At 52.8% G+C, this 52,309-nt stretch overlaps 3 protein-coding genes across 3 annotated transcripts; all 3 read right to left on the bottom strand.

Moving 5' to 3' along the window:
* Positions 1-13,254: 13,254 nt before the first annotated feature.
* LOC133347712 (palmitoleoyl-protein carboxylesterase notum1-like) lies at positions 13,255-24,645 on the bottom strand. The gene is made up of 9 exons (XM_061560218.1): positions 24,588-24,645; positions 22,520-22,580; positions 21,191-21,249; positions 20,501-20,603; positions 17,815-18,027; positions 17,058-17,158; positions 16,394-16,541; positions 14,811-14,858; positions 13,255-13,725 (listed from the first exon to the last, which is right to left on the bottom strand). Exons 1-9 carry the CDS (start codon positions 24,643-24,645, stop codon positions 13,266-13,268), a joined length of 1,251 nt encoding a protein of 416 aa, XP_061416202.1. The 3' UTR covers positions 13,255-13,265.
* Positions 24,646-24,821: 176 nt separating this feature from the next.
* On the bottom strand, positions 24,822-27,866 carry LOC133347671 (protein no-on-transient A-like). Its single transcript, XM_061560148.1, has 3 exons — positions 27,039-27,866; positions 26,633-26,685; positions 24,822-24,949 (listed from the first exon to the last, which is right to left on the bottom strand). Exons 1-3 carry the CDS (start codon positions 27,719-27,721, stop codon positions 24,846-24,848), a joined length of 840 nt encoding a protein of 279 aa, XP_061416132.1. The 5' UTR covers positions 27,722-27,866; the 3' UTR covers positions 24,822-24,845.
* A 16,380-nt stretch (positions 27,867-44,246) lies between these two features.
* On the bottom strand, positions 44,247-49,923 carry LOC133347662 (centromere protein X-like). The gene is made up of 5 exons (XM_061560136.1): positions 49,734-49,923; positions 46,236-46,287; positions 45,546-45,599; positions 44,929-45,017; positions 44,247-44,334 (listed from the first exon to the last, which is right to left on the bottom strand). Exons 1-5 carry the CDS (start codon positions 49,857-49,859, stop codon positions 44,320-44,322), a joined length of 336 nt encoding a protein of 111 aa, XP_061416120.1. The 5' UTR covers positions 49,860-49,923; the 3' UTR covers positions 44,247-44,319.
* Positions 49,924-52,309: the final 2,386 nt, after the last annotated feature.

Raw genomic sequence — 52,309 nt, 5'->3', positions numbered from 1 at the left:
AAATGCATTGATTTTTTTCTAAAAAATTATTATTAATGTGAGACTATTTTTTTTCTTTTAAATTTAGCACCACCCTCCCCCTCCCACAGGATGATTTAAATCAGGTGACATGGACACGAGTCACACATGCTCAACAGGTTTGGCTCCGGTAAAAAAACATCTCTAGATTAATTATTGTTCTGCTAAAATTGTTGCCGCTTAGACATTGTTGTTCACGTGTCCTAAATCGAGAAACAAAATCGCTTCACCTGTTCTATCGTTTGTTGTCGTAACTTTCTTACCTGCCCCCTGCTGGGCATCTGTTTAAAAAAGAGCTTCATAGCTCATCGGATTTATTCCCCAGGTTTCTGAAACACGCGTGCGCCGTGTGTGTGTGTGCGCGTCATGCCGTGGGGAGCGGTGGTATAGTGGTTATCGCTACGAACCCGGTCACCCGAATTCGATTCCAGCTCACGGCCAACACCAGAGACGATTATCTGAACCTGGTCCTGGGCCTCCTCCCCTAGGTCGACTCAGCCTAAAATGAGTACCTGGTGCGGTGTGTAAACATCGCCACAAGGGAGACAAAGGTGGTGTTTGCCGTGTCAGCCTTCATAGGTGCTCGCTAACAGCACTTGCACTCCAACAGTCTGTTACAGGCTACACGTAAGGGGGATTTTAATCTTTGTCATACTAGGCGCCGAATTGAATGGTCAACCGCAAATGTGGTTGCATTGTGCGAGACGTTATGGTAATCCCCGTAATGTCCTCGTTTAGCGGCGCGTATTTGTTTGTTCCTTCCAAACAGCGCCGGGAGGGTTCCTAATACATTGAGATGTACGACCAATTCCAAACGGGTTTTCTTTCATTTTAATCGGTGATTTTCTTTAGAGGAGGAGAATGAACTTAGCCACGCTACAGGACTGCGTCTGGAGGAAACCCAACACGCATCGGTGTGGGATTGGCCCACTTGCTGTACTGCCATCTGATGACCGCATGGCACCTCTCCGTGGATATCGGTCCACACATCTTCGTGTGATCCACCAACCATGGACTCCAAAGCGCTGGATCACAAAACACTTAATTAAGAAACACTACCAATCCTGAAATATCGAATTGCAGCGCGCTGCGCTATGAATACTGTTACCTGAAGTGTTTCCTGGCCACGGCTAACATCAGTGGCAAGGGTGGTTCACCACCCCGCACTGACCAGCGTGGTGAAGTATGGCCAAACAACCATCGTGAACGACAAGGCGTGGGAAGGCCTTCATCCAGCAGTGGATTAACAAAGGGTTGTAATGTGTTTCAATTATGACTTTCTTTTTTATTCATGCGAAAGCCGCCAACTTTGATGGGCGAGAACGAGCGAGTGCGGGGCAAGCGGTCAAGGGATGGAACGTGCCCGAGAGAGGACATCCACCGGGGAGATGGAGCGATGAACTCAGCTCCTCGTGTGCTGCCAGACGCTGGGGAGGGTTACATTACATCCCAGGATCGTGAGAGATGGCGACGGCTGGGGCCTTCATCCAGCAGTGTATAGATCATTGCTGATTAATAACGAACACCACCACGACTGTAAATGAATATCACCATCCTGTGCTATTGGTTGGATGGTCCCCGCCATGGTAACGTGGAATGCCCACAAACAGATCCGGAGACGAGTCTGAGCTGAGTGCAGCCTCATCCCCCCGTCTGAACTGGGAGGCTCTTTGAGTTTTAATCAAGATAATGGAATCGGTCGTAGTGGTCAGTTATAGATGTCAGCCCAGGGGGAGGGCCGGTGGGGGGGGGGTCATCCTCAAGGGTCAGCCTCAGTGCCGGATTCAGCTAATGCGGAGTCTGATTCCAAAGAACACAGGATGAGATGTTACTATCCTTTGTGCAAGCACTTCCAAGAGTTCATGAACAGTGAGCCTGGTGAAATTTGGGGAGCGCATCGTCAGTAGTGACCCTTTGGTTCCTAGGGTGTTTCGGCCTTTCATACTATACACCCTCCCCAAAGGCGGCCAGCGACAGGGTGATCAATTCTACGCTTGCGTCCCATTCCCAATTAGTCATAGGAGTTGCCTTGTTGTTGGTAGCCAACATCCCATGGGACTATGCATGGCAGGGGCGTCCTCCTCCCTGAGTCAAGCATTGTTGACTGCATACCTCCTGGCCCTCTCACTTTGGGGCCCAGCTGGGGTCTTTCCTCTTCATCCAGAGCCACTGACTGCTGCCTTCTGCCGCCTCCGATACAGCTTTGATTGCCGAACGCTGGCTCTGGCCCTTAATTCCCAGGTCTCTAAGCAGTCTGGTTGTAGATGTTGCCACAAAACCTCTGCAGCCCACCTCCACTGGTCGGACTTCTGTGTTCCAGCCATGATGCCGTGCTTCGGCAGCTAGATCGGCATAGCGCAGATGTTTTCGCTCATAAGCCTCATCTACTGAGTCCTCCCAGGGTACTGTGAGCTCAATGATGAAGACCTTCTTGAGCGAACGGGACCAGAGCACCACGTCAGGTCTTAGGGTGGTGGTTGCGATCTCCGGAGGAAACACAAGTTGCCGGCCAATGTCAGCTAGCATTTTCCAGTCGCGGGCCAAGCGCAGCTGGTCTCGCTCTATTGGTGTAGAGCCGCTCTTCGGTGGTTTAGCCCCTTCGCGGACAAAGATCGTCCGTAAGGGGTGTGATGCTGCTGGGGGTGGTAGGGAATTGGTGGCAGCTCGCTTGTCCTCCAGGGCGGACGCAAGGTTTTTAAGGACTTGGTTGTGACGCCAAGTGTAGCGTCCTTGGGTGAGGCTTGTTTTACACCCTGTGAGAATGTGCCTGAGGTTGGCTGGCATGGAACAGAGGGCACAGTCCGGATCTTCACCATACCATTGGTGAAGGTTAACTGGTGTTGGAAGGATGTCATATGTTGCTCTGATGGAGAAGCTCAACCGCCTCGCTTCCGTGGCCCACAGATCCTTCCAGCTGATCTTCCTCTTCTCCACACTGTCCCATCGAGTCCACTGTCCTTGTTTGGCAAGAGAGACTGCCTTGGCCCACCTTGCAGCCTCCTCCTGATGGCGTACTTCCTGCACTACCATCTTCCGCCGCTCTGGTGCAGTGGCCTTACTCCAAGCAAGTATATATTATAGAGGGGCCCTACATATATTATAGAGGGGCCCTACATAAAAAAAAAACGTTAATATTAAAACACGTCAATGTTTTACTTGCATAGTAAAGTAATTTTAATTTGCTATACACGTAGGCTTTCGCGACCAATATTATTCATAATATAGGTTTTTGGGTCAGATCGCGTTATTTATAAAGTGTCGTAACCCTCCACCACAACCGGCTAATCAGTAAAAAATGTGTCACGTTTTTCAAACGACAAAATAATTCACTTCTTTAGCCTTTGATAAACGTGACACATTTTTTTACTGTTTGGCCGTGTCGGGTGGTGGAGGGTTACGACACATTTATAAATAACGCGATCTGACCCAAAAAATCTATATTATGAATTTGCTATACAGCCGGATAATACGACAAATCGCGAACCTTAAACACCCATTCGTTCATAAAAGTTAAAGGCAGTATAGTACTGTAGTAATAGAGCAAGTGGAGAATACTCTTGGGTTCTTTCGGTAAAGTCACGTAGGTAGAAAAATAATAGATCACGACGTTTCGATCGCAACACAAGTTTTTTTCTTGCTGTGGTTGTCCCACCTGATGACGATTGCTTGTTGCGATCGAAACGTCGTGATCTATTCTTTGAATTGATAGCTTGAAAGCATTTAGCGTGGCCCGTAGCATATGTTACTTTTGCTACTAGGATAATCCGGCACTGGTCAGCCTACACTTGCACCGTATTATAGAATATAAATATGTACCAGGACAAATTTCGATTTAAAGCTTTCGTGACTGCAATGATTCATATTCTTGGTTCTTTCGGTAAGGTCAAAATTTATTGCTGTGGTTTTCACACCTGATGATGATTGCTTGTGTTGCTATCGAAACGTCGTGAGAATGTTATCGTTTATTTTTATTATTTTATTATTTCCCTTCTACGTGACTTTACCGAAAGAACCAAGAATATGTACCAGCTTCTTGGTTTTTCGGTAAAGTCACGTAGAAGGGGAAGTAATAAAATAATAAAATAAAACGTAATAATATTATATGATAGTATTTTATTTTATTATGTTTTATTTTTATTATTTTATTACTTCCCCTTCTACGTGACTTTACAGAAATTACCAAGAAGATGAATCCCTGCAGTCACGAAAGCTTTAAATCGAAATTTAATATGTACCAGGATTCTCAAAGCATCGATCCGTGCGTGGTGTGTGCGTTGAGCATCGTGACAACCACGTTGCGCAATCGTCTTGCGTCACGAGAATTTTGTTGGACCTCTTCCTTCCCTCGACCCTTAACCTCTGAAGCGCCTCTCGCGAACCGAGCGATTCCATTCGCCGAGATTCCGATGTCAATTCGATTCGAGCATCGATTTCTACGTCTTATCTCGTTCGATCAACAAGCCTTCGATCTTTTCGATTTAAAGCTTTCGTGACTGCAGGGATTCAACTTCTTGGTTCTTTCGGTAAAGTCACGCAGAAGGGAAATAATACAATAATAAAAAAATCATAATAAAATAATTATCACGACGTTTCGGCTACAACGCAAGCAGCCGTCCTCAGGTGAAGAATGAAACACCACCAAGCTTGGAGCGTATATTTAAGCTGGGTTGGAGGGGGAAGAAGAGCGCCTTGACAAAATAATTTGCATATCAAGAGGAATTTAGCATGTTTATGGGAAATGCGTAGGAGGTGGGCGGGTTTTTTTTATTATTATGTTTTATTTTTTATTTTATTATTTCCCTTCTACGTGACTTTACCGAAAGAACCAAAAAGATGAGCCTTCGATCATGGTCACGCTTGATCCAAGTAGCGACTCGGGCTCGTCGGATCTGGAAAGCTAAGCCGAGCCTGGCTAGCGCTTGTGCGGACGACCGCCGTACGTACAACGACGCAACTTGCTGCTGTTGCTGTGAAGAAGGACCGTTGCCCGAAACGTCACTTATTATACGAGTGTATTACAGTAAATCTGAAACTTGCAAGCGAAAATCAAACCGCGACGTGATATATTCATTGCATCCATTCGTGTGCAATTTGTAAGGGCGCGGTGTCACAGACTTAATTCATGTAGAGGTTATAATCCAGCGGTCGGGAAACCTGTGGCTCACGAGCCATACATGGCTCTTCCAGTGACGGCATATGGCTCCCAGACAATTTAGAGTTGAAAAAAAAATCAGTTTGGAACTGATTTTAAAATACTTGTGATATTACTTATAATACTGTGTTCATTTTAAAGTAAACAGAAATTAGTTTTGAAGATACATTTCACGGGTCACGCCTGCACGAAGCTCAACCTCACCACGTATGAACCAGACAACAAGGCCATCAGCAAAAGCATGCAGCACCAGAAGTCGCATTAAAAGTAAGACATATTTAATTTTATTATCCGTTAAAAATACTATATGGCTCTCAATGAAAGTATATTTAGAAATATTTGGGCTTTTATGGCTCTTCCCAGTCAAAAAGGTTCCCGACCCTGTTATAATCCCTTGTTCATCAAGACGTCCTTTTTACTTTGATGTCTCAACAGCGTGACGGAGACCACGTGACGTGAGGGTTCTGCCTTTGTAGTGAGGGGTTGTGAGTTGACGCCGAGGAGGGGGGAGGAGGCGCCTCGCCCCCCCCCATGTGGAGTGACGTCACCCGCTAATTATATAAATGAGGGGGGAGGGTGTCCATTTGGAGGACGTCACCTGCTCCATGAGTATTAATGAGGGGGGGGGGGGGGGGGGGTGCCATGTTGAGGACGTCACCTGCTCATGATTATTAATGAGGGGGAGGGATCCATGTGGAGTGACGTCATCTGTTCATGATTAGTAATGAGGGGGGCTGTTCGATGTGGAGTGACGTCACGAGCGTTGCACACAGACATTCTTGACTCAAAGTAGGTAATAATAATGGTGGGGGGTCCGTAGGGAGGACATCACCTGCTCATGATTATTAATGAGGGAGGCTGTTCGATGTGGAGTGACGGTCACTTGCGCATGCTTATTAGTGAAGGGGAGGGTGTCCATTTGGAGGACGTCACCTGCTCATGAATATTAATGAGGGAGGCTGGTGGATGTGGAGTGACGTCACGAGCGTTAATGACAGACATTCCTGGGTGATGTTTGTAGGTATGTCATCCTTTTAAATGGGCACGGTGCTTTTACGAATGTGTTGAGTTTGTGTTTTTGTTATTTATGCACAAGCAGGATGCTATAGGCTGCTGCGGGCCAACATTGCCAACAGATGGCAGTGCAGACAAATCCATTGTTGTGCTGTACTATGCTCCGGCATCTATGCACCCCACCTTTCACCGAGCCGGGACTGGCCAGCGAGGTGATTTTGTTATCGTCCTCCGTCAGGACGCGAATGATGATTATTGTGTTGTGTATTACACGTATATAGGACCCATGCGTAACAGAGAGAGGTTCTCGCCTGTCAACATTTGGCCGTTCACCAGCCTGGCTCTGCTATTGATGAGACACTGAATGTGAAAACCGGGCCCAGAATGTACAGTATAAATGATGAACCAATGCTGCTGAAGCTATACGCTCCCAGAAGGCCGTGTAGCTGATGGAATGTGTAAAAAATAATACTCATTATTACATACTCTTTCTTTCGGTAATAATAAAATAAAATATTTTATACCTACGTGACTACCGAAATAACCAAAGAGTATGGATTCGTGCAGTCACGAAAGCTTCACATCAAGATACTCTCATTATTATTATTGACCATACTTGACCACGCTGTTTAGTGCGAGTTGCTGAATGTGGCAGGAAGCCCAGGTCCTGGGTCAGATATCGCTCACCGCCGATGACCGCCGTGGCTGGGAATGGAACTGAGATGGCCTATTTTCATTGTGCAGTGTGCTAACCACTGCGCCACCGCTCCGTCTGGACGGTTTGAAGGGAAGATGAAGGTTGATGCATCCGTTGCTCGCCCTCTTCAGTCTTCCCCATTCACCCCTTTACCCCAACCACGCTGCCACTCACTCCTCCTCACCCCCACCAAAGACAGAGAAACCCCCGTGTAGCCTTAACAGACTGTTGGGGCAAGTGCTGTTAGCGAGCACCTATGAAAGGCGGGCACGGCACACGAGGGGGTGGGTGGCCAGCACCACGCCCGGCCGCCTTTGTCTCCCCAGTGGCGATATTTACACCGCAGAAGGTACTCAATTGAGGCTGAGTCGACCTAGAGGAGCCCAGAACCCGTTCACAGAATTGTTATTGGTGTTGGCCGTGAGCGGGAATCGAACTCGGGTTCCCGGGTTCGTAGTGCAGCGCGCTACTGCACCCTCCCCCCCTCGTTACCCCACCTACCACCACCCAGACCCCCACTAGTCATCCTACCATTCACCCCTCCAATCCCGAACCCCCCACAACACTCACCGTAAACACTCACCCCACAATGCTCCACCACTCAGCACTACCACTCAACCACTCACCAGTCACACCAAATACTCACCCACACCACTCACCACCCTGCCCCTCCTCACCACTGCCTAGGGCTGCCACCTTCCGCACCACGGACCACCCCGGACACCTTTCGTAGTCGGCCCAGGGCTATGGAGACTGTGCAGCAACTGAAATAAAGTCCAACGCAACGCCGCCACATATCGGCGCAATTCATTCCTACGACCCGAACACAAATTCCGAACAACCGGACTGTCCGATCAAACCTGGACAGGTGGCAACTGCATCACTCAACCTCCCCCGCGGCCCCTACCCGATCACCCCTATAACCCCCCCCCCCCCGCCAACACCAAGCCCCACCACAGACAGCAGCTGGCCTGGCTGTGTGTGTGTGGTTGTGAATATCGGGATGGATTCCTGGGAGGTTTTGGAATCCACAAAATCCTGCACTTGGCCGGAATGCGCTTCTCTCTCACCGAACATGCCCATTCATGGCCGCCGCGGCACGAAGGTTCATAATTGCCGGCGCGTGCCAGACTGTGCTCATTTGAATGGGCGTGGGAACGGCCCCCCTGCACAATCTACTTTGAAATTATATCCTTTCTGGGGGGCCCCCATGCCACGCTAGTGCCTTATTGCCCCCCACCCCTACCCCGAACTTCACCACCATTCCCGCGCCCCAATGCACCAGCAACTTCAAAACAGAGATGGTGGAATCGAAAATCGCTTGCCATTTAGATTTGCGATTTCACTGCATTGCATCCCAATAACACGAGACGCATGTCAATTCACGTTGGGCACATATTATAGACGTTACAAATCGCTCAGTAATTCGCATGCATTTTGCCCCCTTCTCTGCTTTTGGCCTGATATCTTCTGTCGCTGCTCTGGCTGCCATTCATTCTGTCATCACCCAAACTTGACTTAAACCTGCGTGTGTTCTCTTACCCACCTGGCGCTGCTGCTGGTGCACAAGGCGGTGGTGCAAGTGCCGTTAGCGAGCAGCAGCGGCACCTACGACGGCCGAACACAACACACGGGGACGTGGGTGGCCACAACACCACGCCCGTTCATCTTCCTCCACCCATCGGGTACTCATTAAGGCCGAGTCGACCTAGTGGAGGCCCAGAATCGGTTCAGATATTCGCCACCGTTACTGGTCGTGAAGGGGTAGCACAGAGCGCGAATCGCTATACGATACGCACTCAAAGGTAACACTCCACCTGTACAGACTCACAATCATGTGTAACAACACACCTGTATGGGAGACAGGCACACCTGGCGTGCAGGTAAATACCCCTTGCTTGTGGGTTTGGAGGTGTTGGTCTAAAGCAGCGGTCGGGAACCTATGGCTCGTGAGCCATATATGGCTCTTCCAGTGACGGCATATGCTCCCAGACAATTTTGAGTTGAAAAAAAAAAAATCAGTTTGGAACTGGATTTTAAAATACTTGTGATATTGCTTAATAATACTGTGTCATGTTAAAGTAAACAGAAATTAGTTTTGAAGATAAATTTCACGGGTCACGCCTGCATGAAGCTCAACCTCACCAAGTATGAAACCAGACTACAAGGTCATCAGCAAAACCATGCAGCACCAGAAGTCGCATTAAAAGTAAGACATATTTAGTTTATTATACGTAAAAATACTATATGGCTCTCAATGAAATATATTTAGAAATATTTGGCTTTTATGGCTCTCCCAGTCAAAAAGGTTCCCGACCCCTGGTCTAAAGCGTTGGTTCGTAACCTTTACTGTAGCCGTGCACCCCTTTGGTTTTCAATCGTTGAAATAAGGGGCCGTCCATAAATGACGTCACCCGATTTTGGACGATTTTTGACCCCCCCCCCCCCCTCGTCACACGGCGTCACAAAAAGTCAGACCCCCCCCTCAAATATGACGTCACAAAGCTCTGCCCCCCCCCAATTATAAAACATTCTTCAAATCGCTTGAAACTATTGTCATTGTAGTGCGTATTTAATGTGGCGCTGCACTCTGCTGTTGTAGGATAAAACATTTAAAAGTCTATTTAATTAAGTAGAACGTGTTGTCTATATTTATTTAAAGTTGCGCATTTCAATGTAACGTCACATTCTCACCCCCCCCCCCCCCCTCGTCACACATCACAAATGTCTGCCCCCCCCTTAGGTGCGTGACGTCATTTATGGACGGCCCCTAATGTATGATGTTAACACAAACACTTCGGCTTTATGGGACAAATTAGTTGTACTTACCTGCGCGTGCTTAATTAGTGTGTTAGATTGTATTACCTTCAATCTGGCCACGTCTCGCACCCCCAGGTTTAAGAGCCACTGGTTGGGGGACGGGGCAGAACCACAGCGCCCTCTAGCGGTCAGCTGGGCAACGGCATCGTCCACTCTTCACACTTAGCCCATCCACCCCTCATCATTGCACATTGCTGGTTATGTGTGTGTATAGCTTGTGTTGGGTTTGGGGGGGAGCGGTGGCATAGCGCCTCGCGCGCTGCGCTCCTAAACCCGCGACCCGAGTTATCTTCCCACTCACGGCTCAACATCGGTGGACGGATATAGAGGGAAACTACCCGCTGTCGATCGGCTTCAGTCTCGGTGGCGAATTTCTCGGTTCACCGACGATTCCGGGGCTCGTAGGGTTTGGTGACGGGGCCGAGCGGTGGCGCTTGCGCTCGCCGCTTGCTCTTGCAGGGCTTTCGCGGTTCGATTCCAGGCTGCCGCTCTGGTTAATACCGCCGTGTGCATTCACAGCGAAGAATACATCGTGCCAGATGCGATCTCTCTCACCCTTCCTGATCATCATCGTCATTATCGGCCTTTGCGTCCATCACGCTGCCTCTCACGAGCGGCAAGAGCGTTGAGCACGTGGTGATGCCAGCACACAGGGTGTGAGCACGTGGGTGAGGGTGTCAGAGCACGTGGGGGTGTGAGCACGTGGGTTTGGGGTGTGAGAGCACGTGGGGGTGTGAACACGTGGGTGGCGGTGTGAGCACGTGGGGGTGTGAACACGTGGGTGGTGGTGTGTGAGCACGTGGGGGTCTGAGCACGTGGGTGGGGGGTGAGCACGTGGGTGGGGGTGTGAGGGCACGCGGGGGTGTGAGGGCACGCGGGGGAGTGAGCACGTGGGTGGGGGTGAGCACGTGGTGCTGTGACCACGTGGGTGTGGTGAGCACGCGGTTTATTGCAGCAATGATAGAGTATTGCAAACCACAGACGCGTCTTGAATGGTTACCAACGGAATATAAAACACAAAAACTGTTTAAAAACACGTGCTGCACCATTTGATTTAAGCCTCTCAACAACACCACGGTGGGGTTGGAGAGCTGGCGCAGTGGAGAGCGCTCCGCACCTTGAACCCAGGCGAGCGATCCGGGTTCAACTCCCGGCTGCAGCCAACGTCGATGGCGAGCGACATCCGAAGCGAGTCCTTGAACCCGACTCCATTCACCAACCGCCCGCTGACTGGCGTGGTGAAGTTACAGTTTGGGAGAATTGCAATAATCAGCAGTGGATTGAGAACGGATGTACATTATGAATTTATTATACAACACCACGTGAAATGTACAGCGATCAAAGTCTCGTTCAGACGCGGTCGACAAGAGCGATCGTCATCACGGTCGTGGCGGAGGCTCCGCGTAGAGCCCAACGCCGCAGAGGGGCCTTCACAGCCAACGGTGGAGTCCAGGGTTGGGGGGTTTTGGGTCGGGCCACGTAAACTATCCGGCCCCGAATTTGTGTCGTCAAGTCCCCGCACCGCCCGACCACGGCCAAACGAATTCAATTGTCGCGCGGCGTACACAGGCGTCTCGCGGCGCGCCGACCAGCGACGTTCAAGAACCAAACCTCCTCGCAGGCCGAGTCGCCCTTCGTGTTCGAGATGCGGCCGTTCGGCTTGCGGCCGCGCCGACGCAGCAATCGGGGCCGATGCTGCGGGAAGTCGGAGCAAAATCCACAACGTTCGGGAGGGAAAAGCCATCCGGGGGGTGCCACGATTCCATTCAAGAATCGATTTTTTTGCACCACCGCGTTTGCGTTGGTTTCCCGTTTGTACCACCTCGTCTGCTCCATCCACCTAAATGCAACATCAGCACTCGTTCGCATATCGTTACGTAAAAATTGATTATATCGATGCATGGCGAACCTCAAGTCATCAGCAGTGATGAACCTCTGCGTCTGTAGACCCCCATTTGTTGTCCACGCTTCTCGCCCAGCATGTCACCGAGCAGAAAAAAAGTATACCCGTAAAAACAAAGTTTTTCACTATTAATCCTTTATATGCGTGGCGGCTAGAGTCCTCTCGTCCTCTGGCTTGAGATGGCTGCCACCTATGGGTCAGATGATTGCATTGCAACCATTAAGCAATTGGTAAGTAAATATTATATTTTTGTCCTAAAAAGTGTAAAAAAAATTTTAAAAAAATGTTCACGAACATTAATTGTCACGCACAACGAGTCTGTGTGGAAATGTCAGCTCGATTGGATCACGGGAAGTGGATTAAAAAAACGACCGAAAGATTTGCACGGTCCTAAGCAAGCAAGCGAACTTAATATAAAGGATTTAAAAAGACAAATAACCATCGTGCGTTGGATGGCTTTGCATCGAACCAAGAAGAGAGAGAGAGTCGTTGTCAATAAACACGTGGCAATTCACCAGCACTGGTTCAAGCAAGCCCGGCTCTGCTGGTGAGACACCGAATGTCGAAACCGGTGCTTTCTGCTCGCGTTGAACCAATGCTGCTGATGAGATGCACTCACAGAAGGCCGTGTGGCTCACGGGATTTGTCAAATATTTTTTTACGCGGAGGGGACGGACACGGTAAGGTGGCGAATTGTCAGTTTATTGATTCTGTTACTTAATCGAATCGCCATGGTTACCACCATGGTTACTGCTATAACCATGGCGACTGCTAGCTATTACCAAGGTTACCGTTCCTTCGAACTACGCTCCTTGATTCCTCCGCCCGTGTCGAGGACTCGGTCTCTAGTAGACACGGACCGTGTCGTCTCAACCGCCACCACCACCACCACACTGCAGGTCACCAACAACCCACTCACCAACGCACTCACCAACCCACCCACTCACCCACCCACTCACTCACCCACTCACTCACCCACGCTTCTCTTTCCGCTTCTTCCCCGGCACTCCGATGGATCCCAAGGAGGGCGGTCCTAGAACTCCAAGCTGCCTCCACTGGGCGCTACATTAATAAAACAACATTCAATATACTTACCTCTGGTAAATATCAATATCAATTTGGTGGGTCTCGCGGGGGAGGGGGGGGTGGGGCAGTGCACCCAGCAGCAGCGTGAGAGTCAACCAGCAGCTATAGTCACCCTTTTTCCCGCACCTCCGATTAGCACGGTTGGCTACGACGTGCGGCGCGAAATAAGTTCAACGTGCCCAACGTGCGTGTCCCTCTTACGATGCCACCCGGGGGTCGGATTATCTGGAGGCGCACGATTCGTCCCGTTATCCGTGATTTTTCGTGAGTGATGAACACACAGACGTCTGGAACGATTTTTCAGATAGCAGGATAAAGGGGGGGGGGGGCAGGGGGGTGATTCGCACGCCGATGTGGTTTTCTGGTTGTACCGCTCTGTGCTGCTCAACACGATGTCCGACGTTTCGCTCCACCCAGCGGCTCGCGTCCTCCCAACGCCGCGTTCCAAACCCACCGAGTCCTCCGCAAGGCTCCCTCCGCGTCTCCGTGCTGGTCGACGGCCGCAGCCCCCTCCCCCCGGCCCCCTCGGCCCCCCCTCCCCGCAACTCCCCCCCACCCCACCCCCACCCCCGCCCCTATGTGCCGTCGCTGAGCACGTTGAGCAGCGTGTCGGGGTCCATGCCGAGCTGCGAGGCCATGCTGCGCACGTCGAAGCCCAGCTGGGTGAGGAAGGCGATGGCGCTCACCTCCTGGCCCGTGAGCGCGTCGCGCAGTGCCGGGCAACTCGGGTTGCAGTGCGGCCACGGGCAGCTGTCGACAGCGCGGAAGGCGCAAGGCGCCGGGGCCGCCGGGGCCGCCGCCGCCCACCGCTCCGCCGGGGTGGAGGACGAGGCGCTGGTGCTGCTGCTGCCACCGCTGCTGCTGCTGCCCCCCTCGCCAGCGACGCCGCTGCCAACGGCGGGCGGTGACCGTTCCGCAGCAGGCTGCTGCTGCTGCTGGGTGCCGTTTCGGGACGCTGCGTGCTGGAGGTTCTGCTCCCAGCACTGCAGGGCGCGAGGCAGCGTCAGCCCCTTCACCTGGACGTCAGCCCAGCCACTAGGGAGCGGGGGAGGGGGTGGACAGGGGGGGTAGAGGGAGGGGGAAGTGTGAGAGGGGTGGGGAGAGGGGGGGGTGCAGCAGAAAGCTATCAGCCAACTGCACCGAGCTGGAGGAGGAGATGGAGGTGGAGATGCGGTGGAGTGACGTGAGAGGAGGTGGCGAATGGACGTTCGTTGAGAGAGAGAGAGACAGAGAGACAGGGAGAGAGAGACAGAGAGAGAGAGAGACAGAGAGAGAGAGACAGAGAGAGAGACAGAGAGAGAGACAGAGAGAGAGACAGGGAGAGAGACAGGGAGAGAGAGACAGAGAGAGAGAGACAGAGAGAGTGCGAGAGTGGCCCAGGCGACGGGGACGGGCGATGAGCATCAGCTGCGAGCCGCGAGCAATATCTACAGCGCAGCATTGACAGCAGCAGCAGCAGCTGCTGTACCACGCCAACAGTGAGGATTTGAATTTGTCATCCACAATTTTATCTGTGATTGTGCAATCGGCGTCGCGTCGTCACGAGACGAAGAACCCGTTGGGAAATGTCGCACAACAGCGACGCGACCCTTTTCCGCGTTAGAGATCGGAAGTGGATGTCGCAGAGCTAGCTCCGAGGCCCCCACGAGTGACCTCTGGTCCACGCAGGAGGGAGTGGCACTTGCCACCCACACTGCCACCGAGAATAAAAGCGACTACGTTGACAGTCAAACCGTTATTTGTAATTATTAGTGTTGACTTTGAGCCAAAATTAAACCAAAAACTAAATGCATTGCGATGGTTTGTTTTGCGCAGTCATTGATACACGGGTCGACACCGTCAACCCAACTCAATGCACTTTGAGAACCCGGTTCTAATCACGGGCAGCGGCTGAAACCCGTATACGAACCCAGGGTCCCAGCGGTGCCGGCTGAGCACGCTGACCTCTGACCTTTTTCTAAAAAGGAACCCAATGAAGATGATGGTGTTAGTGATGATGATGATAGTGATGATGATGATTGTGATGATGGTGATGATGATTGCGATGATGATGATGATTGTGACGAAGGTGATGAGGATTGTGATGATGATGATGTTGCTGCATCGCAGACGAGTCTTACCTGCTCGTGATAAGCGTGTGAGCGAGGCACGCGGGAGAGAAGACTGCCCTGTTTAAAACAAATACACGGCCACACAGAGATACACGACAAATATCAACGGGCAGCTAAACAAATGAACGCACGTTACAAATGCTACGGGCCCCGCACTTTCAAGGGCCCCGCGCTAAATGCTTTCAAGCTATCGATTCCGGTTCAGTGATTCTGCACTTGCTCTATTACTACAGTACTATACCGCCTTCAACTTTTATGAACGACTGGGTGTTTCAGGTTAGCGATTTGTCGTATTTTCTGTGGCTGTATAGCAAATTAAAAAACACAATTACTTTACTATGCAAGTAAAACAATTGTGTTTCAATATTTACGTGTTTTTTGTAATATAGGGCATCTTTATAACATGTGCTGCAGGGCCCGCACTCGCTTCATCCGGCACTGGGTGGGATGGAAGCACAGCGGAGTGGGTTCTGGGTCTCTCCCTCGCACACAGCACGCTGGCGCTGACTTCTCTCTGGGCACTCCGGTTCCCTCTACAACGTTTCAATCGGTCACCTTTTCCTGATGACGAACGCTTGTGTTGAGATCGAAACGTTGTCGTTTTTTGTTATTTTCTTTGAACCTATCCACGTGATTTTCTTGGTTCTTTCGGTAAAGTCACGTAGAAGGGAAATAATAAAATAATAAATATTAAACATAATACATTTTTTTCCCTTCTACGTGACTTTACCGAAAGAACCAAGAAGATGAATCCCTGCAGTCACGAAAGCTTGAAATCGAAATCTATCCACGTGACTTCACCGAAAGACCCAAAGAATACGAAATTGATAGCTTGAAAGCATTTTGCGCGGGTGGACCTTGAAAGTGCGTGGCCCGTAGCTACTACATATGTAGCTACTTTGCTACGAGGATAATCCGGCACCGCACACGACGCATGACATAGGCATGTTCACGCGCGAGCCGCTGCCTGTCTCTGCAGTGCCTCGCGTGTATCCTTGCCGCCCGGGGCCTCGCTCCCCGGCCCGGCCGCCAGGGGGCAGCGGTGCCACTCGCAGCCCTCGCCTCAACAACTCCGTTGCGCCTTCGCGGATGACAGAAGCAGTGCCCCCCCTCCCCCCTCTATAACGTTTCGGGAAACGGTCCTTCCTCAGAGCAGAGCGTCCATCCAAATCAGCCAGCACTGGCCCTCCCTCTACCCCTATAACCACGCCCTGCGAGGCCACGCTCCCCGACCTGTCGGTGAACGACCTCTATTCGGTGGTGGACTACGCAGTGGTGGAATATTCAGGGGTGGACTACTCAGTGGTGGACTTTTCGGTGGTAGACTACTCAGTGGTGGACTATTCGGTGGTGAATAATTTGTTGGTGGACTATTCGGTGGTGGAATATTCAATGGTGGAATATTCAGTGGTGTACTACTCAGCGGTGGAATAATCTGTGGTTGACTATTCGGTGGTCGACTATTTGCCAGTGAACTATTCAGTGGTGGAATAATCTGTGGTGACCTATTCGCTGGTCGACTATTCAGCGGTGGACTCATTTCTCGGGTGGACCATCCGGCGGTGGCCGGCGCTGTTTGTGCGGCCACTCACGGCAGCGGGTGGAGGGTGGCGCGCAGCTCCTGTCCCAGCTCGCGCAGGTAGGGCAGCTGGTCGCCGCCCCGAGTCGGGCCCAGCAGCTGCACGTTGTCAGCGGTCAGCTGGGCCTCGTCGAAGAGCCATTGCGCCACAAACACCGGGGCTGGAGGGGAGGGGGCAGGGGGAGTGGGTGGAGGGTGACTGGGTAGGTGAGTGGGTTGCTGAGTGGTTGGGTGTTTGGGTGGGTGGGTGTGTGGGGTTGGTAGGCGAGTGGTGTGCGTGTAGAGGTGTGCGTACAGTTGGTGCTCGCTAACAGCACTTGCCCCTACAGTCTGTTAAGGCTATATGGGGGATCTTTGTCTTTGTACAGTTGGCACAGTGGGGGGTACAGCTGGTGGTGCATCTGCGAGTCATCTCGGCCAGCCAACCCATGGCACCTGCTGGGTCTGTCCCGTGACCTCATGTCAGTCAGCGAGCCTTCGACGCTTCACGTGGCCTCAAAGTGCACCTGGCCTGGCACAGGCGCCATGGTGATGTCACCATCAGTTCGTGGCGAATGGCGGGTATTGGTACAGTTGTGTATACAGGTGTGCATACAGGTGCGTACAGGTGTGTACGGGCGTTTTTATAGATGCGCGTACAGGTGCGCGTAGGAGTGGGTGTAGGTGAGCACACTCACTGGCGAGCGTCTGGAAGGTGATGAAGCCAAAATAACATTTCCACTCCTCCCCCGGGGGGAGATGCAGGCGGCACCGCTCCGGAACCGATCCGTTCCAGAACCTGGGCACGGCGGGCAGAGAGCACGGGCACGTCAGGTGAGTATTCTTGGTTTTTTTCGGTAAAGTCACGTAGGTAAAAATTTTAAATTAATAAAAGTAAAATTAAATAAAAATCACGACGTTTCGGAGGCAACACAAGCTTCCGTCTTCAGGTGGAACCGTCACAGCCACGACAGCTGTATCAAGTAAATGAGAGATTACAAGAGCTACCACTCCGTATATATAATGGTTGAAGAGGGGAAGGGCCAAGTACGGCACACTTTTTTATTAATATGGTAAGGTGAGGCTTAAGACTAAGAATAGACTGCATAACAAAAGCTGTCGTGGCTGTGACGGTTCCACCTGAAGACGGAAGCTTGTGTTGCCTCCGAAACGTCGTGATTTTTATTTTATTTGACTTTTATTAATTTTAATTTTTTACCGACGTGACTTTACCGAAAAAACCTAAGAATATGAATCCTTGCAGTCACGAAAGCTTCAAATCTAGAATTAACGTCAGGTGAGGTCACCACGTGAGCGCGGCTGTGACGTCACATGCCCGTGACCCCGTGACCTCGCCCTCACCGGACGGCGTGATGCATGGAGTGAGCAGGTGAGGTCACCACGTGAGCGCTGCTGTGACGTTACATGCCCGTGACCCCGTGACCTCGCCCTCACCGGACGGCGTGATGCATGGAGTGAACGGGGGCCCCCGGGCCGCAGTCCGCCCCGGGCCGGACCCCCCCTCCGCAGCCGGGGGCCGCTCCGCTCCCCCTGCGCTCCACGAACCATCCCGAGTCGGCGAGCCCCCTCAGCTGGGCAGGGACCCCTAGGGCACGGAGCTGGGCGGCCATGCTGTCCAGGTGCAGCAGCACTCCCGTGCCCCCCGCGCTGAGCCACACGTGAAGACAACAACAACAACGACAACAACTCAGATTTTTCTTTTTTAAACAGAATCAGAATATTTAGTTACACTGGATAGAATCCGATGGGCTCTTCTTCACAAGCGTCACAGGTGTCACAACAATGAAGAACGGCGAACAACCACATCAACAACAGTAACAACATCGGATGAAGGTGGTCTGGAGTTAATGTTGCGGACGAGACAGCGCTGGGGCGGATCTTGAAAACTCGACGGAGCATCGGAAACGGCCGCGGACGGCGCTAAGAAGGGCGCCCTGCGTGCAGGACACTGCCATCATCATCCACCATAATATACTCATCATCATCATCATCACCATAATACACTCATCATCATCATCATCACTATAATACACTCATCATCATAACCACCATAATACATTCATCATCATCATCATCACCATAATGATACACTCATCATCATCACCACCACCATAATACACTCATCATCATCACCACCACCATAATACACTCATCATCATCACCACCACCATAATACACTCATCATCATCACCACCACCATAATACACTCATCATCATCACCACCACCATAATACACTCATCATCATCATCACCATAATACACTCATCATCATCACCACCACCATAATACACTCATCATCATCACCACCACCATAATACACTCATCATCATCACCACCACCATAATACACTCATCGTCATCATCATCACCTTCATCATTACCATCATCGCCATCACCTTCTTCATTACCATCATCATCATCAACCATAATACACTCATCATCATCATCACCACCATAATACACTCATCATTATCATCATCACCACCTTCATCATCACCTTCATCATTACCATCATCATCATCACCATTGCTATCATATACTACGCCTCATAACACAACGTTTTAATGCGCTGCACGTGAATAACGAGACGCTTAGGAGAGACAATCCACGCAATAAAAACCCGACAACAACAACAGCAGCAGCAATGATGAGAACTACACTCGCGATGGATGGAGGCAGCATGAAAGTCCCAACCGTGATCAAAGCCACGCGTACTAAATCACAATCGTGGCACAGCTGACGTCCAGCCAATGGGTAAACCGGGTCGGGCTTTCCAGATGGATTTCAAAGCGCCGCTGACAGAGTCACAACAAACTTGAGGGCCGCGTTGACGGGAGAAGATGCAACGAAAGCACCCCCCCCCCTAGCCCCCAAGGATGGAGCGGAGCTCGCTGGAGACGGCAGCAAGAGACGGGGTAGAGGAGCACGCGGATTGGAGGTGTCGCCAGGCATGCGCGCGAGCAGACGCAGCGGCTCGCTCGCGTCTCCGTGTCCCCACGCGAGAGAAGGGAAAAAACGCACGTGCAAAGCCGTGCCGGATGAAGCTAGCGCGGGGTCTGTAGCATATGTTATGAAGGGGCCCTAAGCCCCCCAAAAAAAACGTAAATATTGAAACACAAAATTTTAACTCGCATTGTAAAGTAATTTTATTTTTTCATCTGCTATACAGTGAAATAATACGAAGAATCGCTAGCCTTAAATACCATGTCGTTCGTAAAAGTGGAAGGCGGTATAGTACTATAGTATTATAGCAAGTGCAGAATCACTGAACCGGAATTGATAGCTTGAAAGCATTTAGCACGGGGCCCTTGAAAGTGCGGGGCCCGTAGCTACTACATATGTAGTAGCTACTACATATGCAGCTACTATGTAGTAGCTACTACATGCAGCTACTATGTTGTAGCTACTACATATGTAGTAGCTACTACATATGCAGCTACTGCATATACATCTACTTTTACTCCTAGGATAATCCGGCACTGGTGCAAAGTCGTTCTGACACGTCCCATCAGCAGCGCGGCGTCGATGGAGAGCGTCGTCGCAGCAGAACGGACTCGAGACAAAGCAACGCCGTGGAGCGCATTGAGACGAGCGAGCGGGCGGAGGGGCCGTGAATGTACGTAGTGTGGCGGCGGGGGGCAGGGGAGACTAAGCACGGAGTGGCAGCCGCGGAGACGGAGCGGTGGGCTGCTCGGTGGGGCTGTGGCGCCATCCAGCAATGGGAATGTCACGGTTGAAGATGTTTGTCGTCGTCATCATCATCATCACACCGCTGTTGACGTATTGAATTTGTTTTATCGTTATAATGTCCAACCCGTGCCACCACCACCAACACCACGCGCTACCAAAGACAAATATCCCCCGTATAGCCTTAACAGACTGTTCGGGCAAGTGTCCGTTGAGGGCCGCACGGCACATGAGGGGGTGGCTGGACCAACACCAAGCCCAGCCGCCTTTGCCCCCCCGAGTGACGATGTTTGAGGCCGAGTCGACCTAGGGGATGGGTCCAGGACAAATTAAGACAATCGTCACCGGCGTTGGCCGCGAGCGGGAATCGGAACTCGGCTCGCTGGGTTTGGAGCACGGCAGCTCCCCACCACCAGCAACCACCACTCACTCACCTGCTGCCCGCCAGCATGATGGTGCGCGCGTGACCCATCCCGTGCCTCACCAGCTCCACCACCACCTCCCGCAGGATCCGCGCCCCTAGGAACGCGTACCCACCTGGGGGCGAGGGGGGAGGGTCGGCACGGGGGGGGGGGCACGGGAGATGGACACACGCCCAAAAGGGAATTTTTGAAAATGAATTTTATTTCATTAACCAATGCAGCAGTCGCTCAACCAGCCCATTCCAATAATCACATCAGCTGTTTGGACAAATGATCGGCCACTTGAACCAATGAACCCACTGCTCAAAATCAGAGGATCAATAAAGCACCCAGTCGCCCGAATCATCCAACGAACACAAGCGACCGATCAACCATTCAACAAAAAGGCTCGACCCACCGAGCAACCGATGAATGAATAAACCGATCCACTCATTGAATTCATTAACCAATCACTCAACCAACAAGTCACGCAATCCATATCCACGAATCGATTGGCCTCCGAGTGACCCACTCAAATCGGCTACTCAATCCACCCGGCGCGCACGGAGCCGAAGGCGATTTTGAGTTCCAGCCGGGTGACCCACGCGAGCGTCGGGGGGGGGGGGGGGGGTCACGGGCGGGGGGTCGAGAGCGGCACGAACCCCTCCAGATCACGGAGGCCTCGAGACTCGGTGAAGGCCGTCGCTGCGGCGGGGAACTCACCTCGACTGGAGCGCGGCGCGTTCCCGCTCCACACGTCGCTCGAGCAGTACGGCACGAAGCTGCAGCAGACAAAGACAAAGATACCCCGTGTAGCCTTAACACACCGTTGGGGCAAGTGCTCTTAGCGAGCAAACCTATGAAGGCCGGCACGGCACACGAGGGGGTGGGTGGCCAACACCACGCCCGGCCGTCTTTGTCTCCCCAGTGGCGATGCTCACATCGCACCAGGGACTCATTTGAAGCTGAGTCGACCTAGCGGAGGCCCAGCGGGAATCGAACCCGGCTCGCCAGGCTCGTAGCGCAGCGTAGCGCTAACCGCTACGCTGCTGCTGCACACACACAAAGATAAAGATACACCCCCCCCCGCCCGTTTGACACGGAGACTTTCTGGCTGGGCAGTGATGTGGTCCAGAGGCAGTGCGTTCACCGCTTGTTGTCGAGGTCCACTTACAATCTGGTGGGCTGTCCTGATTAATGCCGTGGGTGTATTCACCGTAAAATATGCGCCTCGTGCTTCAGAGTGGATGTCAAGAATCCCCTCGCGTCACCGAGAAGAATATAGCGTTGCTTGCCAGCATCATCCAAATTTGGCAAATTACAAAAATTCCGTTGAACATGTACCAGGCTTTCGCGACCAATATTATCGATAATACAGGAGTGTTTTGGGTTAGATCGCGTAAATATATAAATGTGTCGTTAAAGCCGCCACCACCCGACACGGCCGATTAGTAAGGTTTGTTGCATAAACAGAGCATGCCAATTCGTTACTAGTACAGCACACCGGTGCGTTGGAGAGAATCTGGCCATCGCCTGATGATGCTGATTGTAATTACTGGCAAAACGTCGTACTCAGATTGTAAATGTTGTGGCTTGGCTCTCCAACACACCGGTTTGCTGTACTAGTGACGAATTAGCATGTTCTGTTCACGTGACAACCCTTACTAATCGGCTGAGTGGTGGCAGGTTTGACGACACATTTATATACCCCCCCCCCCCCTCCCGTGTCGACTTTTAACAGACCGATGGAGCAAGTACCGAGAGCGGGCACCAACGAAGGTTCCGGCACGGCACACGAGGGGGTGGTTGGACAGCGCCTCGCCCGGCCGACTTTGTCTCCCCATTGCTGGCATTTACACACCACGCCAGGTGCTCACTTGAGGCTGAGCCGACCTAGGGAAGGCCCAGGACCGGTGCTAATTTATCATTTGGGACCACACACAGCAGCAGCAGCAGCAGCATCGCCCCTCTTCTGTAAAAAAAAAAAATTTGGTAGGGCCCTCCTGAAAGCGAGTCTTGAGACTCAGCCGCCCAAACCCCCTCGCCACTTACACGGTGTTTGCGTTCCACCAGTGCGGGTTCCCCTCGGGGCGCGGAGACAGGATGCCGTCCCCTGCAGCCGGACCCACGGGGGAGAGGAGGGGAACCACGGGGGGAGGGGGGAACCACGGGGGGAGAGGGGAACCACGGGGGGAGAGGGGAACCACGGGGGGGGGGAGAGGAGGGGAACCACGGGGGGGAGAGGGGAACCACGGGGGGAGAGGGGAACCACGGGGGAGAGGAGGGGAACCACGGGGGGAGGGGAACCACGGGGGGAGAGGGGAACCACGGGGGGAGAGGGGAACCACGGGGGGAGAGGGGAACCACGGGGGCAGAGGGGAACCACGGGGGGAGAGGGGAACCACGGGGGGAGAGGGGAACCACGGGGGGGGGGGGAGAGGAGGGGAACCACGGGGGGAGAGGGGAACCACGGGGGGGGAGGGGAACCATGGGGGGAGAGGGGAACCACGGGGGAGAGGGGAACCACGGGGGGAGAGGGGAACCACGGGGGGAGGGGAACCACGGGGGGGAGGGGAACCACGGGGGGAGAGGGGAACCACGGGGGGGAGAGGGGAACCACGGGGGGAGAGGGGAACCACGGGGGAGAGGAGGGGAACCACGGGGGGGAGGGGAACCACGGGGGGAGAGGGGAACCACGGGGGGAAGGGGAACCACGGGGGAGAGGGGAACCACGGGGGGGGGGAGAGGAGGGGAACCACGGGGGAGAGGGGAACCACGGGGGGGGAGGGGAACCATGGGGGGAGAGGGGAACCACGGGGGGAAGGGGAACCACGGGGGGAGAGGGGAACCACGGGGGAGAGGGGAACCACGGGGGGAGGGGAACCACGGGGGGAGAGGGGAACCACGGGGGAGAGGGGAACCACGGGGGAGAGGGGAACCACGGGGGGAGAGGGGAACCACGGGGGGAGGGGAACCACGGGGGGGAGGGGAACCACGGGGGGAGAGGGGAACCACGGGGGGAGAGGGGAACCACGGGGGGGGGAGGGGAACCACGGGGGAGGGGAACCACGGGGGGAGAGGGGAACCACGGGGGGGGAGGGGAACCACGGGGGGGAGGGGAACCACGGGGGAGGGGGAACCACGGGGGAGGGGGAACCACGGGGGGGGGAGGGGAACACGGGGGGAGAGGGGAACCACGGGGGAGAGGGGAACCACGGGGGGAGAGGGGAACCACGGGGGGAGAGGGGAACCACGGGGGGAGAGGGGAACCACGGGGGGAGAGGGAACCACGGGGGGAGGGGAACCACGGGGGGGGAGGGGAACCACGGGGGGAGAGGGGAACCACGGGGGAAAGGGGAACCACGGGGGGGAGGGGAACCACGGGGGGAGAGAGACAAAACAGACGTCACATCACAGCGATGTCAGCGTGCCCCTGAAAGTCTCTTCAAAGTTGTTTTGATTCGGATTAAGGAGGGGTTGAACTATGCAACCCAGCCCTGCACCGCCTCACCTCAACAACAATAGCGTCACCAACAATAACAACAACAGCGACGATAGTGTTACCAACAATAGCGTCAACAACAATAACAACAATAGCGACGATTGCATCAACAACAACAAGAGCGTCAACAACAAAATCAACGCCAATAGCAACAGAGGAGCAGGGTCTGTGCACGTGCTGTAGCGGCTGTGGTGGTGGGGGAGGTTTCGAGTGCGTAGCTGCTGTACACTTCCACACGATGATGATAAACCACTTCGTTGAGCTATCATCGCTTCGGGAAAAGAGCGATTTCGCTCCGTGGGGCCTTATCTGGTAAAATAACAATTGTTTTAAGTTTAGTTTTTAGTTAGACTAAAAAAGTGTATCTTCTTGGTTCTTTCGGTAAAGTCACGTAGAAGGGAAATAATAAATAATACAAATAAAACATGATTTTATTATATTATATTTCCCTTCTACGTGACTTTACCGAAAGAACCAAGAAGAATATGAATCCCTGCAGTCACGAAAGCTTTAGATTTAAAAAAGGTTAGTTAAAATAAAAAGTTTCGTTTTTTAAAGTTTAGTTTGTGGAGTTCTTTTCCACATCTGTCCCTCGACATAAAACATTTTTTGTAGCACATCCCATCAGCCACACGACCTCGTGGGAGTTGTCCACCGTCGCAGCAGCGCGCATCATTGTTGCTTCGACACGCGCAACGCTGCGGAAGACGTCTCGGCTCACGGCGTCTCGACTCACGGCGTCTCGACAGCAGCGGCAGGCGTCGCCGCAACAATCACTGCTGGTGAACCGTCACACTCCACGTGGGGGTTGGTGGCGTGGGGGGGAGATGAGGGCGAAGAGGGTGGTCACGTGGCACCCACTCCTCCTCCTCCTCCTTACTCACCTGTGCGCGTGTGGGGCCAGTCGGCCGAGCTCATGAGATGATGGAGGGACGCGAATCGCGCATCGCAGCTTTCCCTGCTGTGGCAATACCAGCCTCCTGTGGGGGCGGGGGAGAGAGGGGGGGAGAAGGGGGGGAGGAGAGGGGGGGGGAGAGGGGGGGGAGAGGGGGGGAGAAGGGGAGGGGAGAATGGGGGAGAGGGGGGGGGAGAGGGGGGGAGAAGGGGGGGAGAGGGGGGGGAGAGGGGGGGGAGAGGGGGGGGGAGAGGGGGGGAGAAGGGGGGAGGAGAGGGGGGGGGGGAGAGGGGGGGGAGAGGGGGGGAGAGGGGAGAGGGGATGAGACTGGGGGAGAGGGGGGGGAGAGGGGGGGAGAAGGGGGGAAGGAGGGGGGGGGGAGAGGGGGGGGGGAGAGGGGGGGAGAAGGGAGGGGAGAATGGGGGGAGGAGGGGGGGGGGAGAGGGGGGAAGAAGGGGGGAGAGGAAGGAGAATGGGGGGAGAGGGGGGGAGAAAGGGGGGAGAAGGGGGGGGGAGAGGGGGGGACGAGAGGGGGGGGAGAGGGGTGGAGAAGGGGGAAGAGGGGGGGGGAGAGAGGGGGCAGCGTCATACCAAACGAGCAGCGAGGCATCGGTTGCTTGTCTCCTGTTTACAGCCCTGAGCCAGCAGCGGAAATTCCACATTCCTATGGCGGTGTGCGAGTCGTTACATACTTAGTATGTGTGTGAACTTCTTTCGCACCGTACGTAGCCAACCGCGCTAACTGGAGGTGCGGGGGAAGGACAACAAACTAAACACAAAAAAACAGTTCTCAAGAAATTAGTTTGTCAATCTAGATGATGATTTAAAAGTGCATAGCTCCAGTGGCTTTCTAATAGCGGAAGGAAGAGCGTTCCAGACGGCCATCTGTTAAAACGCGCCGCAATGCGGTGACCGCCTTTGTTCGACCACTCGCCAAAAAGCCGCCGCTGCTGCTGCGAGAATTACCGGAGTTCACGTGATGATCCTTGGACTGACGCAGAATGGTACTCGTTTTACCGAACTCGGAGTGACGATGATGGGCCGAGTCAACCCCCTCCCTCCCAAACAGGGATTTTGACTCTAGATTTGAAGCTTTCGTGACTGCAAGGATTCATATTCTTAGGTTTTTTCCGGTAAAGTCACGTAGGTAAAAAATTAAAATTAAAAAAGTAAAATTAAAATAAAATTTAAATCACGACGTTTCGGAGGCAACACAAGCTTCCGTCTTCAGGTGGAACCGTCACAGCACGACTGCTGTATCAAGTAACGTCGTGATTGATGATTTTATTTCTATTATTTATTTATTCTTATTTTTTAAATTTATCTTGTATTATTTATATTTTACCTACGTGACTTTACCGAAAAAAACCTAAGAATAGGGTTTTTGACCTCGCGACCTTTCCGATTGCCGCTCCTCCGCCGAGCCACGCGGGCGGATAAACCCATTAGGGGGAAGAGACTTAAATTCCTCAGCAACTCAAAGCGCCTTACATCTCATCCCGCGGGTAACCCCCCCCCCCCCCCCACCTCCCACCCCCAGTGGCAGCTGGCCCTTTGCAGCACAACACGTGCGCATGCAGTGCCGGGCCTGCAAACAAATAGACGCAGAGTCTCGCACAGAGACCCCCCGCCCCCCCCCCCCCCATTTACTGACATCGAGGCAAACGTACAACCCACGGTGACCCAGAGACCCACTACAGGAGGAAAGATCAGGGTTGAGGTCACGGGGTCAAGGTCGAGCGTGCGATGGGACCGGCGGCCTCCTCACCTTCAAGGAATATCAGCCACCGCTTGCTGCCCTCCGACTTGCGGATATAATACCTGTTTGCAGGATGGGGGGGGGCAGGGATCAGCGGTTAAACAAGCTGTCGTTGCGGGGGTCTCCAGGGACTTTGTTCTGGATTTTAGGGTTAAGGAATTAGGGGATCGTATTCAGAACACACCCCCCCCCCCACCACCACCACCAGGGAATGTTGGGGACTGTCAGCGACCGGCCGGGGTATGTCGGAGACCATCAGGAACTATTGGGGCCCATCAACGGGCATGCTGGTCAGGGGCCAGCATAGTGGGGGGGGGGGCGGGGGGATAGTGGGGGGGGGGCGGGGGGATAGTGGGGGGCGGGGGGGATGGTGGGGGGGTGGTGGAGGGGGCGGGGGGGATTGCCGCGCACGCACCCGGCGGGGCTGCCGTCGTTACAAGTGGCTTCTCTGCCGCTGCCGAGGAATCGCAGCCGCATCGCTTCCGCCCCGCGCTCCGCCGCGCCGCCGCTGCCGCTGCCACCACCGCCGCCGCCACCGCCGCCGCCGCACGCGTGCAGGGAGCGCGCCAGGCTGCCCAGCTGCGCGCTCAGCCACTCCGCCGCCGGCTCCCTCGGCTCGCGATCCGCGGCTTTGCCTGCCGGGGGGCTCTTCATGACCGGTGCAGCCGCGCCAGCCGATGCCACCTTCGCGGCAGATGCCGCTTGTCGAGAATGTTGGGCCATTCCACCGGGCAGCTTCGGAGGTCTTTGCTGATGATGCTGCTGCTGCTGCTGATGTTGCTGCTGATGATGATGATGATTCCAAGGGTCCATCCTTACACCCCCGGCCCCCCCAGTCCCCACGGCGCCACCGGGCCCCCCGGCGCGGTTTAGGGCCTGCATGTCCTCCCCGCCGCTTGGCCCGTGCTGCCCGTGGCCGCGTGGGGGCCTCTGGTCTCGGTGGCGCCGCGCGGCCACGTTGGGCCCTCCCCGCCAGGAGGTGCGGCGAGGATGAGGCCACGGGGACGCGGGGCCCGAGGGAGCCGCGGGGGACCCGGGGAGTGGCGCGGGGAGAATCGCGAGGGCCACGAGCAGTGGCCAGACGCGCGGGGGAGACATTGCCGGGGCCTCCTGCTGCTGATGATGATGCTGATGATGATGCTGCTGCTGCTGTTGATGATGCTGATGATGCTGCTGCTGCTGCTGCTGATGATGATGATGCTGCTGCTGCTGCTGCTGCTGCTGATGATGATGATGATGATGCTGCTGCTGCTGCTGCTGATGATGATGATGATGCTGCTGCTGATGATGATGCTGCTGCTGATGATGATGATGCTGCTGCTGATGATGATGCTGCTGCTGCTGATGATGATGATGATGATGCTGCTTTTGCTGCCGCTGCTGCTCCCAAGAGCTGCAGCAGGCGGTGGACGACAGACATCAGCAGCAGCATTAACAACAACCATCTTCATCGCCATCAGTGTCGACAACATCATCAGCAATAGCACAACCACTAGCATCACCATCAACAACATAAACAGCAACAGCACAACCAACCATCGTCATCAGTATCATCATCAGCAACAGCACCACCATCAGTATCAACAACAACATCATCATCATTAGCGCAATAATCATCACCGTTAACAACAGCAGCACAATCATCATCATTTCCATCGGCGTCAACAGCACATTCATGACCGTTAGTATTACCTTATACCATCATCACCACCAAAACACCATCAGCACCACCACCACACATCAGCACAATGTGGACACGAATCATACCGTTAGTATTACCTTATACCATCATCACCACCAAAACACCATCAGCACCACCAGTACCACCACACATCAGCACAATGTTGGCACGAATCGCACCGTATTACCTTATACCATCATCACCACCAAAACACCATCAGCACCACCAGTACCACCACACATCAGCACAATGTTGGCACGAATCGCACCGTTAGTATTACCTTATACCATCATCACCACCAAAACACCATCAGCACCACCATCACCACCACCACACATCAGCACAATGTTGGCACGAATCACACCGTTAGTTTTACCTTATACCACCATCACCACCAAAACACCATCAGCACCACCATCACCACCACCATCACCACCACCACCACACATCAGCACAATGTGGGCACGATTCACGCGGGTACTCACGAATTGAGGTCTCTATGGTAGAGTCGACGTCTCAGTGAGAAGAGTCGAGCTAGTCCGCGTGTCTATGGATGATGCAGGGTGTCTATGGATGAGGCAGGGTGTCTATGGATGAGGCAGGGGTGTCTATGGATGAGGCAGGGGGTCTATGGATGAGGCAGGGTGTCTATGGATGATGCAGGGTGTCTATGGATGAGGCAGGGTGTCTATGGATGATGCAGGGTGTCTATGGATGAGGCAGGGTGTCTATGGATGAGGCAGGGTTGTCTATGGATGATGCAGGGTGTCTATGGATGAGGCAGGGTGCCCATACACGATGCAGGGTGATTATGAATGAAACAGGGTGATTATGAATGAAGCAGGGTGTCCATGGGTGAAGAAGGATGTCTATGGATGAGGCAGGGGTGTCTATGGATGAGGCAGGGTGCCCATACACGATGCAGGGTGTCTATGGATGATGCAGGGTGTCTATGGGTGAGGAAGGATGTCGCCACTGCATACGAAACAGACTTTGTCGAGTCTCGCCCCGCGTCCGAGTGGTGCTGGAAGGAGGAGGAGGAGAGAGAGGAGGAGGAGAGAGAGAGTTTTTGAAGGGGGCGAGAGTCAGGGGAGGGGAGGGGAGCGGTGGGAATGTGGAATGGGGGGGGGGAACTCCCCGGGTGGAGGCGTAGGCGGGTGGGCGATGGCGGTGATGCTGCTGATGAAGGAGATGGTGCGTTTGTTGATGATGCTGTTGATGACGCTGAATGCGTTGTTGATGTTCTTGTTGCTGATGGTGAATGTTGATGCTGCTGCTGCTGATGATTTTTAGTGATTCTTATGATGCTTCTTGGTGGTGGTTGATGGTCGTGACACCGATGCCGGTCGTCGTGTTGATGTTGCTGACAACATCACCATCACCATCACCATCGCCGTCACCTGCCAGTGTTTAAAGCGATCGAACCCCTAATGAGCGGCCACTTCAAACAGCGACCGCGCGCACCTGTGGACTCTGATAAACGATACCAGGCGAGCGGGGGGGGGCTGCCCCCCCCCTCACTACCCACATACACACAGAACCCCTCCCCACACATCCGGTGAGACAGGTAACAACCCCCTACCCACTGCCCTCCCCACGGGGGGGGGCGGGGGAGACACCTGGAGATGGGCACAGGGAACTCATTCCCCCCCTCCCTCCTTCACAATCTGCACCCCCCCACCCTTCCCCCATTCCACCCGCCCCTCCCTCTCCCTCCTCTTCCCCATCCCCACGTGCGGTGGTTGCTATGGAGGAGGGGGTGGGGGCACGCTATTAGCGGGGAGGGCTGGCGACCAATTAACTGTGGGGGTAAAAGGGGGGAGGCGCGCGGGGGGGGGGCTCTTTAATTGTCCCTCTGATCGCCGCTAATGGGGCGCGTGCGCTCCGGGTCGAGGTTCCTCCTCCTGCTGCTCCTGCACGCGAGGAGAAGCGGACCCGGCAGATGCCGCAGCTGCAGCGCGTCGACAACTCGCCACGGCTCTCAATGCACCCAACGACGACAACAACAACAATAACGACAACAACAACAACGACACTTAGCGGCACATGCGAGTGAATGATCCACACGTCACGCGCGCGTGCGGTGCGCCCGAGCGAGCGAGTGCCCATAAACGACGACTAATGCGTCGCCGGGTCGCGCTCGTGAGCGCACCGCACGCGTTGCCCGCAGGCAAGTGAACCGCAAACACCTCGCTGGTCTCGTCGTGGTGCGTGAACCATGACGCCAACTCGGCCCGTCGTCGTCGTGGGCTACAGCCATCGGATTAAGGGAGGTCACCGTATCGAGCGCTTTCAGATGCGCTCCTACGGCCGTCTGGAACGCTTTTCCTTCCGATGCGGAGCGATGCGCTTTTCAATCGAGATTGAAAGGGCATTTCTTTAGAGCTGCTTTTCGTGTTTAGTCTGTTGTCCTTTCCCACGCACCTCCGATTAGCGCGGTTGGCTACGTACGGTGCGAAAGAAGTTCAACATACGTACTGTACGTGTCCTGCCCAAGCACCCCACCCCCCCACCTCCAACTCGCGGTGAAGGGATTCCGTGCGGCTGCCTGATGGGATGGGTCAGAAACTGAACATGTTTTTGAAGCGGAGAGACGGGAGATGAGAAGGAGACATTGCTGATGTGTCTCTTCTCCACGTCTCCGTGTTGAGTTACACTTTTTGCGTGGGTTCCTGCCACGTGGTGGTAGTTTCATGCCAAAATTCTTGCCACCACCCGACGAGATTGTCACCTTTACACAGACGTCGTTATTGATGCGGGGCCCATGTATTGATCAGATTATGACCGATAAGTAACAAATATGGGTAACACACTCCAGTTCATTAAAAGTATTATTATTGTCCCACGTGTTCACCTAGGAAAGTCACACAGAGTCTCAAAACTTTTTTTTTAAGGAGAGCCCTGCCAAATGTCCACAGTAAGGGGCTGGTGTTGGTGTCGTGAACAATCCAAATGAATTTGCAGATACGTTTGAGCATTGCGATGCTTTGGCCAATACCAGTTACACTGCGTGCTTTTTTCATTTCGCCGGCTATGGGAGGAATTCCGACAACGCGGAAAGCCCCCGATGCAAAACAGGGGGAGTGAGCGTACAAACTCCACGCGCGGAGAGGCAAGGGTGTCCGAGTCGGGGAGTCGAACCCAGGATTCCTTCTCGCTGTGAGGCACGAGTGTCACCCGGGGGGGGGGGGGGGGGGGGGCTTCTGTCATCTGACCAACAATCAACAGGAACCGCGAATCGGAAGGTTCCACATCGCCCATTAGCGAAGGACAAAATCGCTCCATGGGTTTCTGTCTCTTCGCGTAAAACAAAACAATGCTGGTTGTTGTTTGTTGTTGTTGTTCTGTACGCATCCCATCAGCTACGCGGCCCGGTCTGCGAGGTGCGAATCTTTTGGTCCGCATTTGGTTCAACGCGGGCACACCCATGGGGCCGTCTCCACTCCCAAACCGTTGAACCCTTGACGGCTGTTGCACATTTGGAGTTGGCATCTTTCTCCCTGCGGTCGCGTGGATTCTTCTCCGGGTCCTCCGGCTCTTTTCATCCCACGCCGGACGAGAACGGCCATTGTCGCCTGGAGTCGAACTCCGCTCAGAGTTGACAGCGCAGTGCGCTAACCGCAGCGCCACCGCTCCCACCGCGCTGCGCGGTGCCCTCTAAAGTTGCCGGGTCCCGCACTGAACACGCGGCAGTCGTAGGGGGGGGGGGGGGGTTCGGGGGTATCCGCCCCCCCGCCCTGACACACATGAGGCCCCTCCCCTCGGGCCCACAGCCCCGCCCCTCCGCGTACACAAAAACTTCAAAGTGAGCAATTAAGCGGCAGCCGCGCTTTCATGTGGCGCGGGGGAGGGGCGGGGGAGGGGTGGGATAAGGGGGGGGACTGCAGCTGCACCACCCGGATGGGGTGGGGGTGGCTGCGGATGGAGACACAGACATCCCTGGCACCCCCAGACCCCCCTCCCCTCCTCTCAATCCTTCCACATCCACTAAGACGTTTCCTGTAAACAGCGCTAATTAAACCCAAACGATGTGGAGATTTGATTTTAATTGATGGGTGTGGGGTGGGGGGCAGGGTGCCCCCACTTACCCACCCTCCATCCCCCGCCCCCCACGCCACCGATGTGAACACCCGAGAGAGAGAGCCGTGCACACGCGCGGGTGTCACGCGCCGCACGTGTGTGTCTGTGTGTGCGTGTGTGCGTGTCTGTGTATGTATGTGTGTGCGTGTCTGTGTGTGTCTGTGTGTGTGTCTGTGTATGTGTGTGCGTGTCTGTGTGTGTCTGTGTGTGTGTCTGTGTGCGTGTCTGTGTGCGTGTTTGTGTGCGTGTGTGACAAAGGTGGTCGGGTGTGGTGCTGGCCACCCACCCCTCGTGTACCGTTCCGGCCTTCATAGGTGCTCGCTAACAGCACTTGCCCCTACAGTCTGTTAAGGCTATACAGGGGATCTTTGTCTTTGTGCGTGTGTGTGTGTGTCTGTGGAGCATCTTCGCCGGTTAGAAACATTTAGGCTGGCCTGCCTACGATCCATCCTGGGTTTAACCAGGCTGGATTGTGTGAGGAGCTCACAAATACTTGAAAGAACTGGGCAAAAGTCCCATCGGTGAGCTCCTCCGGCAGGCAAGGCTGCGTTGGTTGGGTCATGTAGCCCGTATGCCCAGCCACCGCATGCCCAAACAGCTTTTGTTCGGCCGGATCGAGGGGGCTAAACGGGCGCGGTACGGGCTAGAGAAGAGATGGAGTGATGTGGTACAGGAGGACGTGGAGCTGAGTGAACTTGCCGATGACTGGTACCAGCGGTGTCAAGATCGGCCTCTGTGGAGGAAGCTCGTGAAGGACGCTACTGGGCAGTTGGAGGCAGTCGCCTTCCAACAACAACGGAGGGCGGGAGGAGCGACGCTCACAACAACGAGCGGAGCGCCGGGTGGCTAAAGCAGAGCAAGTTGGCACATTAGGGGGCACAGGTGGTGCATCAACCAGTCGTCTCAGTCATCTTAGTCAGTCGACCTGTGGCATCTGGGTCTGCCCCGTGACCTGTCAGCGGGCGTTCGACACTTCACGTGGCCTCAAGGTGCACCTCGCCTGGCACAAGCGTCGTGGTGACGTCACCGCCACTCAGTGGCGAATGGCGGTTGTTGTTCGCGGCCAACACCGCTTTCTTGAGTAAGATCGCGTAAATATATAAATGTGTCGTTAAACCTGCCACCACCCGACACACTCCAAATAGTAAGGGTAGTCACGTAAGCAGTACGGCACACCGATTATCTGAACTGGTCCTGGGCTTCCCATAGGTCAACTCAGCCTCAAAACGAGTACCTGGTGCGGTATGTAAACATCGTCATGAGGGAGACAAAGGCGGCCAGGCGTGGTGTTGGCCACCCACCCCCTCGTGTGTCGTGCCGGTCTTCGTAGGTGCTACTCGCTAACAGCGTTTGCCCCCAAAAGTCTGTTGTAGGCTATACGGGGGGTCGTTGTCTTTGTGTTCGTTTGTGTGCGCCTGCGTTGGGGAGACAAAGGCGGCTGTGTCACACCCTCCTCATCCTGCGCAGTTCCGGCCTTCATCCGTGCTTGCTGTCGCACTTTCCCCAACAGCCTGCGTCGATGATTGGGGGGAGGGATATGTATTTTTAAATCCTTTATATTAAGTTCACTTGCTTGCTTGCTTACGACCGTGCAAATCTTTCGGTCGTTTTTTAACCCACTTCCCGTGATCCAATCGAGCTGACATTTTCCACACAGACTCGTCGTGACAATTAATGTTCGTGAAATTTTTTTCCAAAATTTTACACTTTTTAGGACAAAAATATTATATTTAATTACCAATTGCTTAATGCTGCCATGCAATCATCTGACCCATAGGTGGCAGCCATCTCAAGCCAGAGGACGAGAGGACTCTAGCCGCCACGCATATAAAGGATTTATAGTGAAAAACTTTGTTTTTACGGGTTATACTTGTTACTGTGTTTACGTACAAATGTTTGTGTGTGTGTTTATATTTGTGTGTATGCTTGGATGTGTTTGTATTTTTCGGGTTGTATATGTTTGTATCTCGATCTGACATGGCCATTATGAATCCCCCATTCTCCCCCTCCCCCCACCTCACCCTCCCCCCCGTGCCACCGGCACCTCAAACACATTGATTGATGACTCAGAATCAACCCCTACCGTCACCTATGCTCGCTCACTCAGGGTCACGTGTTGTTTGCGAGCACTTATTAAGCTCGAGGGGGCACAAGAGTGAGGGAGCCGGTGGGGGAGGGCAGAGGAAGCCAACGTAACCACAGCGCTCGTGCCAGGCTAGGTGCACTTTGAGGTCACGTGAATTATGGAAGGCTCTCTGATGGCACGGAGTTCACGGGACAGGCTCAGGTGTTATTGGTTGACTGCAATGACTCTGCCAGTGTTCCAACTTGTTGCGTTTTAGCCGCACGTCGCTCCGCTCGTTGTTGTGAGCGTCGCTCCTCTGCTCTCCGCTGTTGTTGGAGGGCGACTGCCTCCACCTGCCCAGTAGCAGCAGCGTCCTTCACGAGCCTCCTCCTCCACAGAGGCCGATCTTGATACCGCTGGTACCACCAGTCTTAGGCAAATCCATTCAGCTCCACATCCTCCCGTACCGCATCGGTCCATCTCCTCCGTGTCGTGCCCGTTTAGATCCCTTTATCCGGCAAAGCAGAAACAACTTGGGCGTTCCGTGGCTGGGCATGCGGGCTACATGACCCAGGCAACGCACCCTCGCCTGCCGGAGGAGCTCACGGATGAGTTCCTCAATCCAGCATATGGTTACACCCCAGGATGGATCGTAGGCTGGCCAGCCTAAATGTTTCAAGCCGGTGCAGATGTTCCTTTAAAGGGGTCTACGATTCGCAAGCACAGAGGGCACGGTGGATGGCCGAGAAGACACGGAGCTTCGTAGTGGAGCGAGACGGGGGCATGCAGCTTCCACGTTGTAATACGGTGGAGTTTTTTTCTGGAAGATTTGCTGATTTATCCAGGATGTTCATATGTAGTTTGTTGCGGTTGCACCCGACTCAAGAGCCGCATGGCTCACAGGGCTATACCTAATAAATGAAACTTGAACGCAGCGTCACAGAGCCGCCCAAAAAATGCCACAGTGCTCGACTGACTCAAAAGTGAGACCTCCGCTGCCAAAGCGGAGCTGGACATAAGCACACTGCCGAGGTATGGGGATCCCTCCACCCTCTTACAGCTGTCCCGTTACTCGTGCAGAGTCGATGGGGTGGAGTCTTCGATGACACAAAACACCCAGACAGGTGCTTCGTTTCGGGGATGACGCCAAGCACTCACCTCCACGTTAAGGAGCATGAGCGAGAGATAAAGCAGGTACTCGTTTACGGCTGGGTCGACCTAGGGGAGGCTCAGAACCAGGTGAGTTATCGTCCGACGTAAGAATTATGTTGGCCAGGGTCTGGAATTGAACTCAGGTTGGCCGCGTTCCTAACACAGTGCACGAGCCACGACAACACGCAGGCTACTCACACACACACCGACTCACACCCTCACACAGATACGCCCCCCCCCTCCCTATAGCCTTAAACAAACTCTTGGGGCAAGTGCTGTTAGCGAGCACCTATGAAGGCTGGCACCGTACACGAGGGGGTGGGTGGCCAGCACCACGCACGACCGCCTTTGTCTCCCCACCGCCGATGTTTGACTCACCGCACCAGGTACTTATTTGAGGCTGAGTCGACCGAGAGGAGGCCCAGGACCGGTTCATAAAATCGTCACTGGTGTTGGCCCTGAGCTGGAATCGAACTTGGGTGGCCGAGTCCGTAGCGGTACAGCTGCACTAACCGCTCCCTTCACCGATACACAACTCTCACCTCCGCACACAAAGACGAAAAAAAATCTCCGTGCATCCGGCATTTCGACTGTTGGGGCAAGTGCTGTGCGTTAGGGAGCACCGACGACAAAGTCCAGCAAGTCGAGAGGTTTGGCCGTGTTGCCGTAGCCGACGACGATGGGGGGAGGGGAGTGTACGGGAGGAGGGGGGGGGGGGAGTTGAAGGGAGGATGAGGAGGAGGAGGGGCGTTGGGTGCTGATGGAAGAGGGGAACGATGGGGGTTGAGTCGCCGCGTTTCATCAGCCTCGTCCGGACACGCGCGCGCTCGCTGAATTAAAAGGTCGCGCGCGGCACATCGAGGGGCGGGGCTAGCGGGGAGAGGGGGATAGGGGAGGGGTTGAGGGGAAGGGGATGGAGGGGAGGGGCCATCTCTCACCTAATCTTATTGCGACTGCAGCGCTGATTTTAACCCGAACCCCCAGCACCGACTCCTACGCCGACCCCTTAATTCCAATCCCTCACACGAGCCCTGCCTCTAATCAGAACCATATCCATAGTACTAACCATACCCTTAACACTCACCCTACCCATAACACTCACCCTACCCGTAACTCTAACCCTACTGATAACAACGACCCCTATCCTAAACACTTGCCCGTACCCATGATCGTAACACCTATGGGGCCGTCCATAAATGACGTCACGCACCTAAGGGGGGGGGGTCAGACATTTGTGACGATGTGTGACGAGGGGGGGGGTTGAGAAATATGACGTCACATCAAAATGTGCAACTTAAAATAAATATAGACAACACGTTCTACTTAATTAAACAGACTTTTTAATGTTTTCTCCGACAACATCAGAGTGCAACGCCACATTAAAAACGCACTACAATGACGATAGTTTAAAGCGATTTGAAGCATGTTTTATATATTTTTTGGGGGGGGCACAGCTTTGTGACGTCATATTTGAGGGGGGGGTCTGACTTTTTGTGACGACGGGAGGGTCAAAAATCGTCCAAAATCGCGTGACGTCATTTATGGACGGCCCCTATGCCGAATAACACGATGGCATCACCGCTGCTGCGCCGGTAACGGTCGAGGTGACGGTGCCGCCACGAGGCCGACCCATCGGCCTCCTCCACCACCGCCCACGAGGATCTTTCACTCAGACAGCCCCGTGGTTGGTGGGTGGAGGAGGGCTGGATCAACCAATGGGAAGCGAGGAGCCACGTGGCCGTAGCTGCGATGGGTGCCAAGTCTCAACCCAAACGTCCTGCCGTTATGGTCAGACACAAAGCCGTTCTATCCCAAGAGTTACTCATCGGTACTCTGCTAACATCGGAGTTCGACTGAGCCCTCGATAATCCACCGAGCATACAAAAACCCCGCTCCGTCGAGCAAGACGAGCAGCGCAAGAACCCCGAAAACGCAGCGCGGGCGCTTCGTGTTTCTGTCGAGATCTAGCGCCAATCGCCGCGTGCGTGTGGTTAATGCGAGTCCAGTCGCCGTCGCCAAGAGGACCTTCTCATTCCCAGCAGGGTGCGTGTTGAATCGGTGGCTCTGAACCAGAGGTCGCAACCGGGTACCCGATACCCGTACCCTACCCGATACCCGGCTACCCGTACTCGGCCGGGTACGGGTACGGGTAGACCGTGAGTCACTGGTGAGTAACTGTTTGTCACTCATTTCCCAACGTCTTGTCTCTTCTCACAATTCAAGTTCCTAGAATCAACCCACCCGCGCCTGCAACATGGCTTCATCCCAGAGGTCGCAGTCAGGTACCCGATACCCGTACCCTACCCGTACCCGGCCGGGTACGGGTAGGGTACGGGTACCCGTTTGCGACCCTGGTGCGGCCGGGTACGGGTACGGGTAAGGAATCAAAACCCATTTGCGACCTCTGCTCTGAACTGGACGCGCGTCCCCTGCAGGCACGACCGTCACCTTCGATGGCACCACGGTGGCGAGATGTTAAATACCTCGCCCGGTATACGGGAGGTCGTGGGTTCAATACCAACACTGACGCCTGTTGCACATTTGGAGTTGGCATCTTCTGCCTGCGGTCGCGTGGATTTTTTCTCCGGGTCCTCCGGTTGTTTTTCGTCCACGTTTAGAAAATATACGCGTTTAGAGTATTTGGCTGCAATAACATGTCCACACGATAAGCACATTTGTTGAGCTATCATTTGTGACAAGGTCGCTTCTGAAAAAAGAGCGAAATAGCTCAGTGAGCCATACCCGCTAAAATAAACAAAATTATTTAGCTTCATAGTTTAGGAAGCGGTGAATATTCAACTTGCCGTTTCGAGGAGACCGCATTTCGCACACGCGAGATGCGGCTGCTTCAATGTTCAGTCTGCAGGTCCTGAGCGCCGGTCCAATGGCACGGTTGACTTGGCCCTGAGAAAGTGGAACCTTTCCATGACTTCCATTCTGGCCACTCGTACCGGGAGGCCGTCCAAACGATCGATTCGCTGTCCACCTCCGATTAGCACGGTTGGCTACGTAGGGTCCGAAAGAAGTTCAGCGTACATACACGCGTACAAATCGATGGCGCAAGTTGTGAAGGCTCATGCAAAGAGGCTGGGCCAGGCAGCCAGGAGGCCATCATCCGGCCCTACCCAAGACCTTCTCATCACACGCAGACTACACAGCAATCCCGGCTGTCGCGCGTTCGCCGCTCGTCTCAGACCTTCGTTGTTCGAATCCAGCGGCAAGCCCTGATTAACACTCCCGGTGTGGTAACCAAAATAATGACTACGCAGCCGTCTGCTGCACTCACTGTGACCGGCGTCGCGGTCCAAATTCGAAAATGTATGTTGGACTTCTTTCGCACCGTACGTAGCCAACCGTGCTAATCGGAGGTGTGGGGGGTAACAAGCATCTACACGGCACGTGTCTCAGTCGGGACTACACACCGCAATCATCGCCGCCCCCCCTCCGCCTGGCAGTCTGAAGCTCCAGGTCACCATGGCAGTGAGGCTCATTCCTGGTCTCTTGCGTCCCTCACTTCGCCGGGTTGAACAAAGAAACAAAAGGGAAGAGTCTTCTTGGTTCTTTCGGTATAAAACCAGGACTGTCGAGGCGACAGACCTGGTTTTCACCTGAGGACGGCTGCTTGCGTTGTGGCCGAAACATCGTGAGAATTGTTTTATTATGTTTTATTTTTATTATTTTATTACTTCCCTTCTACGTGACTTTACCGAAAGAACCAAGAAGATGAATCCCTGCAGTCACGAAAGCTTTAAATCGAAAAAAAAGGGAAGAGCCTGGGTTTTGGTTTTGACCCCAGGAGACCTGCGATGCCAGTGAGGTCAATCCCCAATGCCAGATCACATCGACAGCCCACGCGGAATGGTCCCAGCGACGGCACGGAAGCCGTGTCATCAGCAGTCAACGGCGGCGGCGTGGAGATCGCCAACGGATGCGTCACGCTCCCCGCTACGGTCCACCCAGTGTGGTGAACAGTGACCCTTACTCTGACCTGCCGACCCCAACACTAACCCGCTAAACCTCACTCAAAGTCCTCACCCCGACCAGACAATTCACCCCGGCCCTTCGCCTCGCCCCTTGACCCCCATTTAAAACAGTGCAGTGGAGAGCACCCGCAGTGTCACGTGATGGAGCCGTGACGCGCGATGATTGTGATGGAGGTCAGGATCTCGTGATGATGACGACGATAAGAATGAGATGATTAGAATGCATAAAAATGTTATTCGGAGTAGAATTGTGTCGTGATGATAATGATTGGTTGATGAGAATCAGATGATGATTAGAATTTGATGAGTAGGATTTGATGATGCTTGCAATGAGATATCGATGATTCGGATTTGGTGATCGTCATTAAAAACATCTCCCCCCCTTCCTCCACTCCATCCCTCGACCCAACTCATGCCCCCCCCCCCCGCTCGCCATCTCCCGTTCCCCCGCCCCCCGCCCCTCCCCGGCTCCCCGTGTTTATACAGGTGGGCCCGTCCGGCGCCACGTGTCTGACCACGAACGCATTCCCGGGCCCCCAGTTTGGGGGCTCGGGAGGGAGGAGTTGGGGGGGGGGAAGAGGAGAGGAGTAGATGGGGCGAGCGGGGAGACACACATCCCTCGACTGGCATCGTTATGACCATCATTAGCGTTTGATGTCGCCGTGGTGGTTGCTGTTGTTGTGGTGGTGGTTGTGGTTGTTGTTGGAGCCACGGCCGCTTATTACGTGACTCACATTCCTGGGGCTTGGGTCGCGGGGCCACGGAGTTTAAATCAACTTCATCATCAAAAAAACCCAGGGTGGCGCCAGCTCTCCCATCAACCCAGCTCCCCCATCAACCCAGCTCTCCCATCAACCCAGCTCCCCATCAACCCAGCTCTCCCATCAACCCAGCTCCCCCATCAACCCAGCTCGCCCATCAACCCAGCTCTCCCATCAACCCAGCTCCCCCATCAACCCAGCTCGCCCATCAACCCAGCTCGCCCATCAACCCAGCTCCCCCATCAACCCAGCTCTCCCATCAACCCAGCTCCCCCCATCAACCCAGCTCTCCCATCAACCCAGCTCTCCCATCAACCCAGCCCTCCCATCAACCCAGCTCCCCCATCAACCCAGCTCTCCCATCAACCCAGCTCTCCCATCAACCCAGCTCCCCCCATCAACCCAGCTCCCATCAACCCAGCTCTCCCATCAACCCAGCTCTCCCATCAACCCAGCTCCCCCATCAACCCAGCTCTCCCATCAACCCAGCTCTCCCATCAACCCAGCTCCCCCCATCAACCCAGCTCTCCCATCAACCCAGCTCTCCCATCAACCCAGCTCGCCCATCAACCCAGCTCCCCCATCAACCCAGCTCTCCCACCGTCCCAGCCCTCCCATCATCCCAACTATTCTATCTACCCAGCTCTCCCATCAATACATCTCTCACAAGTAATTAACACAGTATTCGATGCCTTTTACTCCCCAAAACTTGGCAGGACCCTCCTGCAAAAACAGTCACGAGACTCGGCGAGGCTTTCCTGGGTAAACATGCGAAATAATACTACTACTGTACTATAGTAACGTTTTCTTTTCATCTAACCGCTAATGGTGGTGTTGATGGTTTCGCTCCCCCATCCTCGCCGGCCACGCTGTTTGTCGTGCGTAATGAGACGAACTCTGCTTCATTTGCACTGCGAATCCATCACGCGCGCGTGTGAGTACAGCTGCCTCTGGTACTCACCCACACACACCCACCCAACCAAACCCTCCCCCCACATCCGCGCACACCCAACCAGACGCACCCACCCACCCACCCAAACAACCACACACACGCACCCATACACCCAACCATGCTTCGAACCAAGCAGTTACTGACCCAACCACAAACACGTTCACACGTCCACCCAATCACGCACATACCCACGGATACGCCCATGAATAGCTTCCACCCGTCTGCGCACTCACCCAGCCATCTACCCACTTAGCACGGACGCACAATTGCCCGTGTATGTATATTGGATATTCACGGTCTCATATACCGCCCAGCCACACAGCACTTCCCCATTCAACAACACCACACATTCAACGACCACTCACCCACCTACTAATACAACTCCACTCCTTACACACATATCTACCCGACCACTCACCCATAAACTTACATAATCACGTACCCATGCGTGCACGAGTCTACTCACGCACGCGCCCTCCCGCGCACACCCTCCAACTTTCTCACACACACACACGCCCCCATGCACGCAAGTCCACCCCGTACCCACCCACCTACGAAATATGGCTCCATCGTTTGATCGACCGAAATAAATGTAGCTCGCGTTAGACGCATCGAATCGCTCTCACCCACGCAACCACACACGGACTTATCCACGCAACCACACTCACCCAACCACCCACAGACTCACCCACCCACACTCACCCAACCACCCACACTCACCCACTCACCTACTCACTCACCCATCCACCCACCGACTCACCCAAATACCGTATTTTCAACTAGTAAATGTTCATTGTATTTTTTATAAAAATGTTAATTAACTTTGCACCACCAGATTTAACACGCAACACAAAGCTGGTATATTCACAATAATGCATAATTGATTATGCATATGAAGGATGTACATTGCTCTACAGATTGATATCGATTATTAAGATCGCCGGACGTGAATTGAATCGTGGTCCCTCTCGGCACTAGATGCCGCTATGTTCACCACGTCGAACAATTTAGTTTTTAACTGAATTGTAACAACTAATATAATCCCGAAGGGAAGGAATCATTGCACCACAAATACGAATTAATCACAGGCCCCCTGGGTGGCTCCCCCTGGTCAGTCCACGTGGGTTCCCCTAACCACTCCACGTGGATCCCCTTGGCCACTTCACGTGGATATCTTTACGACTCCGCTTGGGTCCCTTCAGCCACTCCACGAGGGTCCCCTTAGCTCCTCAACGTGACACCCCCTTAGCTACTATAGATTGGCTCCATTGACCGGAGGGGTTAGTGGGGGGAGTGGGTATCCGGGTCCCCTTACCCCGCCCTCCCTTGGCTCCCATCCCCCCCCCTACACCGGCGCCTCCTCGGCGTCTGAAAGTTTTTAACCTCAAAGCCGCTGCGGTTTTTTCCGTAAAAATAAAAATTATAAATAAGATTATTTATAGCGCGACCACAAACCCACCACGCGCTCAGCTCACACACCGTTGACACAGCAGGCGTCTTACACGAAGATCCCCCGTGTAGCCTCTAACGGATTCGTTGGGGCAAGTGCTGTTAGAGCACCGATTAAGGCCGGAACAGCACCATCTTATCCATATACACACGCGTGTGTATATATGCAAGTTGTGCTAAACCTGGAATGCCAAGTGTGATTCCTGGTCACTGCTAACATCAGTGATGAGGACTTCACTTCACGCAGAACATGTTACGGTGCACTGGGAGACTGGTAGCAACGTGAACAGTGGTAGCCGCAGCCATGACGAGAGGTACATAAGGCTGCCAGGAGGCGATCCGGCGCTATCAACAATAGTTCTATATTTACTATGATGTTTTCAGTCAATCAATACGCGTTTATACACGTCCGAAGAAACCGGAGCATGCAAAGAACACATTCCTGCGGAGGGAGCTGGTAGGAACGTTGGGTTGCTCGGTCAATGGCCAGGGTCAACGGCGGCGTGGTGTATTCCGCAAATATGCCCGACTGTGAGGGCGGGCACAAGCCGGCGTGAGTAGGTTAAAGGTTGAGTTTTATAAGGGCACCACGGGGTGGCCATCCTCTCCCCACCCAGCCCCACCCCTCCCATTTTTGGATTCACGACGGACACAAGAATCCCGTGGGCTGGTGTAACTAGGTTCCTACCAGTAAAACCCAAGCATGTGTGAGGGTGGCAATTTGCTCCCGTGCGTTCAGCTGGCAAGCCACGGTATTGCACCTCGATATCCATGGGGAGTCTCTCAATGCCGAAGTGAGGGCGTGAGGCCCTGATGGCGAGTAACATCTGAAACCGCCCTTAGCACACCACACCCGCAATCCCCACAGCACACACCAACCCCTACTGACCAGTGTGGTGAAGTATGATCAAACAACCTCACCCCACCCCCCCTCAAAGTTGACACGATGGAGGGGGGGTTCATTTAGCAGTGGGTTGACGAAGAGGCTGTAATTATCAGACATGTTTGGACGGCGTTGCCTGCATAAGATCCTTGCCAGTGAATTCCTGGGAGCGAACTAGCAAATGAAAGTGGACAAGAAGTTGGTGAGCGAGAACGAGAGATGGGGGGTGTGATTATCGACACAATCATTCGGATATCTGCTCACGATGGATACCACAAACAGGTTTCCTGATACAATAAAAAGAGACAAATGGAATAGGTAAACGATGAAGCCCTGAATAAGATGAAAATACACAGAATATAGATTCGGCATAATGTAAACTAACAATAACCACCGCAGAGAAGACAGGTGCAGATGAGAAGTCGAAGGACCAGATTGGACGGCACAGCAGAGACACGGAATGATGGGATCTAACAATACCTGAAGAAAACGCGCCATAGGTCGGTAGGGGTGGAGGGAAGCGGCGTCGACAGAAAGTGTCAACAGCACTCCGGTGCATATCAAGCAGCTGCTCTTCCCAGACCCAGCGTGCCGGAAAAAACACAGGAGTGAAGATATCGCTTTACAGCTCAAGTTTATTCGTAACAACAATAATGTTCCACTTGGGTCCGACGGCTCGGTCCACCACGGTCAAAAGTCCAGGAGCTGTGGAGCGCAAACAGGTTAAGCGAATGACAGCTAACGAGACACAGCGCTCTCCCTCAATCGGTTCATCAAGGAAAAGATTGAAACGGCAGATATCACACAAAATTACTGGTGGTACACCCCGAGATCACATCGGCAGCTATCTGAAACGCTTTTCCTTCCAATATTAGGAACCCACTGGAGCAATGTACTTTAAAATCTAGATTGAAAAGTAATTTCTTTAGAACTGCTTTTTGTGTATAGTTTGTTGTCCTTCCCCCGTACCTCCGATTAACATGGTTGGCTACGTACAGCGCGAAAGAAGTTCAACATACATCAGAAAGCTGTACAGCACAACCGTGAAAACCCACGTGGGAACAAACAGGTCACCAGTGGTGCAGCGTTGTTGGGCATGGACCCCTCTGATAGTGATAGTGCAGGTGGGGTGGTTGTGATAATGTAGGTGGTGAAGATGATAGTGGTGGTGCTGATGGTTGTGGTTAAAGCGACGTTGCATGTGGTGGTCGGAGTCGTAGTGGCGATGGAGATTGTGGTGGTGGCGCATGTGTTGGTATTTGTATGGGTGATGGTGATGGGATTGCTGGAGTCACGCACCAACTGAGGCAGCACTTTCTCCAGGTGTGCCACGTCCACCACGTCCACCGCCTCGCTCTCTGCCTGCCTGCCCGCTCGCATGGCCGCCTCTGTCCGGGGTTGACAGGGCAGTGGGGGCCACATTGGTTACGAGTGGGGTTGCCACTTTGTCCCGATTTTCGCAGGATCATCTTTTTGAGGAAGCTGTTAGTTTGGGAAATGTGTTAAGTCTTCCCGGAACTTTAAAAGTCCCAATTTTTTTTTGTCAGTCACTTGGCCTGTGTCCAGCAAGCAGTATCAATGCATACACCACAATCTGTCGATCAGCAGGTCGCATGCGGTGGGGTAAAGTGCGAGTACACCCATCTCTCTCCCAACACGCCCGGTGAACGTGGAAGAGTAGACCAAATGCCCTCAAGAGTTCACTCTCTCGAGGAGGCCCTTCTGCCAGCAGGGTCGCACCTCTACAAATCTTCTTGGTTCTTTCGGTAAAGTCACGTAGAAGGGAAGGGAAATAATAAAAATAAAACATAAGCTTTACATCGAAACTCTACAAATCTGTTTTATATACTGGCTTGGGAAGAGACTACGGGAGGGAATACCAAGGTGTGGATGGGTAACCCAGCTCCCGGCCTCACCGGTGACAAACAGGCGGAGGAGGCTGGTCATGAGCTTCAGGGCGTCCGCGTTCACTGCAAGGGAGACGACCGTGAGCAAAGCGGCTTCGAGGATGACAGCAACAACAGCAGCAGCTCTTACCTTCAACCGGTTTTATAAGGCTTTACTGTAAACGATGAGAAACTCATCGGAGAGAAACGTCTCGATGCCAGCTCATACGGGTGCCGAGGCATTGCTGCTCATCTCGCTCCTTCACAGCCCTGAGGCAATGGAGGAACTTTCACAATCCTATGGCGGGAGCGGGTCCATCCATAGGGAAACCACTGTCGACTTTCATACGGAGTTGTATTCATGTGACAGGATAGTGTACAGGCTGTAAACAAGAGGAATGACACTTATGATTTCTTGACGGCAAAATGTGAGATGTTGACCGTTGGATTGGTCCTCCCATCATGCCTCGCGTGTCATGTGACATCACGTTGTGTGTATAATGCACAGCCTTGTTTTAGACTGCGAAGAGTCAAAATTACGGACATTTATTGTAAAAAATTATGCCTATACTGTGCCGACAAGTATAGTTGTCTCATTGTCCTGTCACTCTCGGAAGGGAATTGCAAATTATTTTTTATTATTATTATGGGCAGCCATTGCCTGGCATTCGAGTGTCGTTAGAAATGCCATCACTGGTGGAGTTGTTGAGACGTTCACACCTTTGGTCTTTTCATCCTTGAAGTGTAGCGCCAGCAGCTTCCCAACCGTTTCCTGCAATCATAGAACACAAAACTTTAGATAACCATAACAATTTAAATTTATATAGCAGTTTTATTAGTTCGGCCTTCGACTAAAGCATTCCGAAAGGTGCCCAATCTCGTGAGACCTCTAAGGCTAAGATGGGCTGAGCTTGGATGGTGCTCAGATCGGTGACAACGATGATACACCAACTGGTTGTCATAGCACTTGGGGAGCTTCGTGGTTATATAGCAGAGGGCAGTTATAGTAATACTCTTTGGTTTTTTCGGTAAAGTAACGTAGTTAAAATTTTTAATTAAATACATGAAAACTAAATTTAATCACGTTTCGGGCGAAACACAAGCGTCCTTCTTCAGGTGGGGACAACGTAGCGAAAGCACAAGACACACTTAAGCGGTTGTGCTTTAACTAAGTTGTCCCTACCTGAAGGACGCTTGTGTTGCGCCCGAAACGTCGTGATTTAATCTAGTTGTTTCCATTTATTTAATTACTTTTTTACCTGCGTGACTTTACCGAAAAAACCAAAGAGTATGAATCCTTGCAGTCACGAAAGCTTCACATCTAGAAGTTATAGTGTTATCTATTGTTATACCCCAGGCTCACACGTTTCCTGTCTTCAACAACCCCTACTCACGGGTGTGGTGAAGGTCAAGTCTGGCATGGGAAGGCCCTCACATCCAGCAATGGCCGACATCGCAGTTGACGTCGGCCGCGGCCAGGAACCAAATTCAGGTGGCAGAGTTCGGAGAACAGCGCATCAACCACTTTGCCATCACTCCATCCATAGCACACCCCGTAGCCAACTCAAAAGCGAATTGCTATAATCCACTGCCCACACAGCTTGCCAGTTCCCGGATCTGTCCAACCTCTGGGAGATTGACCCTAAAGCTTTCAACAACAGTTTTGTTGTTGTACAGGTAGTCCCCGAGTTACGATGGTCCGACTTACGATATTTCGATCTTACGATGGTGATAGCGATACGACAAAATTGCAATAAACAACCTAACATCGTTCAAGTATGCAGACGGACAGAATCTTGGTGAGTACAGTACTATATGATACGTTACGATACGTTCAATTCATGTATGATACGTAGCTTTAACGATTTCATTTTAAGGTTACCACGATACGATACGTTCAATGCATGTTAAAAGTTTTATAGCAGATAGGATTGTTTTCTGAATTTTTTTAAATATTAAATTGCAGTTCATATAGGTAGGCTAATAATTGACCTTGGTTTTTTTTACTTTACATTTTACTGTGCAATACAGTATTGTAATTAATAAACACATACGGTATATAGTTTATACAGTACGGTACTGTAAATTGCTCTGTTTTGTTAAATTATCACCATTCTTTAAGACTTCTGGGTAGGCTAGGCCATCTTCGACTTACGATGGGGTCGTCGTAACGCATCTTCATCGTAAGTAGAGGACTACCTGTATTTGTTTTATGCACCCATGCTGCTGTTGCCACGAGCGCTACCGGCATGCCGGTTTGTTCGCCACGTTGCATTCACGACCCCTGGCGGACACGTAGCCAACCTGCCCTCCCACACACGAGCGGCGACACTGCCCGGGACACATGGCAAGTAGTAACCACAGGCAATGCCGTGGGGTTTGTACTCATCCCGTCAGCCACACGGCCTCTTGTGAGTCGTAGACTTTCGGCGGAATTGGTCCAACACGAGAGAAACTCCCAAGTTCGAACCAATGCTGCCGGTGTGAACTGTCCAGATGGTTTAGAGGCGAGCACCACCACCACCACCATCTCTGTTAGATATGGGTCCCGATTCACACGCAAAGCAATTGAATGCATCGGGGCCGTCCATAAATGACGTCACGCGATTTTGGACGATTTTTGACCCCCCCCCCCCTCAAATATGACGTCACAAAGCTCTGCCCCCCCCCCCCCCAAAAAAAATGCTTCAAATCGCTTTAAACTATTGTCATTGTAGTGCGTATTTAATGTGGCGCTGCACTGTGATTTTGTAGGAGAAAACATTTATTAAAAAGTTTAATTAAGTAGAACGTGTTGTCTATATTTATTTAAAGTTGCGCATTTTGATGTGACGTCACATTTCTCAAACCCCGCCACCCCCCCTCGTCACAAACGTCTGACACCCCCCCCCCCCAATAGGTGCGTGACGTCATTTATGGACGGCCCCATAACACAATACGTTCTGGCGAGGGCTAAAAATGATTGTGTGTACATTCGTTAAATCGGCGCGGTGTGTCCAGCAGCGTCGACGGTCAACACACAAACCCCTCGCCACTATCAGGCGCGTGCGGTGCGCACGAGATGGGGGGGGTGGGTGGTCGTCACTAACAACGCGGACACATCTTCTTGGTTCTTTCGGTAAAGTCATCACGTAGAAGGGAAGTAATAAAATAATAAAAATAAAACATAATAAAATAATTCTCACGACGTTTCGGCCACAACGCAAGCAGCCGTCCTCAGGTGAAAACCGGGTCCGTCGAGGCGACAGAGTCTGAATGAAACAGCACACGAACTTTTTTAAATCCTTTATATTAAGCTTGCTTGCATGCTTAGGACCGTGCAAATCTTTCGGTCGTTTTTTAACCCACTTCCCGTGATCCAATCGAGCTGACATTTTCCACACAGACTCGTTGTGCGAGACAATTAATTTTCGTGAAAAAAAACTTTCCAAAATTTTACACTTTTTAGGGAAATAAATTATATTTAATTACCAATTGTTTAATACTGCAGACAATCATCTGACCCATAGGTGGCAGCCATCTCAAGCCAGAGGACGAGAGGACTCTAGCCGCCACGCATATAAAGGATTTATAGTGAAAAACTTTGTTTTTACGGGTTAATTTTTTTCATTCAGACTCTGTCGCCTCGACGGACCTGGTTTTCACCTGAGGACGGCTGCTTGCGTTGTGGCCGAAACGTCGTGAGAATTATTTTATTATTATTTTATTACTTCCCTTCTACGTGATGACTTTACCGAAAGAACCGAGAAGATGAATCCCTGCAGTCACGAAAGAAGCTTTAAATCGAAATTTAACGCGGACACAGGCGGGTGGAGTATCGTGAGGACTGATGGAGGCCGAGACTCTGAGGGCAACATCCACTGCCCCTCGGGCTCCGTGCTGTGGATGCACCTGCACTCCACTGCTGGATGAGAACCACGCACTTTGACCATACTTCACCACGCCAGTCAGTGCGGTTTGGCGGTGGGGGGCAGCAGAGTTTGCTGGGCTGTCCTCTGCTACCCGCAACGCAGCAAGTCTATAGCACCTGCTATGCACGATGTCGCCGCCCATCAAAGCCCTAACCAGGCTCAACCCGACGAGATCTGACGCACGACGGGTTATTCTCTCAGTGAGCCGGCTCCCGACTGCGGTTGATAATAAGTTGGTGCAAACACGACGTTAAAAACAACAAGAAACTTAATGAGTTGTGAGGAGACGCGGCCGCTCGCTCCTCACCCGTTTGAAGTGGGCGCGCCATTGCTGATCCATGGCGACGCGAGGCGGGAAAACCACGGCGGGTTTCCACGCCCCTTTTATGGGCGTGGCCGTTGAAGCCCCTCCCCCTTTTGTAGGCGTTGTCATAGCGACACCCCGCCTCCTTTGAAGGTGGTGTGCATCGACGTGTCCCGCTCCTTTTATGGGCGTGGCCGTTGAGGCTCCTCCCCCTTTTGTAGGCGTTGTCATAACGACACCCCGCCTCCTTTGAAGGTGGTGGCCATCGACGTGTCCCGCTCCTTTTATGGGCGTGGCCGTTGAGGCTCCTCCCCCTTTTGTAGGCGTTGTCATAACGACACCCCGCCTCCTTTGAAGGTGGTGGCCATCGACGTGTCCCGCTCCTTTTATGGGCGTGGCCGTTGAAGCTCCTCCCCCTTTTGTAGGCGTTGTCATAGCGACACCCCGCCTCCTTTGAAGGTGGTGGCCATCGACGTGTCCCGCTCCTTTTATGGGCGTGGCCGTTGAAGCTCCTCCCCCTTTTGTAGGCGTTGTCATAGCGACACCCCGCCTCCTTTGAAGGTGGTGGCCATCGACGTGTCCCGCTCCTTTTATGGGCGTCGTCGTGTGGGCGTGGTCATGACGTAGGACCCGCCCCGTTGTGGGCGTTGTCGTTCCGGAGCCACGCCCATTTCAAGTCTATATTCAATCTGTATTCTTAGGTTTTTTCGGTAAAGTCACGTAGGTAAAACATCAAAATTAATAAAAATAAAATAAAATAAAGATCAGGACGTTTCGGAGGCAACAAACGTCGTGATGTTTATTTTATTTTATTTTTTTTATTAATTTTGATGTTTTACCTACGTGACTTTACCGAAAAAACCTAAGAATATGAATCCTTGCAGTCACGAAAGCTTCAAATCTAGAATTAATGCCATTCAATCTGATTTAAATACATTAAATTAGCTTTATATTTTCTTGGTTCTTTGGTTCTTACGTGACTTTACCGAAAGAACCAAGAAGATGAATCCCTGCAGTCACGAAAGCTTTAAATCGAAATGTAGCTTTATATTCTTAGGTTTTTTCGGTAAAGTCACACGTAGGTAAAAAAATTTAAAATTAATAAAAGTAAAATAAAAATAAAATAAAAATAACGACGTTTCGGAGGCAACACAAGCTTCCGTCTTCAGGTAATTTTAATTTTAAAAAAATGTTTTACCTACGTGACTTTACCGAAAAAACCTAAGAATATGAATCCTTGCAGTCACGAAAGCTTCAAATCTAGAATTAAATTAGCTCTTTAAATAATAGTGACCACGGGGAGAGAGAGAGAGACACGCAAACTCCAAATATACAGCATTTAAACTGGTACCGACGCGGGCGATTGCCAATATAAAAACACGCAGGTGAAGAGAGAGATCATCTTTCGTGAAATCTTTCATTTAAAAAAAAAGGGGGAGGGGGGGGCACATAAAGCAAAGCATTGAAGAAAAAAACGAAATGATGAACGAAGCAAAGTGCCGTCTACACCAAGCATCTTCTTGTTTCCTCTGGCGGGGGGGCGGGAGGCACCGTTTGTGACACATTTGCGAGACTTTGCAGATCTTCTGTCCTATGGTTTTCTACAGGATAAGAGACCTATTGCAGGGGAGCAGCAAGTTGTTCAAATGTTTATATCAAAGTTCTGTAGCCAATCCAAGGCCTCTGGCGGCGAGGTTGTGGATGGCTTCATCATCTCATGCGGCCGATGTGACCGTCCTGTGGCCAGATTGTCCGCGTATCTAAACTTCCGTGATGTTAATTGGTTTTTTACCCTTCTATCTGGCAACAAAACTGACACCTTTTTACAAGGAGTCATGTGTGCATAGACCGAAATATCTGCAGTCATAATACAAACAAAAGACATAACTCTGATAATGTGCACTGTCGTTGAAGTTGATTGGTCCACACCCGAGACAGCTTTCCTTAGAGCCTAGTCTCACATGGGTTGGACCAGATGACGCCAAAAGGCGCACAACTCAAAGACAATGCACCAGTTATGTCTTTTGTTTGTATTATGACTGCAGGTATTGTGGTCTATGCAAACATGACTCCTTGTAAAAAGGTGTCAGTTTTGTTGCCAGATAGAAGGGTAAAAAACGAATTCTCATATTTTTACTGGCAAATGAGGTTCCCATGGGTTTCCGTGATGTTGTGTCTGGCATGTCGCCCGCGTCGGGAATCCGGTGGGCAGCTGACGTTTATTCCCAATGTGGATGCGGTGTCTGTTGTTGTATGTACCGTTGAACTTCTTTCATACCGTACGTAGCCAACCGTGTTAATCGGAGGCACGGGGGAAAGACAACTAAACACAAAGCAGTTCTAAAGAAATTAGTTTACAGTTTACATTTAAAAGTGCATTGCTCCAGTGGCTTCCTCCTATCAGAATGTTCCAGACGTGTCTGAAAGCGTGCGATGCAGTGACCGTCTTTGTTCGATGGTTAGCCAAAAAGGCACCACGAGGATGACCGGAGTTTATACGATGGCTTGTGCTACTTGACGAAATCAGCAATGTATCGTGGTTCTTGCCACGAATGTGCGACCTTATAAATGTATTCTAG

Source organism: Lethenteron reissneri, chromosome 3 (assembly GCF_015708825.2).
Source record: "Lethenteron reissneri isolate LAM-NWPU_2019-01 chromosome 3, ASM1570882v1, whole genome shotgun sequence".
NCBI lineage: Eukaryota > Metazoa > Chordata > Hyperoartia > Petromyzontiformes > Petromyzontidae > Lethenteron > Lethenteron reissneri.
Note: the sequence above shows the minus strand (reverse complement) of the source record. Positions and strands in the feature narration are given on the sequence as shown.

Coding starts and splice junctions, on each gene's coding strand:
- LOC133347712 (XM_061560218.1), bottom strand. CDS start 24,645: ATGATGCGCGCTGCTGCGACGGTGGACAACTCCCACGAGGTCGTGTGG. Junction 20,604..21,190: donor CGCGCCGCGCTCCAGTCGAG/GTGAGTTCCCCG, acceptor CCTCGCCCCCAG/GTGGGTACGCGTTCCTAGGG. Junction 17,159..17,814: donor TCCATGCATCACGCCGTCCG/GTGAGGGCGAGG, acceptor CGCCGTGCCCAG/GTTCTGGAACGGATCGGTTC.
- LOC133347662 (XM_061560136.1), bottom strand. CDS start 49,859: ATGACAACGCCTACAAAAGGGGGAGGGGCTTCAACGGCCACGCCCATA. Junction 45,600..46,235: donor CAAGGATGAAAAGACCAAAG/GTGTGAACGTCT, acceptor TCTCCCTTGCAG/TGAACGCGGACGCCCTGAAG. Junction 45,018..45,545: donor CCTCCGCCTGTTTGTCACCG/GTGAGGCCGGGA, acceptor AACCCCGGACAG/AGGCGGCCATGCGAGCGGGC.
- LOC133347671 (XM_061560148.1), bottom strand. CDS start 27,721: ATGTCTCCCCCGCGCGTCTGGCCACTGCTCGTGGCCCTCGCGATTCTC. Junction 26,686..27,038: donor AACGACGGCAGCCCCGCCGG/GTGCGTGCGCGG, acceptor TCCTGCAAACAG/GTATTATATCCGCAAGTCGG. Junction 24,950..26,632: donor GTGGCTGATATTCCTTGAAG/GTGAGGAGGCCG, acceptor CCGCCCCCACAG/GAGGCTGGTATTGCCACAGC.